Here is a 72,089-nt window from a genome sequence, read left to right on the forward strand (position 1 = left end):
CAACGCCGCCGCACCTCCGACCTTTGACGAGGCGGTTTGCGCGAGCCATCACCCTTACAAGGGATACGGTTCGTGCGGGTATGTTGACTGCTCGCTTGAACGAGCAGCGAACCTCTGACTCCAAGAGGAAATGGAACTCCCACCGAGGATCAGACTTCAAGCAGCCACCGCCCAAGAAGCAGGAAAGCACAAGGGTTTACGCGATTCAAGCCGCGGAACCATCAAGGAAAGGATACAGCGGGCCTCGCCCATGGTGCAACAAATGCAAGTATCACCACGAAGGTGAATGCGCAAAAATCGAATGCGCCAAGTGTGGCAGACCAGGACACAAGGCGATGAATTGTCGCATCAGAGAAGCTGGATCGAGCGACAGCTGCTACGCATGCGGGAAGCCTGGACACTTCAGTCGGGATTGCCCACAGAAAGGAAACCAAGCTCGCGGGGAGAGCTTTTGTGATCGGCGCGGGTGAAGCAAAGGAAGAACCGAATGTGGTAACCGGTACGTTTTTGCTTAACGGTCATTATGCATCTGTCTTATTTGATACTGGCGCTGACCTAAGTTTTATATCCCATGAGTTTAAAAACTCCTTAGGTCTAGCAACCAGTAGGCTAGACATACCTTATACTATAGAACTAGCCAATGGTAGGCAGTTATGCGCGAATGAAAGGACTGAGCAATGTGTGTTAGTCATGGGAGGTCATGAGTTCAATATAAACATGTTGTCAATAGATTTGGGAAGTTTCGATATTGTGGTAGGTATGGATTGGTTGGTCGAAAATCTCGCGGAGATTGTTTGTCATGAGAAGCAGGTTCGGATTCCACTGTTGAACGGAGAAACTTTGATGATTCAAGGGGAAAGAAGGGGAGTTGCGACGAAACTGATTTCGTGCCTAAAGGCGCGTAAGTGCCTAAGGAAAGGGTGCTACGCCTTCCTGGCGCATGTAGTAGAGAAAGGAGATGAGCGAAGAATTGAAGACTTACCAGTAGTGCGCGAATTTCCAGAAGTTTTTCCTGAAGATCTGCCCGGATTACCGCCGCCGCGACAAGTCGAATTTCGCATCGATTTGGTCCCAGGAGCTGCGCCAGTAGCACGAGCGCCTTATCGATTAGCTCCATCTGAGATGCAAGAACTATCCAATCAGTTACAGGAACTATTGGATAAGGGTTTCATTCGCCCAAGTTTCTCACCTTGGGGAGCTCCAGTACTGTTTGTAAAGAAGAAAGATGGTTCGTTCAGGATGTGTATTGACTACAGGGAGCTGAACAAGCTGACAGTCAAAAATCGGTACCCCTTACCGAGGATTGACGACTTATTTGACCAGTTGCAGGGATCCAGTTATTATTCGAAGATAGATCTACGGTCAGGATACCACCAACTTAGGGTCCATGAGGAAGACGCGCCAAAGACAGCCTTCCGAACCAGATATGGCCATTATGAGTTCTTAGTGATGCCTTTCGGGCTAACTAATGCGCCGGCTATATTCATGGATCTGATGAACCGTGTGTGCAAACCATATTTGGACAAGTTTGTGATTGTGTTTATAGATGACATTTTGATTTACTCTCGAACCAAGGCCGAGCATGGGCAACACCTGAAATCGATTTTGGAATTGTTGAGGAAAGAAAAGTTGTATGCGAAGTTTTCCAAGTGCGAGTTTTGGCTTAGAGAGGTTCACTTTCTCGGTCACGTTGTAAACGAGAAAGGAATACACGTCGATCCTTCTAAGGTTAAAGCCATCGAAAACTGGGAAGCGCCAAAAACCCCAACTGAGGTAAGGCAATTCCTTGGACTAGCTGGCTACTATCGACGCTTCATTGAGAACTTCTCCAAGATAGCTCTACCTCTGACCGCGCTAACTCAGAAAGACAAGGCGTTTATTTGGGGCAAGAATCAGGAAGCGGCATTTCAAATGTTGAAACAGAAGTTATGTAGTGCGCCAATCTTATCCCTGCCCGAGGGGACAGATGACATCGTTGTTTACTGCGACGCTTCACACCAGGGACTCGGATGTGTCCTTATGCAGCGAAACAAAGTTATAGCGTATGCCTCGCGCCAACTTAAGACCAATGAGAAGAACTACACAACGCATGATTTAGAACTTGGAGCTGTTGTCTTACGCTAAAGATTTGGCGCCATTACCTCTACGGTACGAAATGTGTAATCTTTACGGATCATAAGAGCCTCCAACATATATTCGATCAGAAGGAATTAAACATGAGGCAACGAAGATGGGTTGAATTGTTGAATGATTATGATTGCGAGATCAAGTATCATCCGGGGAAAGCGAATGTGGTAGCAGACGCGCTAAGCAGAAAGGAGCGAATAAAAACGCTACGAGTCAAGGCTCTAAGGTTGACCATTCACGCAGAGCTCTCTACGCGCATCCGAGACGCTCAGCAAGAAGCCTTGAAACCAGAGTTTGTTAAAAACGAATGCCTTGGGGGTATGGTTAAAAGTTTGGAACTGAAAGAGAACGGCAATCTATATTTTGCCAACCGCATATGGGTCCCTCTCAAGGGAGGATTGCGCGAACAGGTCTTGAACGAAGCTCACAAGACGCGATATTCCGTACATCCTGGCGCAGACAAGATGTACCAAGATGTTAAAAAGTTGTATTGGTGGCCCAATCTTAAAGGCGCCATCGCGATGTATGTCAGTAAGTGCCTGACGTGTTCAAAAGTAAAGGCTGAATACCAGAAGCCGTCGGGGTTGCTTCAGCAGCCAGAAATTCCCATGTGGAAGTGGGAACAAATCTCCATGGATTTCATCACCAAACTGCCAAGGACACCTGGGGGTTATGACACGATATGGGTTATTGTAGATCGGCTAACTAAGTCAGCGCACTTCCTGCCGATTAAAGAAACTGATAAAATGGAAAAGCTAGCCCGACTATATATTCGAGAAGTAGTTTCAAAACACGGAGTCCCAGTGTCCATCATTTCTGATAGAGATAGTCGGTTCACCTCAAGGTTTTGGAGATCATTACAAGAGGGGTTAGGTACTCGTCTGGACATGAGTACGGCTTATCACCCCCAAACGGATGGGCAAAGCGAGCGAACAATCCAGACATTGGAAGATATGCTGCGCGCTGTGCGCGATCGATTTTGGAGGTAGTTGGGATACCCACCTCCCGTTGGTTGAATTTTCTTACAATAACAGTTATCACACAAGCATTAAGGCAGCGCCGTTTGAAGCTTTATATGGGCGCAAGTGTAGATCCCCACTGTGTTGGGCTGAAGTGGGCGACAAGCAAATGACTGGTCCAGAAGTGATCCAAGAAACAACAGACAAGATTTTTCAGATAAGGGATCGCCTTAAGGCAGCACGCGACAGACAGAAAAGTTATGCTGATATGAGAAGGAAACCGTTGGAGTTTCAAGTAGGGGATAAAGTACTTTTGAAAGTCTCTCCATGGAAGGGAGTCCCCCGTTTCGGTAAGCGAGGAAAGCTAAATCCGCGCTACATTGGACCTTTTGAGATCCTGGAGAGGATCGGTCCAGTTGCTTATAAACTCCGTCTACCCGCCGAACTCAGTGGAGTTCATGATACGTTTCATGTATCCAATCTCAAGAAATGTTTATCTGACGAAACGTTGATTTTACCGGTGGAAGAAATTCATATTGACAAACAGCTGCACTTCGTAGAAGAACCTATAGCAGTAACCGATTGGAAAGAACAAAGGTTGCGCAGAAGCAGAATCAAGTTGGTAAAAGTTCAATGGAACTCAAGGCGTGGGCCTGAATTCACTTGGGAAAGAGAAGATCAGATGCGCATAAAATACCCACACCTCTTTCAGAATATGGCTTCTGCCAGCAACGTCTCCTAAATTTCGGGACGAAATTCGTTTAACGAGGGGAGAATGTGACACCCGGTAAATTCCCAACCCCTTAAACTAAGTAATCAACCTAATAATTAGGTGATTGTAAATATTATGCGCGCCATGTTAGTCAGCGCGTGCATTTGTTATGTGCGCCCTGCGCGAGCGCGCTATGTTAAGAATCAGCGCGGGCACATTATGTGCGCCCGGCGCGAGCATATGTTAGAATCAGCGCGGGCATTTATGTTTGCCCTGCGCGAGCGCGCCTTGGTAGTCAGCGCGTGCATGTGTTATGTGCGCCCTGCGCGAGCGCACCATATTAAGAACCTGCGTGAGCATATGTTATATGCGCCATGCGTGAATGATTTGGCTTTATGTTTTCATGAAACGTTATGTTGTCTATGGGTTGACCATCCCGCATGATGCTAAGGCGGGTGCATCCTACATCGTTTATGCGCGTGCGGAAGGGAACTAACCTACCCGCATGGCGGGAACGTTGGGAGCTAGTTTGTCTGAAGCTCCAGGATGGAATTGACTTCAACATGACTGATCACTATGTTGAAATACCAAGACCACCTGGAGAATCTACAAATGAAACTCAAATGTCCCTAACTGCGAGAAGGTTACGTACCTACCCGCAGCAAAGAAATGTTCTACACGCAGAAAGCTATGCGCACCAAGTTATACGCGCAGAACACTTAGTCAAAATGTTCAGATTTAAGGAAATTATTCCCGCCCAAAAGAAAACAGTAACGTGTTTCAGAAAATTTCTACTTTTTACTGTGCACTGGCAAAAGCACACTGTAGCATGAACAGTCAACTATCAGCCACCCTACTTTCACCAACCACAGACCTGCATGTCCTGCAAAAATCAGAATCTTTTACCCACTCCTCCACTTTTGAATAAATAATAATACTTTCCATACTTTATCATCATCACACCTAGATATGAAAAGATTACAATCCCCTAAATCAAGGGATTGTGTTCCATTGAATTTGCCTATAAATATGTAACCTAAAATTATCACTCAACACACTTCAAACTTCTCTCTTAAAACTGCAAATCTGCCCTGAATCATCTCCCAAGCATCTATTTGATTTTCAATTCCGTTCCTGTTACAAGGTAAGCCGAGATTATAACCTTGAGATCTACTTTCCGACCCTTATATCTTGATCTTAATATAGATTTCTTGCTATTTAATCGTATTCTAGACCTTCGATTCCGAGGCCAACGCCAAGAAAACCCGAATCTCGATTAAACCCTTAACAAGAACCTCAGGTGAGTCTCACAGCCCCTATTTTCACTGTTTTCACTACTTTTAAACTGTTTTCAGGGCGAGGGACACGTACTTAAATAATGATTTATCATGGTATACTTATAAGTTATGCAAGCGATGTTTAAGTTATGTTTCATGATGAGCAATGCGAATGGTTATCTAAGGTTTTCGATGTATGTGCGCTAGAACTCGAGTAAGTGATCACTTTACCATTGGAACTCTAAGGGTAGGGACTGCTGGTTTGATCCACCCACTCGTAGGGGTCGCACCTCTTTGCATGGACGAGTGCCTAGTATGGTCATGGGGCAGTACTATGGGTTTGAGCCCGCTCGTAGGGGTCGCGCCTCTTTGCATGGACGAGCGCCTTGTTTTCCGGCACAACGTCCGCGCGTAACCCGCGGGACGGTAATACGATATTTTAGCTCGTAGTGGCAGCGCCACTTACATAGACGAGCACGGTTTTCCAGAAATGTCCACGCGTAAACCGCGGGACGATAATACATTGTTTTAGCTCGTAGTGGCAGCGCCACTTTGCATGGACGAGCACATTTTCCTGAAACGTTCGCGCGTAACCCGCGGGACGGTATTACTTATTTTTAGCTCGTAGTGGCAGCGCCACTTTGCATAGACGAGCACAGTTCCCAGAAATGTTCGCGCGTAACCCGCGGAACGATTTTATCAGAATATGTTGATAGAACTATGTTTTACCAAGTATGTGTTTTAATGATGCTATCAGAATTATGTTTCAGAATGATTATGATGCAATACGATTTATCAAGTTACTAAAACTTGTGAACTCACTCAGTTTATACTGATTCAAATATTTTTACGTGTCTTTCAGGAGATAACTAGGTAGCGCATGGAGTCACACTTAGAGCACCACACGCTGAACATCTAAAACAAGCTTTTTGGAAGATTTTGGTTTTATCCCCTCGATGCGCACGGTTATCCGCCGCGCAAGGGGATATGGCGAGGAAATCTTCAGTTGTTATACTTGGATGTTTTTTTTATGTAACTTTTAAACAATGTAATGTATTAAACATTTCTTACGCAATGAAAATCTTTGATGTTTGCAATGGCCCGTGCTTAATTATCAATCCCCACTCGCGCGCGCCCGGCTGTTTCCGCCGCTCAGGGCCGGGTGTGACAAACATGTATAAAACTTATAAAAATCAAGAGAAGAAAGACATTACAAAAATCTTCGTGTAACCAGTCTTTTGTGCATATTAGAGCCTCAATGGTGGCTTTACTAAGTGAGCTTCGATGTTCAGTAATCACTCTTCCACATGCACTAAATGTCGACTCCGATGCCACAGTAGATACCGGAATAGTCAAAAAGTCGCTTGTCATCCTCGTTAGTATGTGTTGGGTATTATATTTTAGACCGACGCATCGAATCATTACTCGTTTATAATAGCATTTGTCGTATGAATTATTCATGTATTATCGAGTGCACTTTGATGATTTGTTACTTTTGAGTGAACTTGGATGTCCAGAAAGTTACTGTTATCGAGCACACTTGATGATTATGTGATGCATGTATTTGTTTGGTCTTATCCAAGAGGTTGTGGAATGAAGACCAAGACACAAGACTAGTATAAATAGATGATTTAGGTCATTTGTTTAGGTAATGTGTGTATTTTGAGATATTTTATTAGATTGAAAGTTTGTCCCCGGGGAAGAGCTCCCCCCGGGTGGTCGTTCCTTTTTTAGTATGTATGTATGTATGTATGTATGAGTGTTCTTAATGAGAATCATTCGATTAATGAAATCATGCTACTACATCTATCTTTTGTGTTTCGATTACAATTGTTCATTATATTATTGATTTTTAATCGAATCGAACTCTCCACATCCGTCCATTAGATCTTTCAAGATTAAATACATGTTGTAGATCGATCCTGAACCGAGCTCGTTTATCACCGTTTATGTACACGCTTCCGCACTGGGGCTCGGTTCTGTCAGTTGGTATCAGAGCGGGTTACCGAATCGTTCAGACTAACCGTTGAATTTGATTCGATTCGCTCTTGAATCCTCCATGGACGTTAAACTTTGAAGTTCGTTGAAGTTTTTGTGGATTTTTGCACGTATTTGGTTAAAATTTAATGATTCGAAGATGATTTATGTGAATTAATGCCTGAGTTGATGATTAGTTCGGAGATTCAACATCAATTTCACGTTTATATGTTCAATTTCGTCTATTAGTTCTTAACTAATTTCTCTGTTTTTGTATGTAGGTTAACAATTTGTCGAAGAACAGGTTCATAAAGAAAATCTTTCTTTTCTTCTTTAAATTGTTACCTATTACATGTCAAAGTTATGAACTTTATGACTAATTTTTACTTTGAATGTGTTTTTGGTGTTTGACAATTATGGGAGAACCAACGTATCCATTTGAGAAAAAGCACAATATGTGCGCTCTTCTGCAAATCACTCCTAATAATCAGCCGGTTTCTTTGATGATAAGGTGGTTGTAATGATCTAATCTACGATTCTCATTGACAAAGTGCCCGATAATTTATAGAAATCACCAATTGGGTTTCTGGCACTCTGCCCAACTCGTTGATGACGCCGGAGGAAGGAGGATAGAGGCTATCGTTTCCCGGCAGGAGATCGTAATTACTGAGCAACTTATACGGGCGAGCCTACAGTTGAATGATGCATTTGAAGCCCCAATTCATTTTTCCATGAATCGTTTATTGACAATCTTTCAAGAGTGTATGGGTTATCAACGGATATGCACCGAAAAAGGGCTCTTGGACCTTGATGAGCCGTGATTTGGAAAATGCCACTGTGGCAGATGTATTTCGACAACCGTTCAACTTTTCCAAGATGATATTTGATGATTTGGCTGCGAATTTGAGGAAGTCTAACAAGGACAAATTCTTGGTTTACCCAAAATTTCTGCAAATTATTTTCAACCGTGTGCTTCCTGATTTGCCAACAATTGGCACAACACATCTACTGCAGGATCCTAATGTGTATAAAAAGGATTGAAATGTTGGCTTCCACAAGCCACTTCAATCCTGATGTTAAGTTTGATATATTACCATGGTTGGTGAACCATTACTTGGAGATTATGACGGTTCCAGAGTCATCTCATGTGACGTCTGAGGAGGAGGAGAGTGAGAGTGATAATGATGACGATTCAGATGATGGAAGAGATGGAGGTAATGTAGGTGATGGAGGAGGTGTTGATGTGATAATTGAAGAGGATATTGATGTTCATGCATAGGCACATGGGGAGTTCAAAAACCAACCTATACCTACACCACCAACCTCACCAATTAGCCCACCCTAACACCAGACACCATCCCCACCACAAACTCATGACCAAAAACCTTATATCCCATCCCTATCTACACATACCCAATCACCACCCCAAACTCAAATCCCTACCCAATCATCAAGCCAAACGCAAAACCTTGACCAAACCCAAAGCCCACCTTAAATGGAAACCCACAGCCCAACCCATATTCTAAACTAACTCTTAACCCAAACCCAAAGCCTAATCCAAAACCAAGACCAAGCCATCCATGAACCATATATTCCCTAACACATTCCTGCCCACTTACTAAACCTTCCAAACACTCCATATCTATCCCAAACCCAATCCCAAACCACTAACCAACCTATATTTGAAATTACTGATACATTTACACCAGTAATCCAAACTGTAAACCCATTGCCCTCCACAAGCACAAATGTCATTAAAAGGCCAGCGCATGAAACTAACCAACCACAAACAACCATTCCTGGCCCTTTTTCAGATACTCCTTCCAGATCCCCTCCCCCTGGTTCTCATTTATTTAGTAGATATATGGTTGTGGCGCTTGAGAATATTGATTTATGGAGGCAAAATGATACTTTGAAAAAGGTGAATGATGATTTAAAGTCACAGTTGGCACAGGCATAACACAAAATTCAAACCCTAGAGGCTGAGGTTGAGAATACCTCAGCTGTACCAAAACAGTGGGAGAATAAACCGTTTGTGGTCAATGTTGTGAGGAATGATGATGTGAGAGAGGATGTGGTGGAAGAGGACATATTGAAAAAATTATGTGATCTGTATGGAGGAAGTGAAGATGAAAGTAGTGAGGAGAGGAGGATGGTTAATGATGGTTATGATGGTGATGTGTCTGATGGAGGAGAATAAAACTATGTTATTGATATGACTGTTGAAAAGGTGGTTGAGAAGGAGGTTGTTGCAGATGTGAATATGAATGTGGATAATATTGAAAATGAAAATTTTGTGATGACTGGGGCCATAGCAACTAATGTTATTGGTACTGAGCCACAGACAGATGTATTTGTTGATGATGGAGTGGATACTGAGGAATTTGTGTTGACAGATGAGAATGTTGAGAAAGTTGTGGATGTGGAGATGGAAAATTTGATGGATGAAATTGAAAATTTTCCCTGTGAACCAGAAATGGTGAGGGAAACTGATGAAGATAGGAGGAAAGAAAACGGAAAATCTATTGTAGAAAATGAAGAACAGTTACATCCCCTAAATACTCAAAAGAAGAAATCTATTGATGATTTACTTGATGTTGATGAAAATGATAAACAAGCTGCCAAAAGGTATGCTGATACTCTGAATGAAATGTTGGAGATGGAAAGAATTGCAAAGTCATTAACTGATAAGGAGTTTAAGCAACAGCAGATACTATTGGAGGAGGTTGTGTTTAAATGATTAGGGGGAGATAGAACAAGATGTAATTGAAAGGCTGATTAAAATGAAACAAATTGAAGAAATTGATAACACTCTTGCAGTTGTCATCTACAACTTCAAGAAAACCCAAACAAAAACCCCAAGTCAAGCCTCCACTGAACCAAAATTGAATGAAGAAAGGAAAGTGATTCCTGATGAAACTGGAGAGTCTTTAACGAGAACTTTGACTAAAGCTTGGATTAAGGAAGTTGAGCAGAACAAAGAAAAATTTCCAGAAGATTGGGATCCTGAAAATTGGGGAAATTATAATGTAAATAGATATGAAAAGAAATATACAAGGAAGAGGAGTAGGTATGATGGAAGAACAGATGATAGTGATGAACCACAGAAGAAGAGGGCTGATAAGTCTAAAAAGACTGAATACTTTGTGGAGAGTCCAAAGGAGGTGGAAAGTCGTGTAAAGGTTGTTCCTTTGCAAACTATTTTTCCTGATGAATTTGTAAATGAGCCGAGGATTGAGGCTCTTGATGAGTTCTCTGATGATGTAGATGACATTGTTGACTCCCCTAATGTGGAAATGACTGATGAACACAGGGAGAACATATAGTCTATGTTGGATGAAGCACAGAGGAATGATCCAAGAATTCTGGGATTGATTAAACATGGATATAAGTCTGAAACTCTGGCTCCTATGTCTGATGAGGAGTTGTAGAATTTGATTGATGATGAGGCAGATGAAATTAGAAGGAAGATGGAAAAGAAGAACCGGGATTCCCAGAAGTTTAGAGCTTACTTGAGATTGCATGGATTTTCTGAAAAACAGCTGAGCCACATGAAGTTCAGTGAGCTGAAGAAGCCTACAATGTCACAGTTGAAGCTATCAAAGAGGATGAGTTGGAGAGAATGAAGAAAGCTGGCAACCAAGATGAAAGACTTCAGAAGTTATATGCCAAGTTTGATGGAAAGTACAAACTTCTGATTGAACATGGATTCTCTTTTGAACTGGTTGATAGTCTTAGTAGGGATCAAGTTGAAATTCATCATAAAAGAATATCAAGAAAGGTCAACTTTCAAGAATCAACTAAAAGACCTAGAATCATGACCCTGGCTGAGATGGAAAAGAAACAATGGGAGGAAGGAAAAATAAAACTCCTTGACAGGTTGACGGAAGCTAGGGGAGAACTGAAGAAACTCAAAGCATGAGCAAATATGAAAAGCTTTCAATGTACAAGTCTGGGAAGAAAAAGATTGATCATGAGAAAGCTGAAACTTCAAAGGCTCCCAAGGTTCCTCCATTTGTGTTTGTGAAACAGGAACTAGTTGAACACCGTAAGCCATGGGAATATGAGAACAAGATCAATACCCTTAAAGGCTTAATGCTTAGTAAGGGTATGGCAGAAAGTGTCTTTGACAATCTTGGCAAAGATCAACTGAAAAATTTGTTTTTATACTGAGAAAGCTGAATGGAGCAACTGGAGGCTGAACAAAGAAACCTCATGAACTTTCAATGTGGACCAGGGGAGAAAGAATTATCCCTGCAGGTCAACTAGGTGATGAAGAGATTATGGGCATGATCATTACACTTGCTAGAGAAGGAGAAAACTTTCTGGAGTTGATCATGTTTCCAAAGGAGATGATAGTTGCTATGTTTGAAAAGAAATATGGGCATGTGAGGGCCACTGTTCCTAAGAAGAAAATTGCTTCTAGGACCTCTGCTGTAAGTGTCCCAATTCCTACCACTAGAGCCTTTCACCAAAGACAACAAAGGCCACATTCTGACGTGGACCTACCAAAGAGGATGTTCTTTGACAGTCAAACTGAAACACTTAAAGTAATCATGTCTAGTGGTGACTTAAAAGAGGTGATTTTTAGGGATGACTTTTTGCAGTTCAAAAGGGTGCAGCTAGCTGAGATGGCAACTATGAGTCTGTATGATTATCAAAACAGACATAGGTTTGCTGCCGACAACAAAATGATTTGTCTAAACATCTCAGGGACCAGTCTAGGAAGGGGATCCCCATGCTCAACAAGAAAAGAGAATTGGAACTCTCTTAATTTGAAAGGAACAGAAAGGTGAACAGAATGAGGGAGATCATGTATATTGAAGAGACATTCAAGGCAAAGACCAAAAGCAAGAACCCTCTGCAACTATGATGGAATGTATCAATATGAGGCGGCAGATGACAAGGCTAATTGTGAAGTCCAGAGAAATGGAAGGATTGCAAGCATTGTCATTGATGATAAAGATGGATCTTTCATTCTCAGAAACTCTGATGGAAAGGCCTTGGGCATCATAAAGGAGGACACTGACTTAGAATTCCTGCATGTGGAGGATCTAAATGATATAATCAGATGAACTGTGCCCTCTGATCTTCCTAACCACATACAGTTATTCATCTTCAAGGAAAGTTCCGCATGAGTCAAGTTGGCTAGAAGACAAGAAGCCTCAAGCTCAAGGAGATAAGATTACTTTTATAGCTTAGGTTTACTTTGTAATGTCCATAGGACAGAATTTCCAACTTGTAATATATTTTATTATGATATGTAATTTCGTTTTGAAATCTGATATGTATTTTATCTAAGTGTATGTAACCTTATAGGTGTTTTGGTACAGCTGAGGTTGTCCCAATCTAGGGGAGATTGTTGGGATGAGAAAAGGCTAAAGAAAGATTGGAAACTTCTCAACCTCTCTCAAAACTGCTACGTATGGAAACCGAGCAAGCTCAAGCTTCCCAGCAAGCTTTACTTGTCCTAGCAAGGTATTTTGCTTTCCCAGCAAGGTTATCTTCTAAAATTCCTCTTAAGTGTTAAACTGAGCATGGTTCACTTTGTCTAGCAAGATAGTTCTTCAAGTCAAGCAAGGTTTGTTTTCCTAGCAAACTCTTGGCTAAACCAAGCTAAAACCAAATCTAGCAAGGTTTATTCTTAATAAACAATGTTCCCAGCAAGCTTGAAGAAAGTTGATCAAGAAACAACTTAAAGACTTCTACAGAGCAAGGTTCAACTCCTAGAAAAGCTACAGTGTTACCAGCACACTTTGGTTTGCTTAATAAGTTAATATTAACAAAGGGTTGAAGGGATTCCTGAAGAACAAGTTTGCTAATGGGACTATATCGAGAAAATTTTGATATGGTTAAGAGGATTAAAGTCTGCTAGGTGAACATTTTCTTTCGAAAATATTCTAAGTATAGCCTGCCCGGAGAACTGTTTCCCAGCACACTTCATGGTTACCAGGTCTGCTCGAGAAAGATATATGCTGCAAAGTTTCCCGAAGATCTGTTTTACACTTAGCATTTATTGTAATAGCTTTAATTATGTAAGAATGATTAGGGTTTCCAAAAAGTGGAATGTCAGGTGTCAGCGCAGGCCTATAAAAGGAATATTTTAGGGCACGCCTCTGACACACCTAGACCTTACAGCTGTCACACCCTCAAAATCCACTAACGGAGTTTTACCGTTAGAGGGTGTGAACTAACAGGATCGGAATCATTAGTTTTAATCAAACCATAAAAACGTTTAAATGAAATTAAGTGCGGAAGCGTAAAAACCAAAAGACAGTTGCGTCACGCAGGACGACTTAAAAACCCAAGTAATAATAGTTAAAAACATGTTTCCATATCAGAATGTTCAAAAACCATGCATGATCCTATACCGCGCGCCCGCCTCGGCTACCTGAGAATAACATACTAAAAGTGTCAACACGAGGTTAGTGAGTTCACAAGTTTATATAAAATAAAGCGTTTAGCGTTTTGTGTTCAGCGTTCTGCGTTCAGCGTTTTGCGTTCAGCGGTTTGCATTCAGCGTTTTGTGTTTAGCCTTTAGCGTTTACCAGATAGTGTTAAATCAATTATATATCGATAGGTAGCTAGCCTATACAACAAATATTACTAAGTGTTCGACAACGAAGCTGACTGTTTATCAAGTGCCTTGCCACCAGGGCATCCAGACCATGGTATGTGTTAGCCAAAATTACACCCGCTCGACTTCCAGTCGAGTTTAGCGTTGGGTGGGGTTTGTCAAACCCAGTAGTACTACTCAACAGTGACTCGCTATTATCCAAATATTAACCGGTTCGATGTGTAGGACTTCAATTGTTTCGTTTGCCACTTAGCCTTTACAAGTGATATATAATTTACTAACAAAATCTTAAATGCGTTTTCGGAGTATGTTATCTCCCCCAAGTGAAAAGCGTTTAAAACAGTTTAAAGGGGTAAGTGAAACTCACTGTTTGCGAAGAATTCCCAAAATAAATCACCAAGTGATGCGCGTCACAGAAAACTCTCTCTAGCGTTCTAAAACAACAAGGAGATTTTCTAAGTATCGGAACTAATATCGAGTCTCTAGACCCGGCACATAATTCCTAAGCACAAGATACGTTTCGTGTTTGTTTGTGAATCGTGTGTGACTTAACAAGTACATTTGTGATACGATACATGTGTGAACAATTATTTACGTGTCATGTATTAATAATGTACATCACTAGCAACTATTCCCCGCAGGGGCAATTTGGTCAAAACACCACAATTATATAGCAAGTATTCCCCGCAGGGGCAATTTGGTCAAAACATAACAATTAACTAGCAATTATCATGTTTCATGCATTTTCACAAAATTCAGCAGCTAGTTTCACAGAGACAGAAATTCTACTTGAAAGATTGTACTATTCCACCGATCATAGCATCTCAATTAATTTACCAAAAATCATCACAAAAGCATGCATGTATTAGGTTTCCAGAACATATTTTGTTTTAATTTTATTCCACATAGGTTTCTCACAATGATCAAAACATTACAGCAAACTCATAACAGTCAAATTCATGCGCAATAGAATGTTATTTGAAATTCCCGTTAAATGAAAAATCCAACAAATGCAAGACCACTTGGGTTAGGTTCCTAACTCAACAAGTCAACTTCCAGAAGTAGAACCAACCCAATTGGTCTCGTAGTTCATGAGATATAATATTTACAAAACAACCTAACAGCAGGTCTCACAACTCAGCTTTGCACAACGTTTTTGTAAAATCATAAAAGTTAACTTTTACACGTTCAAAAATTGCAAATTTATATTCTTTAGAAACTAGACTCAACCTAGTTTACTGTAGTATCAATTATCTCGACCAATTTTCAAATTCACACCCCGTTACAGTCAATTGAACATCAGTAACACAATCTGTCCAGAAACTGTTTGCATCCAAACTCAACATATTAACTATCTATGGACCATAATTCATTCATATGACATTCTAGACACCATAATCACTATCCATGCACATCAATTACACATCACATACATGATTAGGGTTTTGCTTGAACTAAAATCAAAGAAACAAACGATTAACATGCAATAACATCAATACTAGTTATCAATTCAACAATCAATACATCTTTCAATCATCATCTAATCAAAACAAGTCATATGAACATCATATATATAATTTCCAGATTCTAGGGTTTATAATTATACCTTCAAAGGCACAAAAATAAGCAAGAGGAAGGTAGAAGATGACTAGAATCGGATGTAGGATGCTTCAATTGTGAAAAACAAGATCAAAAATCAAGAGATATGTGTGTGTGTGTGAGCCGATTGTGAGGAGAGGGGAGGGAGTAGGCTGCCGTCAATTGTGAGGGAGAGGAGAGAAAGAGATTAGGGTTCTAGGTTAATATTAATAATAACACGATGTTACACTTTAGTCCCTCAACTTTTAATTGTTACTTTTCTAGCTTAATTAACTAGTTCTTGTTTCTTGTCTAGCATCACACATAATATAATCAAGTAACACATATGTTAACACATAATTATCACATAATTATTGTTTTGACGTTTTTCGTTTATTCACCAATTGTTTGCGTCAACTCGTTTGCGTTTCGGTGCAATTCCCGAAAGACTACACATGTAGTAAGTGTCAAGCGTCATTTAAACCCTAGTTTAAATGTAATGAGGTGTGCGTTATAGATTCAGAAATCTTTAGGTTTGAATTGACGGAGTTGAGTTAACGGAGTTAACTTGAAATTGACGATTGTCACATCATTCCCATGTTAAAGAATTTTCGTCCCGAAAATTTGAGTCAAGTCGTGATGAGTGTCTGAAAAAGTAAGAAAAATTTTTCAGTTTGTCATATCATCCCCTAGTAGAAGAAATTTCGTCCCTAAATTTAATTTATACCTCCGGTGATTTCTGACGGTTTGCCGGGTTTCGCGGTTTTTGGTGTTTGGTCAGCCCTTCAAAAAGGTGAGGATACTTTTTCATCATTTGATCCTCGCGTTCCCACGTGAACTCCGGTCCACGTCTCGAGTTCCAACGAACTTTAACGATTGGAATTTTGCTGTGCTTGAGCGTTTTGGTTTCCCAATCCAAAACTTCGACTGGTTCTTTAATGAAGCGTAATTGTTCATCAACTTGCAGTTCATCCAAAGGGACTACTTGGGTTTCATCAGATAGGCATTTCTTCAAATTGGATACGTGGAATACATTGTGTACGCCACTGAGTTCCGTTGGTAGGTCCAGTCGGTACGCCACCGGACCAATGCGCTCAGTTATTCGATAAGGGCCAACGTATCGTGGGTTGAGTTTGTTTCGCTTCCCAAAGCGAACCACACCTTTCCAAGGTGAGACTTTGAGTAACACTTGGTCATTCACTTGAAATTCGAGAGGTTTTCGGCGCTTGTCGGCGTAACTCTTTTGACGATCTCGTGCTGCCGCCATGCGGTTTCGGATTTGAACAATCTTTTCCGAAGTTTCGAGTACCAATTCTGGACCAGTGATTTGGCTGTCACCCACCTCTGCCCAGCAGAGAGGTGATCGACACTTCCGTCCGTACAGTGCTTCAAACGGCGCTGCTTTAATACTTGCGTTGTAGCTGTTATTATACGAAAACCCTACCAAAGGTAAATGAGGTTCCCAACTTTTTCCGAAATCCAACACACATGCACGCAACATGTCCTCTAAGGTCTGAATAGTTCGTTCACTTTGCCCATCCGTCTGAGGATGGTAAGCTGTGCTCATATCAAGACGGGTGTCTAATGCGCTCTGTAGTGACTTCCAAAAGTGCGAAGTGAAACGGGAATCTCGATCAGAAATGATTGAGACAGGCACTCCGTGTCTAGACACTACTTCCTTCATGTAGACGCGAGTCAATCTTTCCATTTTGTCCGATTCCTTAATCGCTAAGAAGTGTGCAGACTTAGTCAATCGGTCAACGATCACCCAGATGGTATCGCATCCCGTCGGTGTTTTAGGTAATCCCGTGATAAAATCCATTGAGATGTGTTCCCATTTCCACATTGGAAGTTCCGGTTGTTACAGCAAACCAGATGGTTTCTGATATTCTATTTTGACTCTGGCACAAGTCAAGCATTTGCTCACGTAGGTGGCAATGTCGGCTTTCATATTTGGCCACCAGTAAAGTGCCTTTAAGTCATGATACATTTTATCTGAGCCAGGGTGGATAGAATATCGGGACTTGTGAGCTTCGTCCATCACTAGAGTTCTCAACTCTCCGTATCGTGGAACCCAAATCCGGTTCTCAAAATATCGGACCCCGTCCGATTTGGTTTCAAGTTGCTTGTTCATGCCCCGCATGAGTTCTGATGGAAGGTTATCATCCTTCAAGGCTTGGAGCTGCGCATCGCGAATCTGATCGGGTAAGTTGGCATGAATCGTGAGTTGCAGTGCTCGCACTCGCCTGGGTTTATCGGTTTCTTTCCTGCTGAGAGCGCTGGCCACTACATTGGCCCTTCCAAGGTGGTACTTGATGGCACAATCGTAATCCTTAAGCAGCTCGACCCAACGACGCTGTCGCATGTTCAGCTCCTTCTGATCGTAGATATGTTGGAGACTCTTGTGGTCGGTGTAAATGGTAAACTTGGTACCGTTCAAGTAATGCCTCAATATCTTAAGGGCAAACACCACAGCTCCGAGTTCCAAGTCATGGGTCGTGTAGTTCTTCTCGTGAATCCGTAGTTGTCGAGAGGCATAGGCTATAACCTTCTCGAGTTGCATCAGCACACAACCGAGACCTTGTATCGATGCGTCACAATGTACCTCGAAATTCTCTGTTCCCTCGGGTAGGGCTAGAATAGGGGCGCTACAGAGTTTGGTTTTCAACAGTTGAAAAGCGGATTCTTGCGCGTCACCCCCATTGTACTTAGTACCTTTGTGAGTCAAAGCGGTAAGGGGTTGAGCAATCTTTGAAAATCCTTCGATGAAACGCCGGTAGTAGCCGGCCAGTCCTAGGAATTGCCGCACCTCAATCGGAGTCTTAGGTGCTTCCCAGTTTTTGATAGCTTCTACCTTACCGGGGTCGACATGGATGCCATTCTGATTGATCACATGTCCTAAAAAGTGAACCTCGCGAAGCCAAAATTCGCATTTCGAGAGGTTTGCGTACAGTTGTTCCTTCTTCAACAATTCCAGAATTACCCTTAAGTGTTCCTCGTGGTCAGCCTCGTCCTTGGAGTAGACGAGAATATCGTCAATAAACACAATCACAAACTTGTCGAGGTACGCCTTGCATACTCGATTCATAAGATCCATAAATACGGTTGGTGCGTTGGTTAAGCCAAAAGGCATAACCGAAAACTCATAGTGACCATACCGTGTTCTGAAAGCCGTCTTTGAGATATCTTCTTCGCGCACTCTTAATTGATGGTAACCAGACCGCAGATCGATCTTCGAGTAGTAACTCGATCCTTGAAGCTGGTCAAACAGATCATCAATTCGGGGTAAAGGATAACGGTTCTTGACCGTCACCTTGTTCAACTCCCGGTAGTCGATGCACATGCGGAAAGTCCCGTCCTTCTTTCGGACAAATAAGACAGGGGCTCCCCATGGCGATGAGCTAGGTCGGATAAAACCCTTATCCAACAAATCTTGCAACTGAGTGGACAGTTCTTGAAGCTCCGCCGGTGCGAGCCGATACGGGGCTCGGGCTATGGGCGCTGCACCGGGGGTCAACCCAATTTGAAACTCGACTTGTCGAATAGGAGGGAGTCCAGGAAAATCCTCCGGGAAAACTTCCGGAAAATCTCGCACAATCGTTATATCTTCAATTCGCTTCTCCTCCGCGGGTTTCTCAACAATCTGCGCCAAAATTGCCGGATGACCCTTTCGTAGATACTTCTGCGCCTTCATGAGGGTAATGACGCTGGTGGTCATGCCGCTTCTCTCACCTCGGATCGAAATGATCTCGCCGGAAGGGGTAGTAATGTGGACTATCTTGTCGTGACATATAATCTCCGCTCGGTTCTCGGATAACCAGTCTATGCCGACAACGACATCGAAACTACCAAGCGTAAAAGGTATGAGGTCGATATCAAAAATATGACCTGACAGTTTTAACTTACATCCCGCAAGTACATGAGTCGTTTCTATAGTCTTACCGTCAGCTAATTCAACAGGAAACTTAGCATCTAACGGGGTTGAAGTTAAGTCTAAGAGTTGGGTAAAGGTTTTCGATACAAAACTCCTATCAGCTCCAGTGTCAAACAAAACAGAAGCAAAACAATCGTTCACAGGGAACTTACCAGTCACCACGTACGGATCATTGCGGGCTTGACCCGACCCAATGACAAAAGCTCTTCCTTTTCCATTGCTTCCACCACCACTGCCACTTCCATTACTTCCATTGTTCTCGTTCTGTTTCAGCTTGGGGCAATCTTTCCTGAAATGACCCTCTTGGCCACACTCAAAACATCCTTTAGTCGTCGTAGGTGGTTTAGGAGTACCCTTTGCCGCTAGGTCTCTCCTACATTTCTTTGCCTGGTGACCCATCTTTCCGCATCTCAGACACTTGACACGGTCACACGGGCCAGCATGATGATAGTTACACCTGTTGCACTTCGGGTACTTCCCAACATAGCCGCTCGAACCCTGCCCGCTACCGTTGTTATTGTTGTTGTGACCCTGATTGTTGAAGCCCCGAGTGAGTTCGGGCTTACGGTAGTGGTGTTGCTGTGGAGGGTTCGAGGATGAGGATCTGGTGTTGTCAAACTTTCTCTTTCCATTGCTCGGGTTGTTGTTGCTGTTGTCAGTACTAGGGTTGTCACGGGCTTTAGGGGCTGAACCTCTAGGTGGTAGCGCACCTTGGGTCACTGCTTGATCCGTCAGTTTGTGAGCTAACCGGATCGCTTGTTGAATCGTGGCTGGTCTGGAAGACGTCACCATGCCCTGAATTTGCGGTGCTAACCCATCAATATACATTTCAATCCTCTTACTCGGCGGGTCTACCATCCGTGGACACATCACAGCTAACTCGTGAGAACGGGTAGTGTAGGCTTCGATTTCTGAACCCACCATCTTCAATGACCAAAACTCTGACTCCAACTTGGCAATCTCCTCTCTCGGACAGTACTCTTCTCGCATCATGTTTTTGAACTCTTCCCAGTTCATAGCGTTAGCCAGTTCTAATCCAAGGATTTGCACGTTTGAATTCCACCAAGTGAGGGCAGAATCTTCAAGTGTTCCCGCAGCAAATTTGACCCTACTGGCAGGGGGGACAATTACACATCTCAAACGCCGATTCGGCCTTCTCAGCCCAACGCAGGAAGCCTATAGCTCCCTCAGTGCCCTTAAATGTACTGGGCTTGCAGTCAAGGTAATTCTTGAAGGTACACGTTCCAATTGGACCTCCAGCTTGGTTCTGAACATGGGCGGCTAGAGCGGCCGCCGCGTGGTCGTTCAGCAGAGTTTGGAGTTCTGCGGCAGTCAAGTTGATGTTACCACGTCCGTGTCCAGCGTTTCTTCCAGCCATTTCCTAGAATCACAGCATAAAATGTTAAACATGAATTTTTCTTTCATATGCAACACGCCATAGGCGAGAAATTTCCTCCGGTTCCTCTTCAGGTTCCTCCTCGGGTTCCTCTTCAGGCTCTGCCTCAGGTTCGGCTGCGTTCTGAGCAATTTGCATTTGTAAAACATCGCAACGCTCTAAAGCTATCTCGGTTCGGGTCCTTGCCACTTGGAGTTGCTCTTGCAAGTCTATCATCTCGGCTTGCATCTTTCTCATAATCTTCATCTGTTGATCACTAGCCTCTTGCATTTCCTTCATGGCCGCTGTCATGCGGGAAATTTCCTCCTTAGTCTCGGTTCCATATTTTTAACAGTCCGGATACGTTCGCTCTCGTATAGCGCATGTAACCCACATCACGCTCCAAACAAGAAACGACAGCTGCGAGAACTCGCTCCACAGGTTCGGTTATGGGTGGTAGGGTGTTGGGGTAAGCAGGATGGTTCGGGTGAGGTAATGGGGGAACTTGTTCACGATAGACCATACGCCTGATCATATTAGGGTACCAATCCCAGCTAACTTCGTTTTCGTACATGCCTCCGGATAAGCGATACCTCTTCGGTGCGGGAGCTTCGAGTTCCGGGACTACACGGGGTGGCGATGAGGTAGGTAGCTGCGGCTCCTTCCCATGAGCATGAGTCATATGATCGGATGATGATGATGGTAGCGTCGACATCTCTACAGGTAAGCCGTGTATGCGCGTGTATGAGTGAATGAGGTAAGGAGATAAGAAAAACAAAGACTACACAAACATATGCAGTGCGTATCATTATAACTAATGGGTCGTCGCGGTTATAGTCTAGTATGCATGCAGCTTCTAGTTCGCTATAACCAATGGCTCTGATACCAATCTGTCACACCCTCAAAATCCACTAACGGAGTTTTACCGTTAAAGGGTGTGAACTAACAGGATCGGAATCATTAGTTTTAATCAAACCATAAAAACGTTTAAATGAAATTAAGTGCGGAAGCATAAAAACCAAAAGACAGTTGCGTCACGCAGGACGACTTAAAAACCCAAGTAATAATAGTTAAAAACATGTTTGCATATCAGAATGTTCAAAAACCATGCATGATCCTATACCGCGCGCCCGCCTCGGCTACCTGAGAATAACATACTAAAAGTGTCAACACGAGGTTGGTGAGTTCACAAGTTTATATAAAATAAAGCATTTAGCGTTTTGCGTTCAGCGTTCTGCGTTCAGCGTTTTGCGTTCAGCGGTTTGCGTTCAGCGTTTTGTGTTTAGCGTTTAGCGTTTACCAGATAGTGTTAAATCAATTATATATCGATAGGTAGCTAGCCTATACAACAAGTATTACTAAGTGTTCGACACCGAAGCTGACTGTTTATCAAGTGCCTTGCCACCAGGTCATCCAGACCATGGTATGTGTTAGCCAAAATTACACCCGCTCGACCTCCAGTCGAGTTTAGCGTTGGGTGGGGTTTGTCAAACCCAGTAGTACTACTCAACAGTGACTCGCTATTATCCAAATATTAACCGGTTCGATGTGTAGGACTTCAATTGTTTCGTTTGCCACTTAGCCTTTACAAGTGATATATAATTTACTAACAAAATCTTAAATGCGTTTTCGGAGTATGTTATCTCCCCCAAGTCAAAAGCGTTTAAAACAGTTTAAAGGGGTAAGTGAAACTCACTGTTTGCGAAGAATTCCCAAAATAAATCACCAAGTGATGCGCGTCACAGAAAACTCTCTCTAGCGTTCTAAAACAACAAGGAGATTTTCTAAGTATCGGAACTAATATCGAGTCTCTAGACCCGGCACATAATTCCTAAGCACAAGATACGTTTCGTGTTTGTTTGTGAATCGTGTGTGACTTAACAAGTACATTTGTGATACGATACATGTGTGAACAATTATTTACGTGTCATGTATTAATAATGTACATCACTAGCAACTATTCCCCGCAGGGGCAATTTGGTCAAAACACCACAAATATATAGCAAGTATTCCCCGCATGGGCAATTTGGTCAAAACATAACAATTAACTAGCAATTATCATGTTTCATGCATTTTCACAAAATTCAGCAGCTAGTTTCACAGAGACAGAAATTCTACTTGAAAGATTGTACTATTCCACCGATCATAGCATCTCAATTAATTTACCAAAAATCATCACAAAAGCATGCATGTATTAGGTTTCCAGAACATATTTTGTTTTAATTTTATTCCACATAGGTTTCTCACAATGATCAAAACATTACAGCAAACTCATAACAGTCAAATTCATGCGCAACAGAATGTTATTTGAAATTCCCGTTAAATGAAAAATCCAACAAATGCAAGACCACTTGGGTTAGGTTCCTAACTCAACAAGTCAACTTCCAGAAGTGGAACCAACCCAATTGGTCTCGTAGTTCATGAGATATAATATTTACAAAACAACCTAACAGCAGGTCTCACAACTCAGCTTTACACAACGTTTTTGTAAAATCATAAAAGTTAACTTTTACACGTATTGCAAATTTATATTCTTTAGAAACTAGACTCAACCTAGTTTACTGTAGTATCAATTATCTCGACCAATTTTCACATTCACACCCCGTTACAGTCAATTGAACATCAATAACACAATCTGTCCAGAAACTGTTTGCATCCAAACTCAACATATTAACTATCTATGGACCATAATTCATTCATATGACATTCTAGACACCATAATCACTATCCATGCACATCAATTACACATCACATACATGATTAGGGTTTTGATTGAACTAAAATCAAAGAAACAAACGATTAACATGCAATAACATCAATACTAGTTATCAATTCAACAATCAATACATCTTTCAATCATCATCTAATCAAAACAAGTCATATGAACATCATATATATAATTTCCAGATTCTAGGGTTTATAATTATACCTTCAAAGGCACAAAAATAAGCAAGATGAAGGTAGAAGATGACTAGAATCGGATGTAGGATGCTTCAATTGTGAAAAACAAGATCAAAAATCAAGAGATATGTGTGTGTGTGTGAGCCGATTGTGAGGAGAGGGGAGGGAGTAGGCTGCCGTCAATTGTGAGGGAGAGGAGAGAAAGAGATTAGGGTTCTAGGTTAATATTAATAATAACAAGATGTTACACTTTAGTCCCTCAACTTTTAATTGTTACTTTTCTAGCTTAATTAACTAGTTCTTGTTTCTTGTCTAGCATCACACATAATATAATCAAGTAACACATATGTTAACACATAATTATCACATAATTATTGTTTTGACGTTTTTCGTTTATTCACCAATTGTTTGAGTCAACTCGTTTGCGTTTCGGTGCAATTCCCGAAAGACTACACATGTAGTAAGTGTCAAGCGTCATTTAAACCCTAGTTTAAATGTAATGAGGTGTGCGTTATAGATTCAGAAATCTTTAGGTTTGAATTGACGGAGTTGAGTTAACGGAGTTAACTTGAAATTGACGATTGTCACAACAGCTGACTGTGATTTTGATGGCTAACATATTCTTGTACGTAATTCTGCCTAAAATCCAAACATTCCATTCTGAAACCCTAATTGATTTCCGATTGTTTTTGACATTATATTAATGAAATATTTTAAGTTACATTGTATGTTTGTTACCTTTGTGTCTAGTAAGCAACATTTAGTGTGTTAGTGTTTCCGCCATTAATACTCTATTGTTATTTCCTAAAATAGCAAGCCGTTAACCTTCTTGTCGACACTTATGTGTGGGTTATGATAGTGAGATATTAAGTGATTGGGCGATATATAAGGGACCGACAGTATGGGATCTAAACTCATTGGCTTTCCTATCAACTCTTGACTCCTCTAAATACAATTGCAGTTCTGACTTTTGGTTAGTTGTGAAATCTTTACATTGAAATTTATCAAAATCCTAAAACATATAATAAAAAAATTAGTTTGTTAATAATTAAAAGACAATATACATAAAACTAATAAATGAACAAACATAAAAATTACCTTAAGTCTTGAACTCACTCCATATGTTGAAACACCACCTGTGTCCTTAACAACTTTGTTACCATCTGAAGTAGGTGTTGACTCGTCCCTTGTATCCTCACCCACATTAAACATGGCAATGGCATATTCATAAAAAGTAGAATGTAATAACTGATCAACATGTGTATATTCACTAATTTCCTCTCCATAAACTTTTGAATAACTCCAATCGATTATATGCAACTTGTATCTAGAATCAAACACCACAGCCATGGCTAATGTGAGACTAAAATCAGACCAATAATTTTGAAACTTCCCCATTATCAAGTTTGCCATATTTTTATATACTTATCTTCAGAATTCATCCCACCATACAAAGTCAAATAAGCCAAAAAACATGTGGACTTTACATGTTTTGCAGTCGGATATTTGGTACCAGAAAAAACATTTGTCACATCATAAAATACTTCAAAAAAAGAACATATCTTTTCAATCCTATCCCACTCTGATGCAATTAGACACTCCTTATAATTAGAATCACTCAATTCTAAATGGCTAAATGCACGTTGATAATAAAGAGCACCATCAAGCATTAAAAATGTAGAATTCCATCTAGTAACAACATCTTGTCTTAACCCTTTTTGTTTTTTAATTGAACACAACTCAACACATTCCAAAAACTTTTCCTTCCTTTGTTGTGAACCTTTCACATACTTGATATTCTTTTACTTTATAAATACAATCATCAATCTCCTTTAACCCATCTAGCACAATCAAGTTCAAAATATGGGCACACTATCTGATGTGAAAAAAAGCACCCTTAGAAACAAGTGATGATTTTGTATTCAGTTGTTCTCTTAGAAACCTAATGAAAGCATCATTAGAAGATGCATTATCCAAAGTTACACTAAATATTATTTTTCTATACCCCACTCTACTAGAATAGAAAACACAATTTTCACATATGGCAACACCAGTATGAGGTGGTGGCATGAAAGAAACTGATAAAACTCTCCTTTGCAAAACCCAATGTTCATCAATATAATGATCTGTGATTGCTAAATACCCATCAATAGTAATAGAAGTCCATAAATCTCTAGTTAAGTATAACCTCACAGGTGATTCCATAAGAATTACTTTCATCTTTTCTTTTTCTCTCTTAAACTTTTGCACTAAATCAGATTTTATGGTATTTCTAGAGGGAATATTCACATCGGGTTGCAAGTACTTAAACAAATCTCTAAAGGCCTTATACTCAACAAAGACAAAGGTAATTCATGCATCACAATAGCATCTATAATCATCTCATGAAATGTATTGTCAGAAAAAGAAGACGACTTTAACTTCATCTCACTATTCAAAAGCATTTGACCAACATCTTTATAAGTAGAACCAAAGCATTTTTTTATGTGTTTTGTATGATTACCTGTACATTGGCCACTATCATATATCATAATATGATGGCAGTGCAAGTCATAATATGATGGCATTTCTTGCACTTGGTTGGAACCAATTTTCCTATTTTTTTCTTAGTATCTTTAATGAAGTAATTCCACGTATGAGATCTCTCTTTTCTTTCTTTTTTGTTTTCTCTTGACCCTGATTTTACTATCGTTTGTATCTTCTTCCTCCCCCGAGTGAACCTCATCATCCACATCCATATCCATTGAGGAGACATATTCTAAATCAACTTTGACAGAATCACTCTCCATCTAGAATTAATAAAGGAAAAAATACACAAAAATAAAACCAAACTTGAGCCAAAATAAGTAGAGTTGAATCAACAAACATACTGTTGTTTTGGCTTTCTTATCCTTCGCATTTTCCACCTTCTTTTGTGGGTCACTCATAATTACCTAAATAGTAAATACTAACAAATGTGAGCAAACAAAAGTTCAAAACCAAATAACTAATTGAAACAACCTTATAAGTCACATCAATACTTAATAGTTATATTAGATTTATGTGTATCATGATAAATAATCTCATTCATAAATTGCAACAAAACAATAATATGAATCTAACCGCAAAATAACTTACCAAGTACTAAATAAGGTGACGTCCGAAGAGGCGCTGAGCCGCTGATGTCCAGCAACGGATGACGGACTGATGGCTGGAGAGGTGCTGAAGATGGCCGTAGAGGGATGATGGTCGGCGACGAGATGAATGGATGATGGCTGAGAGCATATGACGGCTGGATGAATGGATGATAACTGAGAATGGAATTTAGGGTTAGAGCTAATATATATATATATATATATATATATATATATATATATATATATATAAAACTTTAAAAATAACAAGGTAGTAACATGTACCTAACAGGTAAACATGTATTTGACCTCTTTAGACACGAAAATTAACAATTAAATTCGCGTCTATCTGTTTAGTACACGAAACCTATTAATGTCTTACCTGTTACCTGTTAAAGTCGTGTAGGTATGTGTCACATCAATATTTAATAGTAAGATTAGATCTATGTGTATCATGAAAATTAATCTCATTCCTAAATTGCAACAAAACAATAATATGAATCTAACCGCAAAATAACTTACCAAGTACTAAGTAGGGTGATGTCCGGAGAGGCGTTGAGCTGCTAATGGCCAGCGACGGATGATGGACTGATGGCTGGAGAGGTGCTGAAGATGGGCGGAAAGGGATGATGGACGGCGATGGGATGAATGAATGATGGCTGAGAGCATATAACATTTGGATGAATGGATGATAACTAAGAATGGAATTTAGGGTTAGAGAATATATATATATATATATATATATATATATATATATATATATTAAACATATATAAACGAAAGCTCTTTAAATTTTCTCTAGCCACCAGATTGCTTTATTCTTAAATATACTAACAGATAAACAAATTTTTTACCTGTTTAGACACGAAAATTAACAATTAAATTTGTTTTTACCGTTTTAGTACACGAAACTTGTTAATGCCTTACCTGTTAAAGTCGTATAGGTACGTGTCATGTATCCGTGTCTCATTTATAAATTGCCACCCCTATCCGGAACAAGAACCCCATCAACACAAATATTTATTTATTTTAGGCGTACCATCATCTATAGTTTTCAAATTAATTATAAATATAACTATACTAGTATTTATACCCGCCGTGTTGCGGCGGGAGTATTTAAGATGTATAACACTCGGTTTTGACAACTTTTACATTTATAAAGCCAGCAAAAACGAACCATCATCATAGCGAAACATATTATTCCTTTTAGAAAATGCATCCCTTTGTTGCACCACCTTTGATTGATCATGTTACAAAACTCTTTTAAGAATTAAAATGCAAACTAAAACTAATTGGTTTATTCATAAGAATTGATTCATAACCGTTTGATATTTACCTAAACAATATTATTACTATGTTTTTTTATTTAAAAATTTGATTAGCATTCAGAAACATTTGATGTTCTCATGATCTCAACCCGTCATCATATCATAAATGAGTTACAATAAAACAAAGGCTCATATCTCCGTTATAGTTGCAATATACCTTGTCGTTCCAAATAATGATGCGTATCGAAACACAGAGACAAATTATGGTCTGGATGTGCTCAAATTTTCCATAAGGAGTCACACCGAACCGGCATCATTTGTGCTCAATTTTGTTTCGAACCATCATCGTTGCACAAATAAGTTAAAATAAATCAAGGGTAAAAAGAATCCGATCACAACCTTGAACACCATTCAACCCATAAATACTCAAAAACAATTGGGACTAACATGATAATAGTCTCATCATTTCAACCCGTAATCAGCTCATCACATCAAAGTTATATAAACAATCAACATAACCCGAAATCCCACGTATTGCAAATCTACGGTTGCCATAAACAACCCAAAATTTGCCGACAACGTAGCAACCACAACGCTAAACCAACACAGCACCTACAATGAACAATAGTGGATGGACTCTTAAGACATATGATTGCAATAATGCAGTTATAGCCCAACGAATCTTTATCTTAGATTTATCATTAATTAAAAAAACAAAATTGTAACCATACATTTGGTTTCTTCTTCAATCCAATGCAACCGAGTTTGAATTCTTTAACAAATCTGATAAACCCAAAATCAATGGCCAAACAGCCAAAATTAGGAGTGGAAGTGAGGAGCTGTGACACGCACCGATTAATGCTCGATTTTTGTTTATGCAGCGTTTTAATGAACAGTGATTTGGAGTGTGTGACCAAAATTGAAAAATATAATATATAATATATATATATATATATATATATATATATATATATATATGAGATGGTTCATGCGCGAAGTAAAGTTATAGCGAGAAGTTCGAGAAGTTAATCTGGACCACTCATTTAATTTTTAATCTTGAATAATTAAATATATAAAAAGTTTATTAAAGTAATATAAATGTATTATCTCTCCAATTAATATATATATAATTAAACCAATACAAGTTACATTTCTAACTAATATAATTAATATAATCACAATAAATCCATAAAACAATAAATTAATCTTTATGATTTTTTACCATATCTCTTGAATTCACCATACACAACTATAATATTTTCTTACACCTCAACAATTTTTTCCCTACATATTTTTAATTTTTTCGTACACATCTAAATATGTTTCCTACACATTTTCAATTTATTCGTACGCATGTTTTTCGTTCTACACATCTTCAAATGTTTCCTACGTATATTTAGTTTCTTCCTACACGTTTTTAATTTTCTCATACATATCTTACTTTTTATTCTACACATCTTTAATTTTCGTATACACAATACATTTTTTTCCTACACATCTACAATTTCGCCGAACATGTTTTTCTTTCGTCATACACATCTTCAATTTTTCCTACGCGTATTTAATTTATTCCCATGCATATTCAAACTTTTCCTACACATTTTTAATTTTCTCATACACATCTTTATTTTTTCTCCTACACATTTCTAATTTTCCTTACGCAACTTAATTTTTTTCCCTACACATCTTTATTTTTCTCATACACATCTCATTTCTTTTCCTACACATTTCCAGTTTATTCGTACACATTTTTTTCTGTCATTCAGTTCTTCAGATTTTTTTTTTAAATAACAATCAATGATGAAGATACTATTTTGCTTAAATATTATAAATTAAAAACTTTTTATTGGTGAAAAAAGAGCAAAATCAAATCTTACACTAACATATAATAGAATAAATAAATTGTAACTTACAAATCATAAATTCTTGTGCTTTTATTTAGAGATAGATGATATTAATTAAATGATGAATTATTTTATTCTACCTACACTGCCCTATTATTATTAATTTCAAAGTCTTTCAAGTTTTATTAATTATAATTAATGCAATAAACTTTCAACCATTGATTAATAATCTAATGGTTGAGATCACTTCTCGCACTTCTCTCTATAAAATCACTTCTGAAATGAACCTAATCCTATATATATATACACACACTATTAGCCATGTACATCCGCCGTAAAACACCACCGGACCCCACCACCACCTAGGGTTTCCAAAGAGAATCCAAAAGAAGTAGATAGGTCGGTCGCGTACAGACGACGGAAAACACCACCGGACCCCCACTGCCACCCAGGGTTTCCAAATAGAACCTGACACGGTAGGTTAGCCGGAAAATACCACCGTACAACCACCGCGTCCTAGGATTTCTATATAGAACCCGGCAGCTGTAGGGTCCGCGTACACCCGACGGAAAACACCACTGGATCACCAGTTCACCACCACCGCTTAGGGTTACCAAATAGAACCCAGAAGTAATACGTTAGCCGGAAAACAGAGCCGGACCACCACCGCCACCTAGGGTTTCTAGATAGAACCCGGAAGCAGTAGGTGGGGAATACCAACGATGGAGCTGGCGGTAGAATGAAGTAGAGGACATGTTAATGGTGACTGCGGTTTATTTTGATAAAGAAGAGAGAGACCATGAAGGATGAGGGAAGGACACGTAGTGCAGCTTACACCACGTGTGAGAATATAACCAAGCCAGCAAATGTACAAAGTTTGAAAAAAGAAGTATAACTTTTGATGCAGCAATTTCAGTGAACATTAATTCAGTGTGTTACCAAAGTTGGAAAATATAATATATAATATATAACATACACATTAATTACAAAACAAAATAGAGTTAAATGTGTTGAAAGCTGTACAGCATCCAAACGTGAGAGAATCGCCGACAATTTAGGCTCCTCCCAATTTGTTTGTCACTCTGCAAATCAAATCTTCAGAATGAGCATTCAAATCTAATCCACTTTCGTGCGACCAACATGAAGATGTGGATGAGAAAGCCAGTGCTCATATTGCTCTTCTTCACTGTTCTTGCTCCCATTGTTCTTTACACCGATAATAAACTCACCAATTTCCTCTACATCCTTATTTACTATTATTCTTTACCAATACTAATTTATTATTACTATTATTCACTTTATATTGCAGCTGGGTATGAATTCGATATTCAAGATCCTTCAACACTTGTAAGAAAAAAGAATATTTCCTTATTGTTAATGGGTTTTGTTTAATTTTCTGAATTTCTTAGTGGGTTTTCTTTAATTTTTGTTTACAGGAGTTATCTGTAGCTGACGTTCGTGTCGAGAATCTGACTAGATCTGTTGTTCGTGTTTCGGATGGTGAAAGATCTAGGAGAACTAGACAGCTTAATGAAGGTTCTCTCATGCTTTTCGGTGTTAGTTTTCGTTTTCATGATTTAATTTGTGATTTTGATGATGGAATTCTGTTAGAACCCAAGGAAATTGGGACGACGAATGAAGAGGATAAGATTATTAGGCAAGGGCTGGAATCAGTTGATGTGACGTTAAAGGGTGTTGAGCATTCAATGCTACCATCATCCCAAGCTGTAAGTTTTTTGCTCAACTTATTGATTTGCTCTCACTTTCATGTTTCTTGTGAGCTGCAATCATTGAATTAGTTGTTCAAGGCTAACCGTTTAAATAGATTGGTAGTAGTTGTATATGTCATAAATAAGCCAAAATGTGGCATAATTTTGTTCAAGATTTTGCAAATATTGGCGTGGATCTGTTTGATGACTGTACATACTTAACTATCATTATCATTATTATTATTATTGTCATACATTCCATTTTAAAAATGAACTCACAAGGTTTTATGCATGATAATAAAACTTATAAACTGGGACTTAATTCTTATTAAAATTGTTTTAGGAAACCAACCCCGAGTCTCAAAAAGCTGGTAAAACCAAAAGTGAGAAACCAAACGAACGTGTTTTAGTGTATAATCGTGTTCAGTATCTTAAGGATCAGCTAATTAGGGCAAGAGTTTACCTTTCCCTTTCATCAACAAGATCTAATCCTCAATTTAATCGAGAACTCCGGTTACGTATGAAAGAAGTCCAACGAGCACTCGGTGATGCAACCAAAGATGCAGATCTTCCAAAGAAGTAAGTTCTATTGTCAATGTTTGTATACACGTAATTCCATATATGCCCCTGAAAAGATACATGACACCATTTACTCATTCAAAATACTAAATGCTGTATTTACTGATTTAAGTGATGGGTATGAATGTCATAAATTTTATAAAAGGTATATTTGATATTACGAATTTTATCGACTTTAGAGTTCTGTATATTCCGGCAAACTTACAACATCGTATTCACCATTCGACAACTTAAAGTATCATATTTAATCGTTTATAATAATTTATAATATGTCTATTGTACCCTTTTTCTCTTGCATAAATATGATATAATGTATGTTTACAACACTGCTTAAAATAATTTATATAATGACTATTTTACCCTTCTTTTTCTCTTACACTCCTAACTCTAATATCCTAGTATAAGTTTCAAGGGAAGGGTAGAGCTCATAAATTCGAAAATGGATATATTTGGTATTACCACCCTTCAATGTGTAAATATGATATTATGTTTGGGGATAGTGGTTCGTTACCTATGATGATATTATTTATCTTCTCGTTTTGGAATATAATATATATTCAATGTTGCTATAAATGTAGTGCGTATGACAAGATGAAAGCAATGGATCAAACGCTTGCAAAAGGGAAGCAAATGCAGGATGATTGCACTGCTGTTGTGAAGAAACTACGTGCGATTATTCACTCGACTGAAGAACAACTGCGTGTGCATCAGAAACAGGCCTCCCTTTACGTCTTTCAACTGAATACTACTCGTTAAATTCTTCTGCACAACAATTCCCAAATCAAGAAAAACTAGATGATCCTGAGCTGTTTCACTATGCTTTGTTTTCGGATAACGTGTTGGCTACTGCAGTGGTTGTGAATTCTACTGTTACCAATGCTAAGGTAATTGACAAAGAGTTGTTTACTTTTGATTAGATGGGGCTTTGTTTGGGTTTACTTTTGTACCACCCTTAACTAAATGGGTTGACCTGTCAACCCGTTGATGACCTGTTTAACCATTTTTTACCACTCACTTACCCGTTTGACATGCTTGCAACTGGATTACAACTCGTTTGCCTCATTTAGAGAAATGGGTTAAATGGATCCTGTTCGGAGTGGCATGTGTAACACGTTTTATTAAATACGTACCTCATCCCGCCAACGGCCCATTTATACAGCCTACTAACTCGTTAACAGTTTAGAACTTGATTACAACCCATTTGACTTCTTTAGATAAACTAGTTAAACTTCTTGTGTTCGGATTGATATTTTAACACGTTCAGTTAACTATGCTGACCCTCTAACCTGTTTACGGCTCATTTAATACCAACCCACCAACCCGTTTAACACGTTTACAACCTTATTACTTGTTTAAATAACCGGGTTAACCAGATCATGTTCGAGTTACAAAGTTTTAAGTGTGACCCAATTAGGGTTGATGTCTTTTACACGAATGATAATATGGGTTGTGTTCGGGTTTCAACGATTTAGCCTGTCAACTTGACACAATTGACACTCGCGACTTAACAAATTGCTAATGTAACGCGTGAATTTTTATGTTAAACAAGTTGACCCGCCAAACCCTTTATGAACCATTTATTACAACCCACCCAACCGTGTAACGTGTTCAAAACTCGATTACAACCCGTCTTACTTGCTCACGTAAATGGGTAAGACAGGTTGCATTCAGGTTACACTATTATACATTAAATGTGTATAGATTAGATATATATGTCGTGTTTGGGTTCTAACAATTCAGACCCTAAATTTTCAAATTTGTAATTATTAACGTGTAAACATGACAGGAACCTTGGAAGCACGTGTTCCACATCGTAACTGACAAACTAAATTACGCTGCAATGAGGATGTGGTTTCTCGCAAACCCACCCGGTAAAGCCACAATCCAAGTCCAAAACATTGATGAATTCACATGGCTAAACGCAAGTTATAGCCCGGTTCTCAAACAATTAGCTTCTCAAAACATGATCGACTACTATTTCTGAAGAGGTAGGTCCCAGCAGAGCCCAGTTGGACCCGCAAGACTCACCTTGAAAAGGGACGTCTGCGCAGAAACCAACTGGATCCGCAGGACCAACCATACTCAGAGACGTGACGTCCTTACGCGCAGTACGCAAGCTGTTCCCGCAGGAAATGCCTCCCAATGGTGAAGGACTCCGCCTGTTCCCGCAGCTTCGGATACAAGCCATCAGGGAAGGCCACCCGCGCAGCAAGGCTACACGCACAAGGCACTTAGCTCTCAATCACTCAGTGTCACCTGAAGGAATGAGCAAAGCCGGGAACAATCCCGCACAAGGGCGGGAGGGGGAATACTCCCGCCCAAATAAGCCAGTCCGTACGATACGGGAAGATCTTCTGTACTGTACCTGACGAGGTATGGGCAAAAGATCTGACTAAAGATACGACAGCTTATTGACAACAGTATGGCGAGCAGCATGCTCCTGTACTGTATGTCACTATTAGCCGCTGCCTACTCACCAACTACTGCCATACCACGTGCATAGCCGGCAGTTGGTGGAAAAGGAATAGTACACAGCAGGCCTGGTCACTATCAGCCGCTGCCTACCCACCAACTACCAGCAGGGCACGTGCGTAGGCCACTGTTGGTGGAACAGGAATACTGTTGCAGCCGGCCACACCTCCTTGGAAACCTACCTTCGGCTATAAATACCACAAATGGTATGACCATCTCATCTTATCATATCTTAACATATATCATCATATTATACCTGATATCTGCTCTAGCAATCTCTTAATATACATTTATATTTAAAGAGCAATCTAGTCTGATTCTCACGCCGGAGGGTGGTCACAAGGAGGAACCCCCCCTTCTCAGTGACAAGCTCACGGTCTGTTTTGCAGGTTATCAGAAGAACCATCTTTACCGGGTCTAACCCCTCGTGGGAAAGAGCTATCTAACCCCCAGATTACCCGTAATCTGCCCGGGGTCCGGTTAGTGTTTCTTCATTGGCGCCATCCGTGGGTAAAAGCTAGAACTTCATTTTTCTCCAGTTTTTTCAAACTTCTGGAAAGATGGTTAAAGAAACTCCGGTAACCACAACCCCAGCTACTGGGGGGAATACCGGCTACACAGTCTTTACGAACACTACCCCGGTTACCCAAGCCGGGGCAAGTGAAGTAAATTTTACGAACACTACCCCAGTTACCCAAGCTGGGGCAAGTGCAGTAAATAATCGCTCACTGGGATTCACCGATACCCAGCTAGAGAAACGAACAAGACTCCCCCGCCAAACACTCGATGAAGTTAAGGCATGGGCGGAGGCACGTCAGAGGGAATTCCAAGCTGAGTTGGATGAACGCTTGCGTTCCGTCAAACAGGCTGACGAATTCGAAGAATACTTAGACGATGACTCGGAGGAATCCGACACCGACGCGAACCCTCGCCATAGGGCAAAAGGGAAGCGTAAGGAAACGGACTCCCAACCGAGAAGGCATTTTGGAGAAGCCTTCAAACCAAAAAACACAGGTGGAAGTCCACGTGACTTCTCCAAAACATTCAGACCAACTGTGGCAAATGCGGGAACGTCCAAATTTGCAAGGGACATTGCAAAAGCAATTGCCCCAAAAAGTGCCAAACAAATGTCCAGCATAGGCACATATGATGGTATATCCGACCCAGATGATCATTTGAACAGATTCATAGCGGGGGCAACCGTCAGTAGTTGGACGGAACCCACGTGGTGTTACATGTTCCAAATGACGCTTGTCGGGGCTGCTAGAGCGTGGTTCGATCGTCTACCGGTCAACCACATCTACGACTGGGCTGACTTCCAACAGAAGTTTAGCCAACACTTCAGCCAACAACAAAAGTATACCGAGGAGCAATGGACAATCCTCAAGTGCATTCGAGAAAAAGATGAATCTTTGCTAGACTTCATCACTCGCTTCAATTCGAAGAAGCTAAGTCTGGGTAACATTAGCGAAGATCTTGTTCGCGCTGCCTTTATTCAGGGCGCGAACGACCCAGAGCTCATCCGCACCTTAACGGGTAAAGATGGCATGCCATCCACATGGGATGCCATCATGACAGCAGCTAAACGCTTTGCGGAAACGGAGAAGCAACTGGGTAGAGATCTCCCACAGAGCACAAACCTCTACACCCAGAAAACAAGAGAAGACAACGTCCTTACCGCCCGATTAAACAAAAAGCGGAAGCTAGGCATTTGGCAGTCAAGGATAAACTTTGACACCTCATCCGGCTTGCAGCATCGGTTTGGTGGAATGGATAACGTACAGTCAAACAAGAACTCCAGATGGACGCCGCTCACCAAAAGCGTCACCGAGATATTCGCTACTGAGGAGCTCCCATGGCCAAAGCCTCAAATAATCCGACATCGTCACAATGCTGATCGGAGCAAATACTGTGACTTTCACAGGACAAAAGGCCACAACACCGAAGAATGCATAGACGTAAAGGACATGGTCGAAGCATTTGTCAGAGATGGGAGGCTCGCGCACCTCGTGGCGCAATGAACGCTGAGCAGGCTGATGCGTGTAGAACCCCAGCTGGGGAAAACACGAATAAAATTCCAGCTTCAATGTGGAGACTACATGCTGCGTAAAGAACGAGATCCCGAACCAGGTGCGTATCGGCTCGATGGCACTCCCATCCCAACAACATGGAAGGGAGCTCAATTACACAGTTTGCATGTAGATCAATTCCAAATTTGTAAAGAAAAGGCCAAGAGCCACTTCTAATGGAAATGATTCTCCTTAAAACATCGACGCTGATGATTTTACATTTATACTTTATGAACTATCAACACTGATGCCGGTTTTCACCGCATACATAAGTGTGAAAAGTCGTTGCATGGGGAAGGCGGCAAAACCCGCATAAACCCAAAAAACGGCAAACCTTCACGCAGGTCAATTGAAGGGGAAAAGTTCAGTCATCCCACTAAATGAAAGTGCCGGTCTATCCGCATGAATCATGAAGAGGAAACTGAACACTAACCCATTAACAACCGCGCGTCGAACGGTTAATTTATTCAACACGGATATGCCGGTTTTAACCGCATAAATACGTGAAAAGTCGTTGCATGGGGAAGGCGGCAAAACCCGCATAAACCCAAAAAACGGCAAACCTTCACGCAGGTCAGTTGAAGGGGAAAAGTTCAGTCATCCCACTAAATGAAAGTGCCGGTCTATCCGCATGAATCATGAAGAGGAAACTGAACACTAACCCATTAACAACCGCGCGTCGAACGATTAATTTATTCAACACGGATATGCCGGTTTTCACCGCATAAATACGTGAAAAGTCGTTGCATGGGGAAGGCGGCAAAACCCGCATAAACCCAAAAAACGGCAAACCTTCACGCAGGTCAGTTGAAGGGGAAAAGTTCAGTCATCCCACTAAATGAAAGTGCCGGTCTATCCGCATGAATCATGAGAGGAAACTGAACACTAACCTATTAACAACCGCGCGTCGAACGGTTATCCTAAACACTTAGAAATTTCAAAAGGATGAGGAAAACCTACACGCAGGTCAGATATAGGTAAAGTTTAGCCATCCTACTAAGTGCAAGTGACGGTCCTACCCGCACAATCACGAAAGAGGAAGCAAAACTTCACACCTATTATCTACCACGTTCAAAGGTTAACTTATCCTCAAAAAAGGATGAGGAAAACCTACACGCAGGTCAGATATAGGTAAAGTTTAGCCATCCTACTAAGTGCAAGTGACGGTCCTACCCGCACAATCACGAAAGAGGAAGCAAAACTTCACACCTATTATCTACCACGTTCAAAGGTTAACTTATCCTCAAAAAAGATGAGGAAAACCTACACGCAGGTCAGATATAGGTAAAGTTTCGCCATCCTACTAAGTGCAAGTGACGGTCCTACCCGCACAATCACGAAAGAGGAAGCAAAACTTCACACCTATTATCTACCACGTTCAAAGGTTAACTTATCCTCAGAAAAGATGAGGAAAACCTACACGCAGGTCAGATGTAGGTAAAGTTTAGCCATCCTACTAAGTGCAAGTGACGGTCCTACCCGCACAATCATGAAAGAGGAAGCAAAACTTCAACCTACTATCTACCACGTTCAAAGGTTAACTTATTCTACACTTGGAAAATTGCTAATTTAAACTAAAGTATGCAAGTCATATAACGTTTATAAAGTAAGGAATCCAGAGAAAGTAGCGGTCTTACCCGCACAAAGATTTATATTTCATAATATTCATTACAAGAATGGCCGGGTAACTACCCGCCTACAAGAAAATAAATCTATACAAGCTAAATCTATCCTAGCAGTGGGAAGGGATCTTCAGGATCAGGCTTCAGGGCCACTTCCACTTGGACCAGCACCGTCAGTAGAGCGTGGCAGTTCAAGGAAAGCTTTAAGGATAGCTAGCCCATCATCAGCAGCAGCAACTTGGTTCACCTTCTCCACCACCGGATGCGGGAAGGCGGCATACTGATTCACTGCTTGGTCGTAAACAGCTTCAGTATCAACATTGTACAAAGGGAAGTTGGAAGGCGGGATGCCTTTCTCAACGAACCCTAGACCAAGCAGGAAGCCGGCCTTTTCCCCATCCTCGTGAGAAGCGTTGAGGGCTGCGCTCATAGCATCGTCATAAGAAGTCTCTGAGAAGACCCGATGCACAACCTACAAGAAAATATACAAGTATCAGAACCTTTTCTATTTACAAAGAAAAGCGTAAAGAAATGAAAAGCATACCTGAGACAACGCTTCTCGAAGAAGCCATTCCTTGGCAACCAGAGCTTCTTGGAGGGCAGCTTGAGCTTCGTTACGGGCGCGTTCGGCTTCACTCTTGTTGAGGTTGGCAAGCAACACTTCTTTAGCCGCAGCCTCTTCAACGCCCTTTAGCTTCCGCTCAGTATGGTCAAGCACCCCCCTCTGGTCCAAGATCTCCTGGAGCTTTTTGGCGTCTTCCATCGCCAAGGCATCATGAGCCTGCTGGAGAGCCTCTAATTTGGCTTTAAGCTCTTCATTCTCCACGCGTAGAGGCTCAGCAACAGCTTCAGCCTTGGTGGCCCTCTCGGTTGCGTTCCTTGCAGTCTCCTTAGCCAGCCGAAGCTGTTCATTAACAGCTTGGGCAGCCTTGGAACGGGCCTCGAGCCGAGCCTGAACTTCAACCTCGAGGGCCTTGAAGGCCTTCTCCTTTTCCGCAGCCACTGCGGAAAGCCTTTGGTTCTCCTCCCGGACAGCCCGCGCCTGAGCCACTTCTTTAATGCGAGATGCTTTTAACTTGTCGTTTTCACGACAAAGCAGCTCGACGCGCGGCTGCATCCGGGCCAGGAGAACCCGAAGCTCATTGCTTAGCCTACCCTCCTGGTAGCTAGCCATGGCTTCCCACAACGCACCACTGGGAGCAGCGTGACGAGCCCACTCCACGCACTCCACAGGGGTGCGAAGGGTTGTTCCTCGGCGAATGTTCCATCGTGGAACATACACTTCATTGGAATCCGACACTGCAAAAAACATAAAGCAGTTAGGAAAAGATGATAGAAAAATATATAAAATGGGCCAAAAGAACCCTACGCACCTGTAGGGTCAATAACAGGCCGATAGCCGCCAAACCCATCACCTGAACCCAACGGAAATCCATCCAAGAGGTCAGGCAGATGGGAAGGAGGCAGAGATTGGCGAGAAGCCCCATGCATACCTGAAGGTTCGGCCGTCGTTGCCGATGATGGAGGCATGGTAGAAGCCGCCGCGGTCGCGGCCGCGGAATCCGCAGCAAAAGTAACCGCCGGCTCGGTGAAAGATGCGGTAAAAATAGCACTCACGGCCGGCGGTGACGTCATCACAGCTGGAACAGTCGGCTCAAAGGAGTGAGCAACTGAACCAGCGGAAGCAGGCGCAGGCGCCTGGGTCGTCGCCTCAGGTAGGCTGACCAACTACCGTCATTGGCGGAGAGGTACTCCTCTGCGCTCCACCCTGGAATGCATCAACATCCACGCTTGCGTAAAGAAGATAAGTGTTAATGATAAGAGCTATGAAGTTAAAAGAAAGGAAGTTTGTACTTACGGGTTTTCTTGAGCCTAAAGGTACGGAGAGGCGGGGACGAACCCGATGGAGCCGGCCTCTTTGCGCCGCTCACCGTCGTCTTCTTGGGCTCTCCGGAGGTGACAGTCGCAGCCTCCGGAGCGGTGGTCTTATCACCACCGGGATTCCCCGCCACCTCTTCGCTCTCGGTCTCCGAATCAGACCGAGGCGCCGGATCGGCAGTGGAGGCCACCTTCTCCTTCCCCTTCCTGCCGGCAGCCTTCTTCTTCCGCACCAACGGAGGACCATCTGCGGATTCCTCATTAGAACATACGATTAAAGGAATTCCAGCAGAGGTTTCAACATTGAGGGGTCGAGGGTCGAATAGCGCCTTACCTGGCCGCCTGGCGCTAAGGATCTCATGGCCTAGCGGATAGACCTCCACGAACCGATCCGCCGTTTGTTCTAGGATGGGCAACTCGTTCTCGTCTAGAGCGCGAGTACCCATCCGAGCGGGACCGTCAGCCTCCCGCGGGTTCAGGAGCGACTGCAAGTCGTTCCCCTCTGAAATAAACAGGAAAGAAGTTAGAAGAAAATCTAAATCAACAAAAAGAAACAAAGCATACCGTAAGGAACAGAGTTCGAACCGTATTCAAGGACGATTGGGATCTTTTGCGCATCCGCAGCCTTCCACACCCGGCTCATCCCCAGCATCACCATCCCGGACTCCGCAAACCGGTAAACCGGAGATTGGACTCGGGATATCTTCGCAAACCATTCCGCCTCCTGGTAGTTGGAGGCGTGAAGGCTGGGAAGTGCTTGCCCATTCTTGAATTTCATGGCAAGGGGGATGGCGCGAGCGGAGATGTAGAAGAACTCCCGCTTCCACGAGCGAAGACTGCGCTCGGTTGCGCAGATCTTCAAACCCTTAATCCGGGTTATCAACGTGTACCACCCCTGGATGCACCTCCAAGTGTAGAAGGTCATCAGGCGGTCGACATAGGGCTCAATGCCAGTATCCGGCACACCCACTCGAAGTGGCGAACCTTGGCAATCGCCATCAGATGTACCTCGGTCAGGTGCACACCGTGCCTTTCAAGGACACGGTAAACAAACTTTGTCAATGGGACCCTAAGATTCCCATAAACAAAGAATGCAGCATATACCCCGATCTTGCCTCTGGGGGCATCGTACACCGTCTGATGGGGTTCAGGAAACTCAGGCTCGAGAGACTCGAGCATGAACTTCCTGACGACGTACTGATACAGATCGACAGGCAGAGCACACAGGCACTCGCCAGCAGTACTCTTGTCATCAGCTGTTGACTCGACATCACGTGAAGACATCTTGCAGAAAGAAGAAAACGATTTCAAGGGAATGCTCGACTAAAAAGATGAGTATTCGCCGGAAATCGTTTTGAAGATGAAGATGAAGAGTGAAAGTGTGGATTACAAAGAACCCTCTCCCCCTTTATATACTAGTCGCAATTAATGTGATGAATTTAATGCGGAAGAGAGAGAAATCAAAGGTGCAATGAAACTATGACACGTGGCAAAAAGCAAACTGGCAACAGCTGTTGAAAGGACGCGTACCATTAATTTCGCGGCCACGCGCCCGAAAAATCGCGCCCACGCGCCTGAAAAAGCGTCTGGAATGACCATGTACTGTCACGTCACCATAACTTCCTGCACGTCCTGACACAGTCAGAAGAAACCGTCGCACGACGTTTCAGAGGTTTGGACTGTTCTTATCCTTTCACCAACTCTTCGAATTTCAAAAAAAAAAAAAATTCAAAAAGATTCAAAAGTAAGCGGGAAAATACCCCTTACCTTGGCAACCAAGTAACCGTAAGACGGATGCGGGTACAGTGTTAAGGCAAAACCCTTCACATACCTAGCACCCGCAGGGAATTGAAGCCAAGAATAACTTGGCAACCAAGTAACCGTAAGACGGATGCGGGTACAGTGTTAAGGCAAAACCCTTCACATACCTAGCACCCGCAGGGAATTGAAGCCAAGAATACTCCGGCAACAAAGTAACTACAAGACGGGTGCGGGTACAGTGTTAAGGCAAAACCCTTCACATACCTAGCACCCGCAGGGAATTGACGCCAGGGGTACCTTGGAAGTAAAGTAACCGTAAGACGAGCGCGGGTACAGTGTTAAGGCAAAACCCTTCACATACCTAGCGCTACGCAGGGAATTGAAACCAAGAAGGATCTTCTGGGCAATGCTTGCGGAAACGGAAATAACATCCCCGCATAGCGGGAACGTCGAGAACTACATTGTTTGAGGCTCCAGGATGGAATTGGTGGTTTTAACATAATTGATCACTATGTTCAAAACTACCAAAACGTCAGGGAGAATCCACACAAGTGGGACTCAACGCTCCTGACTTGCGAGGAGGTTACAGCCTACCCGCATCATACCCAAAGATCAAGCAGGAAACTCGGGAATTTCTGCAAGTGACAAGGACTTCCGCGGGAAGAATCCCCATGGAAAACCTTAAAAAACCCCTTTTCAAAACCCTTTGCTTAAGTCCAAAAGTTCACCTCACTTTATTAAACACTCATGAGAAGAACATTGGACTGGGGGGACTTGAAGAGGTAGGTCCCAGCAGAGCCCAGTTGGACCCGCAAGACTCACCTTGAAAAGGGACGTCTGCGCAGAAACCAACTGGATCCGCAGGACCAACCATGCTCAGAGACGTGACGTCCTTACGCGCAGTACGCAAGTTGTTCCCGCAGGAAATGCCTCCCAATGGTGAAGGACTCCGCCTGTTCCCGCAGCTTCGGATACAAGCCATCAGAGAAGGCCACCCGCGCAGCAAGGCTACACGCACAAGGCACTTAGCTCTCAATCACTCAGTGTCACCTGAAGGAATGAGCAAAGCCGGGAACAATCCCGCACAAGGGCGGGAGGGGGAATACTCCCGCCCAAAAAAGCCAGTCCGTACGATACGGGAAGATCTTCTGTACTGTACCTGACGAGGTATGGGCAAAAGATCTGACTAAAGATACGACAGCTTATTGACAACAGTATGGCGAGCAGCATGCTCCTGTACTGTATGTCACTATTAGCCGCTGCCTACTCACCAACTACTGCCATACCACGTGCATAGCCGGCAGTTGGTGGAAAAGGAATAGTACACAGCAGGCCTGGTCACTATCAGCCGCTGCCTACCCACCAACTACCAGCAGGGCACGTGCGTAGGCCACTGTTGGTGGAACAGGAATACTGTTGCAGCCGACCACACCTCCTTGGAAACATACATTCGGCTATAAATACCACAAATGGTATGACCATCTCATATTATCATATCTTAACATATATCATCATATTATACCTGATATCTGCTCTAGCAATCTCTTAATATATATTTATATTTAAAGAGCAATCTAGTCTGATTCTCACGCCGGAGGGTGGTCACAAGGAGGAACCCCCCCCTTCTCAGTGACAAGCTCACGGTCTGTTTTGCAGGTTATCAGAAGAACCATCTTTACCGGGTCTAACCCCTCGTGGGAAAGAGCTATCTAACCCCCAGATTACCCGTAATCTGCCCGGGGTCCGGTTAGTGTTTCTTCAATTTCAAAACACATAAACCGGTTGACTCGGATTCAAATCTCAAATTTCGCAACCCAAAATACCTATCAATGATGAATCATCTTCGGTTTTATCTTCCCGAGATCTTTCCGAAGTTGAGTAAAGTTGTGTTTTTGGATGATGATATTGTGGTCCAAAAAGATTTAAGTGGTCTTTGGGCTATTGATCTAAAGGGTAAGGTGAATGGTGCGGTTGAAACGTGCGGGGAAATTTTTCATCGGTTTGATCGGTATTTAAATTTTTCGAATCCGATTATAGCTAAAAATTTTGACCCGCGAGCGTGTGGGTGGGCGTATGGGATGAATGTGTTTGATTTGGAGGAATGGAAGCGACAGAATATTACTGATGTTTATCACTCGTGGCAAAACTTGGTAAGTGTGTTCATCAAACAAAAGCGTTAGCATCGAGTCTTGACTAGGGGTGTTTAAAAAACCAATGAAACCGACCGAAGGCATTTGGTTGGCTTGGATGGTTTGACTTTTGAGGTTCAAGAGGTTTGGTTTTTGTGTTTTAGTGGTTTTAATGGTTCGGTTCAGTTTGAAACTTGGAACCCCAGCCATTTGACAGTTATATGTATTCATTGTAATTAAGGTGCTAAATGTGCTGTGTTCACGGGCTGGTGGGTCTAACCCGACACGAGTCTAAAATTTGACACGAACTCGAAAATCATGTCAGACATATGAACCCGAACAGACACGAATATTTTCGTTTAAACCGAAATTGTTTTGTATATATATAAAAGAGTTACTTTTTAATTATAAAATCTTATTAATTTCTCTTTTAGGTGTTGGCACATAATATCCAGCCAATTTAAGTTATGACAGAAAACACCTTTAAAAGTAAAATAAAAAGAAATAGGTTAAACGAGTCAACCCACGAGCCCGTAAGGTTGAGGCGAACGCAACATGTTTTGCTGAACAGGTTTGCGGGTAACGGGTTCGACCGGAACCTGCCCGAACCCTTTAAGCTAAACCCATACCCGCAAATTTCGTGTTAAGTTCATGCCATATCATAATCCACACCCCTAATTATAATCATCAACCATCTATTTCATTTTAAATTTTGTAGAACAAACTATCGATTTTGTAAAGAGAATAAAAAGATGTTCAAACAGCCAAAACCGAACTGAACCTTAAACCGCCAAATCAGTAAATAGGCCAGTTTGTTTTGTCGTTTCTTAAAACCCTAGTTAGTGGTTCGGACCACAATTTAATATGTTTTATCTTTGTGCAGAATCATGAGAGACAACTATGGAAGCTGGGTACACTGCCACCGGGTTTGATAACCTTCTGGAAACGCGTATACCCACTGGGAAAATCATGGCATGTACTTGGGCTTGGGTACAACCCGAGTGTGAGCCAGAAAGATATCGAAAGAGCAGCCGTTATCCACCACAACGGGAATTTAAAACCGTGGCTCGAGATAGGGATACCGAAGTTCCGAGGGTATTGGAACCGGTTTGTGGACTACGGTCAGGTGTACATGCGTGATTGCAATATGAGCCCGTGATAGACGATCGGGTCAGTAAGCAGTATATATTCTTTGATTGGGCGGGGGGCGATGATGGTTGGTTAGTTTGTTCATTGTTCGTTCGGCCCCCGATTTGTTGTGAAGGAGCAGGAGATTATTATTTTGGGTTTTGGTTGAATCCAGAAACTGGATGATATGCATTTTGTATTTCTGTATATTATTTACATACGTTTGTAGTGATACAGACACTTGATAGAAGTCAACATATGTGAATCTTTAATTCGTTTCAGTTCTACTTCTCTTTATCGTTAAAAAAATTAGGGGGTCGAATTATAAGAAAATGATGACGTTTGATACTTAGATTAATTTTAACATTTGATCGTTAACAACGATCATCATCGTTAGAAAATTTGCCGTAAGTTCCCTTATATATGTGCTCTAGTTATACGCAAACGGTTGTCGAATTTGGTGGAAAGTCAAGTGTGTGATCTCTAAGCCACCAAGAATTGCTGGCTATGATGCTCGAACTAGTGAGAAAATGCAAGGGAATACACCAACCACAACACAACTTATTATGTATATTTGTCTACCGGAATTCTTTTATAATCTACTCACAAGAAATAATTTCATTTAAGAAATTATGCTCAAAATATAGACACTACTATTAAAGTCGGTGATGGAGATATTTATGACGAATCCGATTATTTATAGTCTCAATCTTGTTTTTGTTATTATCTATACTTTCTAATGAAAGCCTATAAGTTTTGTCACTTATCACTCCTATATTAAACCTCATTATTTTTAACAAATTTATATTAATAAAATAATAGTTACAATTCTTAATATTTATGTTTCAAAATTTGTTAATTTAATATTTAATTTCGATTTTTTTTTCAAACATTCGATATTTATAATTATCTGTTACTGTAAAATTGTTTTAAAGACCATTGTATAACGACAGTGTTATTAGTGTTTAACGGGTTTATTGTTTCTTGTATACTGATTATTTATTAAATATTATATTTTTTAAGATCTACCCGTGTAGTACACGGGCCTCAAACTAGTATACTATATTGTTTAATACATTATCCGATTGTTAAATCCGGTTCAACCGATTCAACCGGTCCGACCAGTGAACCAGTAAAACGACTTTTTCGATGTTCGAACTGGTTATGAAAACATTTATTAAAACTTTTAAACAGTTTACTTAGGTAGCATGCTTATTTCTTTCCAAAAAACAGGTAGCATGCTGATACCAAATCATTGGCTAGCAAACTTACAATACATGAGTCAGTGTCTCAGTGAGGAGACAATTTAACCTAGTCAACCCTAATTCCTTTCATTTCCTTGGGTGAATACAAGTATTGTGGGAATGAAGATACACCAAATACAGTATTTGTTATAGTATTAAAATTGATTTAAGGATCTTGTAGTTGTTCACTTTACCTTCTTTTGAGATTGTCCATTAAAGCTGGCCACTACTCTTATCAGATCTTTTTAACCTTTTTGACCCACATTTATGCTTACTCATTGATCCATTTATCATTTCACAAATATTATATACGTATCTAACTATCTATATAATTACATACCGTCGCTCTCAGGTTGTCCCTCCTAATTTTCTTGAGCCACCAGATTGCTTGATTTCTAAATGGAGGTTTTCATGCATTTGACCCGAAATCACGGGTATGGGTCTTACCAAACCCAGATAGTCTTTAAATGGATCATAACATCTCATTTATTTGTGAAACTCTTTCATAATCAAACAATAATGTTCGCGGGCCATGGGTCTCACCAAACCCGGATAACCCTTAAACGGGTTATAACATCTCATTTATTTGTGAATTAACCCCCTAATAATCAAAGAATAATTTCCACGGGTAATGGGTCTTACCAAACTCTAAAAGCTTTCAAATGGGTTATAAGATCTTATTTATTGGTAAATACTTTCATCCTCAAAACCTAATTTAATTTATCTTTATTAAAATAGTTTAAAATGAAAAATTACCAAAAATAATCAAAAACGGGGTGGCAGGGTCTCGAACCCGCGACCTGCCACTCCTTAACCAAGATACTAACCAACTGGGCTAAGCAGACCTGTGATTATAATCTGGAACACCTTTATTAAAAATAAACTGAAACAAAGCAACATCTCATATAAACCCTAACAACATCAATCGGTTAATCCGATTGATGTTAGTTAAATTATGGTTAGGGTTTTTGTTAATTAGGTATCTGTGATCATGATTAACTGGTTAATTACCTCGTATCACGTCGTATAGAGGTGTAATTGAACGAGACAATTAAATGATAATGATAATTCAATTATATAGAGGGTTAATGAAGGCTAGGGGTTGAGGAAAAAATCTGTTAATTTAATTGCATTATTACAACCGTAATCTTGTATAACAAGCTCAAGATCACCGACAGCTCGTAAATAAGGAAGAACAGATCAAATTGATTGTGTTAACATGATTTGACTGTCGGTTAGGCTGAATATAGGATGTATGACATATCAAATGATTCAATTACCATGTTTGTTACGTAAATTGTGGTCCTAGACAAATCAATTGAGATCGGTTTTTTCGCTAAACGAGCAAGGATCATCGGGTTTGGATCCTTGGTACTGGGTTGGTGGGTTGTAACTTATAAAATTGCAGTGTAGTTCCTAGAGAATGAAGATGGAAACAATTGGGGTTAAAGTTTAATTTTTGGTGGTTTTTGCCAAGATAAGAAAGTTATATTATATAATATATAACTAATGAAATAATAACATAATAATAGTTAATCTTCCCGATAAACGTGATATTTTTATTTAATAAAATAACCCGAACATCGAATTGGGTCAGGTATTTAATAAAAATGTTAATTCGAAACACCCGAGTTGTTACATTTTCGATGCAGTAGTTTCTACGGCTCATGGCATGATGAAGTTCCCAACAACGGGAGGAATAGCTATGATGGTACCAACGCAAAAAGCTTTACTCATAGCTGCTGCAGAAGAGTCATGGGAGCTTAATGAAGACAAGGAGGATAACCATGTGCAAAAGATAAGCATCAACCCAGTTAACCCTGAATAAACTATCAAAGTCAATAGTAAGATTCCCTCTCAAACTATGAGTAAGCTCGTAACTTTATTGCAAAAGAAAAGATGTTTTTGCATGGTGTCCAAATGATATGACATGGGTTCCTAGGGAATACGCTGAACATTCCTTGAACATATCGTTCGCTCAAAAGAATGGAAGCCTGGCTGCTAAAAGAAGCTTAGCTGCTGTAACGAGGTAGATAAGCTTGTTAAAGCCGATATACTCCAAGAGGTAAGATACCATTCTTGGATTGCTAGCCCGATTAGGGTTACAAAATTTGATGGATCTTGGCAAATGTGTGTGGATTTCAAGGATCTTAACAAAGCTTGTCCCAAGGATAGCTACCCCCTGCCATAGATCGACTGGAAGGTAGATTCCCTTACAGGCTTCCAATACAAGTGCTTCTTGGATGCCTACAAGGGCTACCACCAGATTTGAATGAAGGTTGAAGACGAAGAAAATATGACATTCCACATCGACAAGGGAATCTTCTGTTACAAAAAGATGCCATTTGGCTTGAAGAATGCTGGAGCTACATACCAACGTTTGATCGACAATACCTTCTCGAATCAAATTGGAAAGAACATGGAAGCTTATGTTGATGACTTGGTCATAAAGAGCAAAGGTGAAGAAGAAATGATCAATGACATTAAAGAAACATTCCAAAATCTTAGAAGTATCAACATGAAGCTCAATCAAGCTAAATGCTCATTTGGGTTCGAAGAAGGTAAATTCTTGGGTCACTTAATTGACAAACAAAGCGTAAAAGCTAACCCAAGTAAGGTACAAGCTGTTCTTAATTTGAATTCTCCAGAAACAAAGAATGAGGTTCAAAGCCTCAATGGTATGATTGTCGCACTTAAACGATATCTTTTGAACTCAGCAGAAAAATCTTTACCCTTCTTCAAAACTTTGAAGAATTGCAATGACAAGAAAGACTTCCAATGGACTAGTGAGGCAGAAGTTGCCTTCCTAGCCCTGAAGGAGCATCTGGCTTCCTTTCCCCTAGAAGCTCCTCAAGAAGGAAAACAATAACCATTTATCTCTTTGCAGTAAAGGAAATTATTAGCTCAGTGCTTATTGTAGAACGTGACAGAGGCCAAGTTCCAGTATACTTCATTAGCAGGGCATTAAAAGAAGCTAAGCTCAATTACACGCCTATTGAAAAGCTAATCCTATCACTCGTTCACACAGCCTAAAGGCTAAGAAGATACTTCCAAGCTCATCAGATGAAGGTGGTCATCGACAAACCCATAAGAACCATTTTGGAAAGACCGAAAAATTACAGAAATGCTAGCCAAATGGGCCATCGGTTTAGGTGAACACAACATAATGTATGGATCTAAAAGACAATCAAGGGTCAAATCTTGGCCGACTTTCTAGTCAAAACAATAGAAGAACCTATGGAAGTAAATGAGATGGAAGAAGGTGAACCTGTTATCCCTTTGGGGAAGTGGACACTCTACACAGATGTAGCTTCAAGTATAGAAGGTCCCGGAGCCGGTCTAATAATTACAGACCCCAAGGAATCAAATATACTTATGCGCTCTGATTAGAGTTTTCATGTACTAACAATGAAGATGAATATGAGGCTTTGATTGCAGGGCTCCTCTTAGCAAAAACGATGAAGATCCAGGAACTAAGTGCTTTTGTTGATTCAATATTGGTAGCCAACCAAGTAAACAACGAGTTCATAGTAAGAGAACATTCGATGCTGAAATACAAGCATAGCGTCAATGAGCTCATGAAGGAATTCAAAAGCTGCTCTTTAACTCAAATTTGGGTGCAAACGAGCCAAGCTACTCGAGATTGGCTCGTTAAAAAGCTCGATCGAGCGGAGCTTCATCGAGCCTGAGCCCGAGCTCGAGCCTAAATATAAGCTCGTTTAATAAACGAGCCCGAGCTTCACTTATCGAGCTCGAGCCGGCTCGCGAGCCTAAACGAGCATGTCATATATAAAATTTAAAAAAAATAATATTTAAAAATATTAATTAATATAGATAATGTTATGAAAAAATAAATAAAAATAACTAATTAATATATATTGTCTAATACATAAAATTATAATAGAAAAAAATATATAAAAATAATTATAGTTATATACAAAATAACTGATAAATAGTAAACAAGCCGAGCCCGAGCTTGAAAATCTACTCACGAGTCGAGCTCGAGCTTTGAAAATAGAGCTCGAAACGAGCCGAGCTTGAGCTTGATATCTGTGTAAGTTAAACGAGGCAATCTCGAGCTTGGTCGATCCCGGGCTTAGCTAAGCCCGTTTGCACCCCTACTCAAGTTTATCAAACTCGTAACAAGCAGGCTGATTTAGTAAGTTGGCTTCCCTGACCTTCACTTATTTAACAATTAAGGTCTTGGTGGAAGTACTTAAAAGCCCTTCTATTGAGGAACTAGAAATACAAGATATCATTGAAGAAGAGGGAATCACATGGATGACCCCTATCTTTGAGTTCCTCAAAAAATGGCAAGCATCATGTAGAAGAAGGAGAAGCCATAAAACTAAGGATCAAAGCAAGGAAGTATGTTATGGAAGAAGATCTCCATTACAAGAAAGGGTATTTGATCCCTCTGCTACGATGCGTGGGACTAAATAAAAACAATTATTTGGTGAGGGAAGTTCATTAGGCATTTGTGGAACACACTCCGGTCCAACGTCAGTGGTAACTAGACTAATGAACCTAGGATACTACTAGCCGATGATGCACAAGGACTCTGCCGAGGTAATACACAAAAGGAAAGCCTGTCAGCTCCATGCTCCCATTAAAACTAATCTGAAACACAACCTGGTGCCTTCCCCAAGACACCAAATAGGGTGAAGTTCTTGCTGGTAGTCGTAGATTATTTCACAAAGTGGCCAGAAGTTAAACCCCTAGCTTCCATCACGAAGAAGCAGGTGATAAACTTCATATGGGAAACTATAATCTGCAGATATGGGCTGCCAGGGGAGATAGTGACCGACAATGGGAAGCAATTTGCTAAGAAGCCATTCAGCAAATGGTGCGAGGACCTACAAATCAAGCAAGTGTTCAGCTCAGTTGCGTACCTCCAGTATAACGGCCAAGTTGAATGAATGAATCGAAGAATTATAGAAGGCATTTAGGCAAGACTAGGAAGGCAAGACAGAAACTTGGTAGAAGAGCTCCCAATCATTTTATGGGCTATCCGAACAACGGAGAAACAAGTTGCGCAAAACACCCTATAGCATAGTTTTTGGTTTAGAAGTTGTTATCCCTGCCGAGATAGGGACAAAAACAAGAAGGGTAAGAAATGATGATCAAGAAGCCAATAACCCCGAGGTGTTGCTCAACCTTGATCTACTACTAGAAGCCCATGATATGTCCGCCATTAAAGAAACTAGGTACAAAAACGTAACACCCCGTAACCGCAGCGGAAACGTAAATGGGATGCAACAGACACGTCTGATATCAACAGCATTGCTTATAAAGAAAACACCACTACATTAATTTACAACATATTACATTGTTCCGAGTTTCGTTACCGTCTAGGCGTTAACACATAAGTTTTACCGATATTACATTAGCATATTTAATACAAAATAAAGATCCTTAAGCTTCCACAAAATAGCACACATCATCAAGCACGTATCACTCATTCCAATTTGGGTGTACCTAGAAAGCATGTAAAGAAAACGGGTCAACTACTAATAGTTGGTGAGTTTCACTAATTTAAATAAACCATGACAAATCATTATAGTAATCATATATTAGCGATGAAATTATGCTGAGCCCACAAGTGAAACCTCTGTTAACCCAGAGACACATCCAATAACCTCTGGGGACACTGTTAACCCAGAAACACATTTAATAACCTCTGGGGACACTGTTAACCCAGAAACACATTTAATAACCTCTGGGGACACTGTTAACCCAGAACACTGTTTCGGGCCTTACAATGTTAGCAACTCAGACAATTACCATCTTAATACATTACCGTACGATTCCCGTATAATAAACATTATATAAATACATTCATTTCCATGCGATCAGCATGCACTTAAACATTTTGATAGAAACATGCTTTCCGCCACAGGAAAATATTTAAAACAGTTCAGTAAAAAGGGGCTCGTGAAACTCACCTTTTCGTGAGCAAATATGTAACACTGTGCACGGCTACCGGTCCGGATCTGTAATACGATCCCTAATTCGTTACTATACAATTTCTATTAATATAACTTAAATTCGTGTTAACCGGTACGTCTGGGGACACTGTTAACCCAGTACCGTACACGATCCGGGGACAATGTTAACCCAGAGACACTTCTCAGGACTCAGATTGTGATATCTCTTAGAGTTTATCCGTCAAAATTATTATTATTATGTTTTCCCGTTTTGCGTGCCTAGCACGGTTATCCGTTTTTATGTTTCAAAAATGAGTTTGGTCGCACACGACCCGAAAATAGTGTTTGACTGATATTTTAGTTAAAGCCGTGAATTTAGAGCTCGGTTTAGACACCGCGTTTGGCCGCGGGACCCGTTTCCGTCGTTAATACACCGGAAACTGCTAAATCGGGTAAAATTACCCAAATCATCCGAATTATTTTCGGATGATTTATTTTTACTTGATTAACTTAGTTTTATGAAAATAGTCCATTTTTAGGGTTTTTATACACCAGTCAGCTCGCTTAGGCGAACTTTGCCGGTTTACGCGTTTTAAGCTTTAAAAGTTTGTTTTTATGTTCTTTTTAGCACAAATAATTATCCGTTTAGTCTCGGATCTTGAAAATTTGCACAAATCACTTTTTGACAGTAAGGAATTTTATAAAAATATTTCCAGAATTAATTTTTATATTTAACATTTATTTATCTATTTTTAAACGTCATTTAAACACCAAATATGTCGAAAATACCAAACGACCTTAGAAAAATCCAAAATTTTTTTGGGATGACCCCTGCCATCCACATAGTTCCCTGTAATTTTTCCAGAACCAAAATCTCATTTTTCATGCCATTTTCACCAAAACCGAGCTAGAAACCCTAGAACTCGTTTTACCGAAAAGCCTACTTAGACTTCTCCAACGGATCTGAAATTTTGTGTGTGACTTTTACATGTTATAAAAAGCTTATCTGGAATTTTCTAGAATGTTTCATGATGTTTAGCTATTTTTCACCATTTTTAGCCAAAACCGAGCATTAAATTCACCAAATATTCATCCTTTATCCAAAAATTACCAAATTTTCACAGATCTCATATTTTCATGTGTAGATCATCTCTGTGAAATTTCATGACCCAACCCTAAGTCTATCACAATCTGTCCAAATCATATAAATCATACGAAAAACCGAACTACCTTGTGTTTCTAGCTTTAGATCGCCAAGATCTTGCTTTCTAGCCTTTGCTAGCAACTAGATATAACACCTACAAGCACAATAACACCAAACCAAGCAAGTTACACCCACAATCAAGCCATTTCTTTCATGGTTTCGGTTATGATATAAAAACAAAGATTTTAACCGTAAAAATTCGTTTTTGACTCTTTTAACTCCTTTCTTGGACCAAGATCCCTTGTATAACTAGTATACATCACTTGATCATGCAAGAATCGGTTTCATCTCGGGTTTCCACCCATTTTTCACTTGAAACCTCATTTTCTTGAAATTACTCAAGATTATGGAATTACAACTATGAATTAACCATTACTTTATGGTTTTACCTTGTTAAAACTCAAAGATTTGGATGAGAATTGAAGATTGGAAGAGGTTTGAGTGCTTGAATGTTTGAAGAAAAAAGAAAATGAAAGGGATGAGGGGAAACCCTCATCCGATCGGTCTCCATAAGGTGTGGGGGTGGGGCCCACACCTCCATTCTTGGCCACACATTCAGATTACGCAATCTGGATAATGTTGTGGATAATCTGGTTCAGTTCGTTTTTCGGTTAAACGTTTAATTCCGCTCAAAACGAGGCTAAAACGGTCGTTTTTCGGCTTAAAAATGAAATTTATATAAAACCGATTTAAAAACTTTAAAAACTTAAACCATGAAATTTATTGACTTAACACATTATATTGTCGGTAATTGTGCATCTTTTTCGGCTTGATCGATCGCCTCTTGCTTGGTTTGGTATTAAAGGTTTCGTTTAACGTACCGACGTACCATTAAATCGAAAACTCTTTTCTGTGCTTTAATTCACTTATCCCGAAGCTTTAATACTTCGTAAACATCACTAAACATTATATATTTCGTCTATAATGTAATCTCCGATTCATTCGGGTTTCAATAACCGTCAATCGGTTAACCGTACTTTCAATACGATTAACTGTATAATCGAGTATAATTCGTACCGTGAATCACACATACTCGTATATACACATTATAATTCATATATTCAGTATTAGATAACACGTAAATAGTATATACCGGCTAGGGTATACCTGAATTTGCCGGAATTGTTACAAAAAAGAAGTTGGAAGCCTTCTACAACACGAGGAAATAAAGGATGTGTTCAAACATGGAGACCTGGTCCTCAGAAACAATGAGGCCAGCAAACAATCAGACACGGGAAAGCTGGGACCCAAATGGGAAGGTCCCTATATCATTGGAGAAGCCCACAGGGGCGGATCTTAAAAGCACAATTACCTAGAAGGGAAAAAGGTGTCACCGCATTGGAATGACAAGCACCTCAAGAAGTTCCTAGTCTAGGTCCTTATTCAAGATCTATGTAGTTGTTTCAGTCTGATGTAAGTGGAGAAATCAATTGATGATATTATTTTTTTAGCAACAAACTTGTTTATTATCCTATATAAGGGTGTTCCCCTCCAAACTAGGCTCCATGAGTTATGGCGTAGTTCCTACTCATGTACAGGGTTGAGCTCTTATGCCATATCGCTCAATGGTAACAAGATGCTATATCTTCCTATATACAGGTTGAGTCCCTAAAAAAATACGACTCCATGGAACACTTAGAAATAAATTATATCCATGAAACGATATTGAGCATCTCTTATAAACTTTCTCCGTAAGTATCAGAAGCTAGAAGTTTATTAAGTCGACAAGCTCAAAAAGCTAAGGACTTATGCAACAATATACCGCAAACAAGTTAAATAAAACTTTGTGGACTGATAAACGAATAGGGTATGCTTTGCATCGGTTCTTAGTTACTAAGCTAAGGAAGGATCTCTGGAACACCACTCCTTAGAAAAGTTCCAAATACATTGCAAAAATAACAAACAAGCGTGAAAAACACAAATAAACAAAGTGATCAACTACGTGATAAGATTTGAAAACATAAAGACACCATAAGAAGGTGCTACAAGCATCATAAAGTTAAAGCAGAAATTGTCTGTGCCAATAAAGGCTTACAAATACAAACAAAGAAGCTTCACAAAGAAAGCTAAAAAACAAGCTTAGCTACTCAGCAACATCCTAATCCCCAAAAGCTCTAGGTGTTTCATTAAAAAACTCCCCATAGAGCAGGTTCACTTCAGCATCAAAGTCATCTGGGGAAGCTTCAGAAGGTTTGGGAGAGGCGATTTCCTCAACCTCTCTCAGCGTTGAAGGTGTGCGCTCGGGATCAGTAGCCTAGGAAGGAGTAATATCGACTTCCCCATCATCACCATCAGCTAGTTGGTCGACTGGATTTTCAAGGGCAGATGCCTCAACATAGGTCTTGCCACCATCATCTACATCTTCTTGATTGCTTCCATCAAGATTAGACTTCCCAACGATCTTGCTAACCATGGCTTGAATTGCCTGATGAGCAAGTTCCTTCTTGATACCTTTTGGCTCAATACCTTGAAAACATGAAAAAGGTAGATCATAACAACGAGCAACAACCTTAAGGTAAGGGAAGGTCTTCATCTCCATAGCTCTCAAGGAAAATGCAAAGCCAGCAGCAACATGTAGTCAGTAGGCTGAAAGCCCCTCAATGGAATGGCCAACTTGACCTGCCTCGAATCCAATGAATGGGCCATGGTGACGACCATGAGCAATGGCCCTTGTATAAACCTCACCAAGGACAGAGCTGAATTCACCACCGTGGAAAAGATAAGAGACAACATGGGGAATACCTTGCTCAAACAGCAAGCGTTTCTCGGAAAGAAGCTCATCAACTTGAGTTTGGAGATTAGCAATGGTAGCATCCGCAACAAGCTTCTCATCGGTAAGCTTTTGCCTCTCCCTTTCTACCTTCTCACGCTCAGCAGCTAGTTTATTTTTCTCTTCAGCAATAGAATTTCTCTCTTGACTTAAGTTATGGTGCTGCTTATGAAGGTCTTTAGCGTGGGCCACGACCTTCTTTCGCAAATCCTCAATAGAAGCTTTGGCAACAACAAGCTCATGAACCAAACTTTTTTCATGAGCAGCCAAAGTCTTAATCTTCTCACTTGCCTCATCCATGGCACTCTCAAGCTCCATGTTCTCCTCTTTCAGCTTCTTGATATCTCATTGAGCCTAGCTCCATCATCCTAAACCATTCGAGATAAGAGCATTCAAGTAAGTCAAATATAGAATAATCTTCCTCAAAACCTTAATAGCCTCCTTCTAAGTGGGAGGAATACAATGAAGAAGAAGGTCCTGACAAACATGCACATCTTCAGAGTATCACAAATACAAACTTTCCATGCTAAGACATAAAATGGAGGTCCCCTCATCAGAAACAACACCTTTTCCTTTATCAAAAACCTTCTCAGGAACCACAGCCTTCTTGGAAACAGACTCAAAGACAACATGTACTTTGTCTTGCTTACTCTACTCAACTTTCTTAAGACCACCTGCTGGCGGATCCGGTTTTTGGCATCATCTTTAACAACCTTCTTAGGGTCCCTAGTAGCAGCTCTTGCATCAACACTCGACTTTGTAGGCACCTTTAAGGGAGATGGAGTAGGGATTTTGGGAAGCTTCTCTCCAACAGAAGGAGTAAAGTCACTGATTGATGCGACAAGAGCAGCATCTTCGTTAAGGTCGATGGGGTAAATAGTAGTAGAACTTGGGGCAGGAGCTACCTTTGTCCTTTCATTGACTAGGGAAGAAGTAGGAGCAACTTTCCTAATATTTCCCTGTAGCAAGAGGAGCAGTAGAGGTTGAGGTAATAGCATTGCCCCCATAATGGCGAAAATCCTAGGTACGGTTAAAAACGCTAGGATGACCAGCATCAACTTCAGTAGAAACAAAGGTCACAAATGAAAAATCCTCAAGATCAAGAAAGTCCAGTGCACTTATTTCTACAAAACAAAGGAAGGAGAAGGTCAAAAGCAAGAAAAACAAGAAACCTAATAAAAAATACAACGTACCTTTCCCATCACAAAATATCTTGGGCTCAGTGTGAGGACTAGGCCATTTGGTGCTCAGACCCAAATAAACAAGAAACTCTTCTTGAAACTCCAAAGATTAAAGGACACTAATTAAAGGCTCTTGAGAAAAGTGGCATTAAGCTCCTCAATCTTCGGCCAAAAGGGTTCAGGGCAAGCTCATGCTTCCTTCACACCGAATAAAAAGGTAAAATAGAGTCTGAAACAAAGAAAAACTTATCTTTCCATGTAGATGTGAGACCAACAGTACTAGTGATCAACCCGGATTCACGAGTCTTCTCAACAATAAACCAGTTCCCATTCTTGGCAAGTTGGAAGAACCTTCGATACATCGGTAATATTAGGCTCATAACCAAGAGAGCGACACATAATATCAAAATTCCTAGCAACGCTAACAGAAGCCATTGGTCAAGGCAAACATTTTGATACTTCAAAACACTAAGAAAAAACTTGATATGGCTATCGAAGGTTGGATTGATCAAAGTACCAAGTATATAGGAGAACCTTGCCTCGGGGATAGTTGGAAACGGGGGTGGAAGATTTGGGTAATTCCAGCTTAAAATCACCTCCTATCCCATATTCCAAACAAAACTGATCACGTTTGACTTGATTTAGTTTGGAAAATGGGGAAGCCATGTCTCCCTTTAAACCCATAGTATAATGGAAGACGGAATAAGAAACGGTTTATATCTTAAGGAAATGATCTGGAAAAGAAACGGACGGAAAAAATGAAATTATGTCCGAAAGGTTAAAAGTGAAAAGGATGGAAGAGTGGTCAAATGGTGGTCCTTTAAGGAGTTATAAAGAGATTTTTGAAATTCAAATCCCTAATGATAGGGACAGGTGGAAGGTCTGGATTAACATAGACCTAGCTGTAACAGTAGGCTATATAATGACCTCCTGACGCAAAGGTCAAATCAGCCAGACGCAGCAGGAAGCAATCGTCAAACTGAAAGTAACAATAATGAATGACATGTCACTACGAGAAGTTTCAAGCTTTTACCCTTAGTTTCAAACATGAAAACTTAATGTCACAAGCTTCTAGCTTAGCTGGTAACTCCAAAATCGATGATTCTTGGCCACTGACTTACTGCTTTCACTCAAAGGCCACTGATGCGTAAGACATTGATTTGGGCTACTTTCCTTCCGGTAATGCCTTTCCCTACGGTCACTTTGCCCTTCTACTTACTGGCTTGGCTATTTCGAAGGATTCGCTTCGGCGGGTGATTGAACTAAATAATCATTTTTGAAAGCGGCACTCCTTCCTTGCTTCTTACCCCATAGTGGGAGATTGTTGGACAAAGGCCACACGACAAGGAAAACACTTTCCAGCTTCTTGGGCTTCCTTATAACAAGCCCAAAAACAACAACATGGGTAATGCTTTGGTTTATAAAGAGGCATGCTGTTGAGCTCAAAAGCATTAAACACCTAGGGGGAACATCGTAAATAAGTAAGAATTGAGTCACAAGCATTCATCATTGCAATCCGAACACTTCTGATTGGGAGGCTGATGGCGTGGGTACCCTTACCCACTTACAAGCTGTGGAAGCATAGGAATAAAGGAGCAACAAACATAAGCTGCCATATGGGGAAGTTCGACCCTTGCCCAGCAAGTTTCCTAAGTTGGCCAGGAAACCTTTGCTACAATAAATGGTAGAAAAAGTCATGACTGCCAAAAAGTTGGTACCTGCCATAAAGTAAAAGTAACAATAGGACAGGAAAAGGATGGATAAAGGTTGCACAAAATGGCATGCACCCAGTCTACATAAGCTAGAAGAAGAGCTGACAATTTCCCTTTAGGAAGTTTAAGCTTCCTAGAGAAGCGTCCAACTTCCTATAAAAGGAACACTTTAGCCAAAGGTATATTCATTATCATTCACTCTATTTTCTCTTTAGTCTTTCTTTATACTCCTACAATCTCTTTAGTGTATCATATCACTGATTCTCACACCGGAGGTTGATCGTATGAGCCCCCTCCTCTGGTGAGACTAACTGGTTGTGTTTTCTTTGATTCTTAACAGGTTAGAAAGCTCTGGTTAGGAACATACTCTTGAACCACCATACTATTATTGTTAGTTATACCCATTATATCAAAAACTACATACATAACATGATGAAAAGTATCATATACTATAGAACATGCTATATAAGAAAAAACTTTATGAATGCCATATGACATCATACTAACAAGTAACTGTACCCGCGTGTTGCTGCGGGCTGAGTTGGTGTCCCGTTTTGTTTGTGTTAAGACATGTTCACAATGGCATTTGTATTATAAAGCAGCCATATCATTGTTAGAATAGAAGTTCGTATTGTACATACACACTTCACGACTCGGTTTGAATAAACTTAATAGGTCAGCTACTACGTAACAAAATAAATAAAATAAACAACACATGACTTTGAACGATAACACATGCACAAACGTGAACCATGACTATTATACAACCTCCAAAGCCTGAAGAATATCAGCCCTTCATATTCTCCTACTCCTCAACTACAAAGCTGAAACAAAGCAAGAATTAACAAATTTAATGGTGATAATATACCAAACTATTATTGAACTGTTTTGGATAAAAATAAGCTAAGGATAATGTATCCAAATCCGTAAATGTGAGGTGTAGTGCTATGATATTAACAACGAAAATATGAACGAAATTGAGATGAACACAGCGATTTGTTGCGAGGAAAAACCCTTTGATGTTGTTTGGATCAAAGAAAAAAACCCCGGGTGATGACAACTCGTCAATCACCAATTTATAATCAAAAAAGGTTACAAGTGTTTTGTAGATTAAGATCAACGTTACAATGAATGCTAGTGTGTAGAGAGAAATATGAATTCTGCTATAGTGTGTGTGTGTGAGTACAAGTGAGTCTAATCGATTGTTATCTCGATGTTTATAAAGTAAATAACAAATAACAACAATTCCTATTAATCCGCCACTCGTCCACAACTCCTTCAACGTTCGTTGACCACGTGCATGGAACTTCCAGTAGCGAACTTTAAGGTAGACCAAGTCATAAAGTCGTTATACCTGGCTAACACATCACCATTTAAATACAATTATTAGTAAATAAATAATACTGAGGATCCTGGATCCTTCATAACTTGAAACATATCTCAAGCATAATCTATCCACAAGACAGCCAAGAATAATGGATCCTCAGCATAAAATTCATGCCCTAACAACTGCCCCCAAAAATGGCGGGTGATAGTGGAGCACAACTGTCATTTTTGAAATTCAAATCCCTGCAAATTGGAAACGATTAGACGTATGTTAGATGTTTATTATCTCTAAACTCATAAATATACGCCGCCTATATATTCGATGATTATCACCATTTTATAATCACACATCCAGTCGTCCTTCAGGTATCCTTGTCTCTTCTTCTTTTATTTTCTTTGAACATGTCTACTGTTTCTGTATCCTCTTCATCTTCTTCTTCCGATCATACCGACCCCGACGAACTTTATTCACAAGGCATCCTTTAAGCCCCTTCTATCGAGATCTGTAAGTTCACGGACTTAGAAATTGATGAAATCCGATTACATTTTCCGGCCAACACTGTTTTCTGACCCTTCGATTCCTTAGCCCGCAGCGACTGCATATCGAAAAACTGGGTTTGTTTTCCAGCCCAACCGTTCCCTATAGGCTTCAAGTATCCCTTTCCTGATTTCACCCAAAGATTCTTCACCTTGACGTGAATCAGTTACATCCAAACCATGCTGATGTTATGGAGAGTCCTTCATACCATAGAGAGGATAATCGAAGAAGAGGGTGTCGAATTCGGCTTATCGGAGTTAGCGTAACTGTACAACCTGGTTACCCACGGCTCCAAATTCTTTGTTTTTAAATCGAAACATCGCCAAGTGATCCCTAACTCCAAGGTTACTCTGAATGGTACCATCTGGAGGAATCAATTTTTCTTTGTCAAAAGAGATTCCATTCTGGGTGGACCCGATCTTCCCAAAAGGTGGATCCAGAAGGGTAGGATCTAGGATCCTTAGGTTGTAACAATAGGATACTTGATTCTTCCATTAATACTTTTCTTTTCTTATGTAGTTGAAAACATTGCTTTACTGTCTGAGCTTCCTGGAGTCGAAGAGAGAGTCGAGAAATTCTTGTCACTGGATCCTACAATCAGAACCTTTCAAGCCAAATTTATCAAACTTTTCAGGAGTCAAACTCAGAGTCAAACATGTCAAGTAAGGACAACAAATTTTAATATTGATAAGAACAATTGAAAACTTATCTGCGAATTACTGTTTACAGGTGCTCAGAAGTCAGGAAAGTCCGCATCCAAGTTTTCTCTCGAAGACATTGACTACATGTTCACCAAGAAGGAGACCCCAAAATCAACCCCAGTGCCTGAGCCTCGCCCAGTCACAACCCGAGCCAAGTCAGGAGCAAAGAGGAAGAAGAGCTCCAATCCAGAGAACCCCTTTGAGACCGAGAAACAGCTTCTTGATATGCTCTCGACCGTAAGGATCTTTTATCCTTTCAATCTTTATTGTTCAAGTATTCTTCTAAGCTTGTTCTGTTTTCTTACATAGGCTGTTAATTCTGCTCAAAACCATCATGAGAAGATTGTTGGGGAATATGAGGAGACTCTTGCTGCGTTGAGGTCCATGGCTGCTGCTAAAGATAAGGCTCTCTCCAAAATGACCAAGGAGAAGAAACAGGCGGAGGATCATGCATCCACACTCGCGGTCCAAATGCAGGATGAGATCAACCGAGCTACCAACGAGGCAAAGATTTGGGCAGCTAAATCGGTTCTCCAAGCTAGGATCAAGATGGTAACTAAGGCTAATGATCCATCTTTTGAAAAATCCTCATAGGACGTAAAGCAGTGGAAGCAAGCCTTGTCTGACTTGGGTGGAGGTGAGGACGAAGAGGAAGGTGAGATGGGTGATGCGAGCGGAGCAGGTGTGATTGGAGTGAAGGATGCAGAGGAGGCTGAAGAAGAAAAGGAAGCAACCGCGGTGGGTGAAGCAACCGCGTAAATGGGTGATGTAGGATATAGAAGACAAGGCCCGAGTCCGTTTTTTTTATTTTGTTTAATGATGTTTTTAAGAACAATGGTTATGGTTTGTAATAGACAGTAGTAACTAGGGTAAAGGATCCATGATCCTTAAGACAATTTGCGGGGGTAGCAAATGTGGATGGATCCTCTGTTTATGGGGATGAAACCTTTGGTGCCCCTGTTCTTTATTTTCCAGCACTTATGAACAATCAGTACTACTTACTTAACCCGGGTGTATGGTCCATCTTATGTATGGTGAAATCCGGGTTAAGGATTTTGGATAAGTCCAAGTGACTTATGTTAATAATAATCTAAAACTTTTGACTATTTTCCTGTTATTCATTATTTTGAAAGTTTGCTTGATATAACCTTAGTTTTATTGAAAGTTTAAGAAACAATCTTGAGAAAATATTTTAGGATAGAATATCCTTAAGAAAAGTAATTAAAAGAAAAACTTTAGGACAGAATATCCTCAGAAAAAATTCAAAGATTTGAAATCTTCAAACCAGAAATATTTATAAGGATCTTAGTTAAACAAACGCAAATGGGCAAATAGAAATTATACCACAAGGTCTAAGTAGACCTAAGTTACCATAGTTATAGAACCTTTGGTGATCGTTGTAGAAATAAGCTAAGGATCTTAAATCCATAAGTTTTGATTCTTGTTATCGGACTCAGAACATCTGTTGCAAAGAACTTATAATATTAATTGGGGTTCAACCTGTTAAGCTGGGGACAAGCCCAAATAATAAACTGGGGATAAGCCCGTGAACTGAGGACAAGCCCGAATGCTGGGGACAAGCCCAAAAACTGGGGACAAGCCCAAATGCTAGGGACAAGCCCAAAAATTGGGGACAAGCCCAAACTGGGGACTGGCCCAATATACGGATGTTAACTGGGGACTCGCCCAAACCTGGATTTAGCCCAAACGTGAGATAACATGAAAATGTTATAAACCGGTGGTATGGTACGTCTACCATAAATCGTAGGATCCTCCGTATAGCCCAAGACAACGAAATTGTCAGCCACTAAGCATGTACTGGTCCCGTTGCCCCAGACTATATGTTGGATAGCGTGCGCTCCAGGCGAGAGTGTAGAAACTCTAATTTATAAGAAAGGTGAAAAACTTTAAACCATAGGGGATACGACCATCGGGGGTCATACCCAATCGTGGGCTAGGCCAAAGGAAATAGCTTAGTACCTTAAATATAAAGGAGTGGTGGCCAACCTCTTGATCATTGAATATCTCATTAAAATTCTGCATTGTTACTTAAAACTTGGAATATACAGATGTTAAGAATATGTTATCCTTAAATAAGCAAAAATCAAAAAGAATAAGTGATTAGATAGATATTACCGATTTTAGGATCCTTGAACCTTTAAGGATATTTGATCCTCAGAGGATACTTGATCTTGATCAGAAAAAGTATTTCTTGAGGTGGATAGCATTCCATGCTCTTGGTAACTGTTGGGTGTAGATTTTCTATCCTCAAGATGAGCTGCAATTCAAGGGTTTTGAGCCATCCTGTCAATGCGAATATTCTGAGGAAGGTACTTTGACTTATTCAATTGTCCTATATTATTTTTATTTGTTTTGCAGATAAGATCACGCGTTAAATATGTTAATACGAACGTGGACTTACAACGGCTAATGCTTGGACTTCGTCAAATGGAACGTGGGCAAGAAACGGATTATGAAGGAAATAGTCTAGGGTTTCCGGTTATTTCGGGATAGCAGTTGTAATATTTTATTATATATATGAGCTGATAATATCATTAGGCGACCCAGAATTCACTTGTTTAGATACTAGTAGTCATTGTATCACTTAGCTCACGATCACTTATCAGCTCCACCATTTGTAAACACCATTTTTATTAATATAATTGACAGTGATAGTTTCACCGTCCGGGGGTTTTTTGTGCCGGAGATCATAATAATCAAGCGTTAATTCGACCAAAAGTTAAGTTCATAATCTTTAACCGAAGAGATTCGACTAAAGATTAGTTGTAACCTCTTAACAGAAACGAAGATTATCATAATCAAGGGTTTTTTCCCTCGTATTCATATCCTTGTGTTCACTCTTATTGTTAACAAGCACTCCACCTCATGCACAAATTTGATCAAAAGTTTCTTTGTCAATTTTTGACCGAAACAATTTGGCGCCCACCGTGGGGCAAACGGTGCTTTGATCATTATTCAATCTCAAACGAAACCCTACTCTCAACATCCACGACATGTGTTCCCAACCAAATATTGTTTCTTCTTCTGCCGCAGCCTCAGATTCCTCCGGGAAACCATAGATTGTTTCTTCTTCTAACACTTCAGCCACTCCATTTGCCACTCCAGGAAATACTATGTACGGGAATGCCAGCTACAACACCCAAACCGTTCCTCATAATATCAATCAGGGTAACACTTTCAATACAATTCCTTTTAATGCTAACCAAGGATTTTTGTAGGATGCAGGCGTAAGTTCAAGTTTAGCCTGAGAATTACAAAAGCTTAAGGACATGATATCAAATGTTCCTGGTGTTACCCGTCCCATAGCTGAAGTTCCCACTGATAGTCACGGAATATCCTGATTTGTACCATCAATTGGTGACGTACAGATCCCAAAACAGTTTCAAACCCCAAATATTAAACTGTATGATGGTTCAACGGATCCCGAGGAACACGTTGCACAATATAGAGAGCGTATGGAGATCAACCCAATCCCTATGGAAATCAAGGAAGCATGTCTTTGCAAGGGATTTGGGTCTACCTTGACCGGAGCAGCTATGAAATGGTTACTGAGTATTCCTCATAATACTATCACTTCTTTTTCTCATTTAATTAACTTATTCAACAACAAGTTTTCTTGCAGTAGAACATTTGAGAAAATGAAATGTGATCGTTACAGGGTTACCCAAAATCCTGGGGAATCCTTGAGAGATTTTATTACCAGGTTTAGCAAGGAGTCGTTGGAAATTCCAAATCAAAACCCGGCTTCAGCAGTGGAAGCTCTTAAGCTGGGGTTAGAAAAGGGCTCCTCTTTCTATGATGATCTTGTTATGACTCCATACAGGTCATTAGATAAAGCAAGAAGCAGAGCTCTGAGGTTTATCAGGCTAGAAGATGATAAGAAAAACTATAAGATCGGTATCCCAAAGTACGATCAGACGAACAGGAAGGCCGAATCCCCAGGAAAATCATATCGGTCAAAGCCTTACTACAAGCCTGATAACCCCAGGATCAATGCAGTAGATGATGAGGATAATGAAGAATATCCTAAAGTTTCTGAATATTGTTTTTCTGTTGATATTGGTGGAGTAATGTGTGCAATGCAGGATTTAGGTGAAAAAGCAAGGTGGCCAAAAAAGGTGGAAAAACAAGGAGTCTACAAAGACAAATCAAAGTGGTGTGCCTTCCACGAACACTTTGGGCACTTGACTGATGATTGCATTGCTCTCAGAAGGGTGATTAGTTATCTTCTCAGTAAAGGCCACCTGAAGGAGCTACTTGGCCGGAAGAAGGGAAAGGAACAAAATCCTTAGAATATTCCTGAAAAGCCAACTCCTCCACCAATGGATGAAAAAACAATCATGTTCATATCCAGAGGATCCGACATCTGTGGAACCTCTTATTCTGCTGCAAAAAGGAATGCTGATCAGAGGAAGTTAGAAGTGTCTGACAGACCAACTAAGACATCCATTCTCACTAAACAAAGACCATGACCTTCGATGAAAGTGATAGATACGTCATTCAGGATCCTCACCATGATAGTTTGGTAATAACATTATATGTGGCTAAACATTATGTGCGCAGGATCCTCGTAGATGGTGGAAGCTCTGTCAACATTATTCAATTAGATGTGCTGAGAAAGATGAATATTCCTGAGGATGAGATTGTTCCCAGTTCCTCAGTATTGGTTGGATTCAGCGGAGAGATTAAGAGCACTATTGGGGAAATAAAACTCCCAGTATATGTGGAAAGGGTAAATAAAATACAAAAATTTTGTGTTATTGACTGTTTGTCTTGTTGCATATTAGGCAGGCCCTGGATACACGACATGAAAGAAGTCCCCTCCACCTATCACCAATATGTGAAACTCCCAAGTCCGTGGGGAGTTATCAAAATCATCAGCGATCAACAAGATGCAAAGAACTGTTACACATCCTCTATGAAGTGTACTGCCAAATCCCAGCAGGCATAGCAATTACAAAAACCAGCACGAGGTGTAATGGAGGCCAGGGAACAAGAAATCAAAGAAGTACTTCCTTATCCCGAGGATCCTGAAGTCAAAGTGCTGATGGGAACCAGCATTCCTGAGGATATTGAGTCAAAATTGCTCGATTTTCTCAAGTCAAGATTGTCGACATTCGCATCGAAACATGAAGATATGACAGGTATTTCTAAAGACATTATAACACATAAACTTGGAATTGATAACTCTTTTAGGCCAATCCATCAAAAGAGAAGAAAGTTTGCACCTGAAAGAAACATAATCATTCAAGAGGAAGTAGAAAGACTCTTGAAGGCAAAAATGATTAGGGAAGTTCAATATCCCCGATGGTTAGCAAATGTGGTGGTTGTACAGAAAAAGAATGGCAAATGGAGAGTTTGTGTAGATTTCACAGACTTGAATAAGGCTTGTCCTAAAGATCCATTCCCTGTACCACACATCGATTCAGTGGTGGATGCTACAGCCGGCCACGAGATGCTGACATTTATGAACACATCCTCAAGATTTCAGCAAATCCAAATGGAGCCCTCAGAACAAGAAGACACAACCTTCATGACTCCCACAGGTATTTATTGTTATATTGCTATGCCCTTTGGACTAAGAAATGCAGGTGCAACCTATCAGAGGTTAGTCAACATGATGTTCAAAGAGCAACTGGGGACACGATGGAAGTCTATATTGATGATATGGTGGTGAAATCCAAGAAAGCTGAGGATCACCTACAGGATCTCAAGACTGCATTTGATATCCTTGACAAATATAACAGAAGCTGAACCGTGCAAAGTGCCATTTCGGAGTGAAGGATGGCAAATTCTTGGGATACATGGTCACCAAAAGGGGGATAGAGGCGAGTCCAAAGCAGATACAAGCTATCCTGAACCTGAAATCCCCAACATCAGTCAAAGATGTTCAAAGACTGACTGGCAGGATAGCATCACTCAACAGATTGATATCCAAATCCTCAGAAAAGTGCAAGGAATTTTATGATATCCAGAGGAAAAAAAAAAGGTTCGAATGGACCAGTAAGCATGAGGAGGCTTTAATGTCCTTAAAAGCTTATCTCTTATCTGCTCCTCTACTGGTAAAACCCGAAGAAGGTGAACCTTTATCTCTATATCTAGCTGTATCAAATAATGCCATGAGTGCAGTTTTAGCTATGGACCTTGAAGGTCAACAACATCCCATCTATTATGTAAGCAAGAGTTTATTATATGCTGAAACCAGGTATTCTTATCTTGAGAAATTAATTTTAGCACTTATTATGGCATCTACTAAACTTAGACATTATTTTGAAACTCATCCTATTCTTGTTAAAACTAATTACCCTATTAAGTCTGTTTTGAGAAAACTAGAAATGTCAGGTAGGATGGCAAAATGGGCTGTAAAGTTGAGTGCATATGATATAGCATACGAACCCAGGACTGCCATCAAATCCCAAGCATTAGCAGACTTTGTGGCTGATTTCACCAGTGAAATTAAAGAAGAAGCAGACTTAGAAGTTCAACAACTTGAAGAAACCAAAGATAATTGGACTCTATACACTGATGGTGCTTCAAATGTTAGAGGAACAGATCTCGGGATCCCGCTGAAATCGCCACAGGGGGGACATTATACCTCAATCCATATCCTGCGGATTCCAAGCCACAAACAATGAGGCAGAATATGAAGGTTTGATTGCAGGATTACAGCTAGCAATCGACATGAAAATCAGGTTTATTCAAGTACATGTTGATTCATTATTATTAACTAATCATTTTAATGGTTCGTACACTGTTAGAGGAGAAAAACTAATGAAATATTTAGAGCTAGTCAAGAAACTAGCAAAATGTTTCGAAATGTTTGATATTTCACAGGTACCTAGAGAAGAGAATGTTGAAGTAGATGCCCTAGCATACTTGGCTTCATCCTTCAGAATACCGGAAGGTGTCAAGATCCCCATCATACAAATCCTGAGCCCAGCAATTGAAGAGCAAGGTGTCAATGAAATATCAGAAGATGATGAAGATATGAGAGCCAAGGATCCTGAAGTTAATGAAAATTCTTGTATTATTCCAATCAGGAAATATATACAGGATGGAGTTATCCCCAAGGATGAAAACCCAAGAGCTTTTCACACAAAGGTAATCCCATATACTATAATGAATGATATATGTTTTGGATAAAAATCTACTAAGGATCAAGTATCCAAATCTGTTAAGTGAGGTAAGGTGCTAAATCGATAATGACAAGTGTGTAATTGTAATATTGGTGAACACAAAGGTTTGATTACGAGGGAAAAAGCCCCTTAACCAAGATAGTCTTACTTCGGTCAAAACTTATCGAGGCAATCCTTGGTAAAATAACTTCGGTCAAGGATTAATGAGATAACCTTTGGTCGAATTACTTTAGTCAATGATCGACAAGGTAACCTTTGGTCAAGGAGTATATGATTATCGTGATCTCCGGCACAAAAAACCCCCGGACGGTGAAAATTATCACCGTCAAGTTTATTAATGGTAAAAATCGGGTTACAAATGTGGTGGAGTTTATGATCGAGATTACAAAGTTTGCTAGTGTGTAGAGAGAGTATTTACTTCTGCTCTAGTGTGTGTGTCAGTACATGTGTTTTTTCCTACTCGATCATAGCTCATTTAAATAAGATAATAACAATAACAATATCTCCTAATTATCCGGAAGTCTTCCACTTAGCCGCTCCACGATCTTTGACCACGTGCCATTAGCCATCAAGCAACGATATAAGCGGTAGACAAAGTCTAAATACCGTTGTTGTTATTTAAACATCAATATTCTAGAGAATTCATCCATAATCATCTATGTTGAAGTAGGATCCTAGATCCATGCTCCAGCTAGAGGTTGCTCTACAAAGATAGTTGATACAAATACGTCTTAAAGTTGCCACACATGTCTAACACATCACCATACTAAACGCAATCATTAGTAAACAAGTAATACCGAGGATCGTCGATCCTTTATATCCTGATACATATTTCAAGGATAACCTATCCATAAGACAGTTAAGGATAAAGGATCCTCAGTATAAAATTCATGGCCTAACAATTGCCCCCAAAATGGCGGGTGACAGTGGAACACAACTGTCATTTTGAAATTCAAAATCCTGCAAAACGGAAGGTGATTAGACGTGTGTCAGGCGGTTTAAAATCCAAAAACCATAATTACGCGCCGCCTATATATATGATAACTATAATATACTTATAATCACATATCCAAGCGTCTTTCAGGTATCTTTCTTTCTTTTTGTTAATCATCCTTCAACATGTCAACTGCTTCTACATCTTCCTCTTCTTCTTTTTTCCGTCCCGATGACCTTTATTCACAAAATCTCCTTCAATCACCCTCCTCTGAAACCTGTACATTCACAGATTCGGATATCGATAAAATCCGATCATATTTTCCAGCCGACACAGTTTTTCGACCCTTCGATCCTGCAGCTCGTAGTCACAGCATTTCGAAAAACTGGGTTTGCTTTCCGGCCCAACTGTTTCTCATTGGTTATAAGTATCCTTTCCCCAGTTTCAATCAAAGGTTCTTCAATTAAGCAGGAATTTTTTATATCCAGGCCACGCCAATGTTGTGGAGAGTCCATCATACCATAGAAAGGATAATCGTAGAGGAATAAGTCGAGTTTGGCTTAGCAGAATTGGCGTATCAATACAATCTTATTACCCACGGTTCCCAACGCATTATCTTTAAATCGAAACCTCACCAAGAAAATCCCATTTCAAAAGTCACCCTTAATAGTACCCTTTGAAAAAACCAATTTTTCTTCGTAAGACAAGATTCTATTCCAGGTGGAACTAATCTTCCCAAAAAGTGGATACCAAAGGGTAGGATCCAGGATCCTTAGGTTACCAAGACAAGATATTATATTCTTCTGCTAATAACTTTTATCAATTGTGCAGTTGAAAATTTCGAATTGTTGGCTGATCTTCCGGGAGTTGAAGATAGAGTTAAGAGGTTTCTGTCATTGGATCCTGCAATTAGGACTTTTCAAGCAAAGTTTGTTGAAGCTTTTCAAAGATCAAACTCAGAATCAGTTATGTCAAGTAAGAACAATAACTCTTAGTATAAGAAGTATTAATAATTTGAAAACTTATCTGTCAATTGTTGTTTATAGGTGCTCTGAAATCAGGAAAATCTGCTTCCAAGTTTTCCCTCAAGGATATTGATTGCATGCTTGCCAAGAAAAAGACCCCGAAATCAACCCCTACATCCGACCCTCGCCTGATCACAACTCGAACAAAGTCCGGATCCAAGAGAAAGAGGAGTTCAAATACGGAGAATCCCTTTGATGCCGAAAGGCAGATTCTGGACATGCTTTCTACTGTAAGGATACTTTATCTTTGTCAATTCCTATTATTCCAAGCATCTTCCCAAGCTTATTCCGCTTTCACTCATAGGCCATTAATTCTGCCCGATACCACTATGAGAAAACTATCACAGAACATGAAAATACCCTCGTTGTGCTGAGATCAACGGCTGCTGCTAAGGAGAAAGCCCTCTCGAAGATGACCAAAGAAAAAAAAGAGAGATAGAGGCACATGCTGCTGCCTTGGCCGTCCAGATGCAGGACGAAATCAACCGGGTTGCCGAAGAAGCGAAAGTATGGGCAGCCAAGTCGGTCCTCGAGGCCAGAATCAAAATGTTTACCGAAGCCAATGATCCATCTTTTGATAAGTCTTCATGGAAAATCAAAGAATGGAAGCAAGCCTTGATCGACTTGGATGGAGATGAGGATGAGACTGAAGCTATAATGGTTGAAGCGGGCGAAGCAGGAACAAGCAGTGTGAAGGATCTGGATGAAGCTGAAGGTGGAAACGACGCACCGGTGGAGGTGAAGACAATCGTATGAACGGGCGATGAAGGATACGAAAGACAAGGCCCAAGCCCGTTTTATTTTGCTTTTATGGTGTTTTCAAGGACAATTTCCATGGTTTGTAATAAACAATAGAAATTAGGATAAAGGATCCATGATCCTTAATACAATTGGCGGGGGTGACAAAGGTGGAAGGATCCTCTGTTTGTGGGGATGAAGCCTTTGTTGCCCCTGTTTTTAATTTTCCTGCACTTTATGAACAATTAGTAACTTTCACTTAACCCGGATGGATGGTCCATCCTTTCGTATGGTGAAGTCCGGGTTAGGAATTTTGGATAAGTCCTCGGGGCTTATTTTAATTAATATATAAATCTTTTGACCTTTTACTTGTTATTTATTTTCAAAATTTTTATTAGATACAATCTTAACATTGTTGATAGTTTTGCAAAATAATCTTAAGTAAAAGAATTTTTTGGATAAAAATCCTTATTACGATTGATTAGGATAGAATATCCTTAAAAGTTGATAAAAGTTTTTAGGATAGAGTATCCCTAAAATAAGGTTCAAGTTCTTTAGGATATAGTATCCTTAAAATAGGGTAAAATATCTTTAGTAGTAAAACAACTTTAAGGGAATAACCTTCTAAATTGAAATATTCAAA

General features: G+C 40.5%; 1 protein-coding gene and 1 pseudogene across 1 annotated transcript; one reads left to right on the top strand and one right to left on the bottom strand.

Moving 5' to 3' along the window:
- Positions 1-6,289: 6,289 nt before the first annotated feature.
- On the bottom strand, positions 6,290-26,344 carry LOC143575505 (zinc finger BED domain-containing protein RICESLEEPER 2-like; annotated as a pseudogene).
- A 17,155-nt stretch (positions 26,345-43,499) lies between these two features.
- On the top strand, positions 43,500-45,076 carry LOC143575508 (putative galacturonosyltransferase 4). Its single transcript, XM_077059865.1, has 2 exons — positions 43,500-43,882; positions 44,745-45,076. Exons 1-2 carry the CDS (start codon positions 43,562-43,564, stop codon positions 45,018-45,020), a joined length of 597 nt encoding a protein of 198 aa, XP_076915980.1. The 5' UTR covers positions 43,500-43,561; the 3' UTR covers positions 45,021-45,076.
- The last annotated feature ends 27,013 nt before the right edge of the window (positions 45,077-72,089 follow it).

This window comes from Bidens hawaiensis, unplaced genomic scaffold (genome assembly GCF_021521415.1).
Source record: "Bidens hawaiensis isolate Kalapana, Puna unplaced genomic scaffold, B.hawaiensis_p1.1 tig00027526_1, whole genome shotgun sequence".
NCBI lineage: Eukaryota > Viridiplantae > Streptophyta > Magnoliopsida > Asterales > Asteraceae > Bidens > Bidens hawaiensis.

Excerpts from the sequence above, each read along its gene's own strand:
- LOC143575508 (XM_077059865.1), top strand. The coding sequence starts at position 43,562 with ATGATGAATCATCTTCGGTTTTATCTTCCCGAGATCTTTCCGAAGTTG. Across the intron at positions 43,883-44,744 it reads ATCACTCGTGGCAAAACTTG|AATCATGAGAGACAACTATG; the intron begins GTAAGTGTGTTC and ends ATCTTTGTGCAG.